Genomic DNA, 72089 nt, shown 5'->3' with positions numbered 1-72089 from the left:
TCTCAATTGTACTCCACACTGCCCTTTCCCACCTGGACAAAAGGAACACCCACAGTTGAAGTCGGAAGTTTACATACACTTAGGTTGGCAGTATTTTGACGTCCGGATGAAAAGTGTGCCCGTAGTAAACTGCCTGCTACCCAGACCCAGAATGTCGGATATGTATATTATTAGTAGATTTTGATAGAAAACACTCTGAAGTTTCTAAAACTGTTTGAATGATGTCTGTGAGTATAACAGAACTCATATGGCAGGCAAAATCCTGAGAAAAATCCAACCAGGAAGTTGAAAATCTGAGGCTTGTAGTTTTTTTTAATTAATTCCCTATTCAAACTACAGTGACTTAGGGGTCATTTTGCAGTTCCTAAGGCTTCCACTAGATGTCAACATCTAGACGTCTTCAGAACGTTGTTTTAGGCTTCTACTGTGACCTGGAAGGGAATGAGATACATTTGTATCAGGTGTCTGGCTGAGTGCCATTAGATCATTCATGCGCGTGGCCGTCAGCGCGAGGTGCTTTCTTTTTCCTTTCTGAAGACAAAGGATTTGTCCGGTTGGAATATTATCGAAGATGTATGATAAAAACATCGTAAAGATTGATGCTATATATCGTTTGACATGTTTCTACAAACTGTAGTATAACATTTTGGACTTTTCGTCTCAACAAAATGCGCGAGCATGGCGCATTTGGATAACTCATCTGAACTCGCGAACAAAACGGAGGTATTTGGATATTAATATGGACATTATCGAAACAAAACAAACATTTATGGTGGAACTGGGATTCCTAGGAGTGGATTCCGACGAAGATCATCAAAGGTAAGTGAATATTTATAACACTATTTCTGACTTTTTTTGACTCCAACATGGAGCCTTTCTATAATGGCAGTTGTTGTTCTCTGAGCGCTGTACTGAGATTATTGCAAATTGTGCTTTCTCCGTGAAGCTTTTTTGAAATCTGTCACAGCGGTTGCATTAATGAGAGGTGTATCTATAATTCTTTCAATAACTGTTCTATATTTTATCAACGTTTATGATGAGTATTTCTGCAAATTGATGTTCTCATTCACCGTAAGTTTTGGGAGGCAAAACATTTCTGAACATTACACGCTGTAAGGGCTGTCGTCGTAATGAGACCAAGGTGCAGCGGAGGATGTGTTTATCTTAAATGAATTTTAATACAAAAAGAGAACACTTGACAAAATAAACAAATGGACCGCCAACAGTTCTGTCAGGTACTAACAACGAAACAGAAAGCACTAAACAGAAGCAATCACCCACCAAAACCCAAAGGAAAAACAGGCTACTTATGTGTGACTCCCAATCAGCAACAACAAACTACAGCTGTGCCTGATTGGAAGCCACACGGCCAAAATCAACGAAACAAACCAACCTAGAAAAAAGAACATAGAACGCCCACCCAATGTAACACCCTGGCCTAACCAAAATAAAGAACAAAAACCCCTCTCTATGGCCAGGGCATTACACACGCCAATGCAAAATGTTTTTTTTTAATATAAATATGAACTTGATCGAGCAAAACATACATGTATTGTGTAACATGAAGTCCTATGAGTGCCATCTGATGAAGATCATCAAAGGTTAGTGATTCATTTTAGCTGTATTTCTGTTTTTTGTGACGCCTCTCCTTGCTTCTTCTTGCTGTCCTAACATAATCTAATATTATGCTTTCGCCGTAAAGTCTTTTTGAAATCGGACACTGTGGTTAGATTAAGGAGAATTGTATCTTTAAAATGGTGTATAATAGTTCTATGTTTGAGAAATTTGAATTATGAGATTTTCGTTGTTTTGAATTTGGCGCTCTGCTATTTCACTGGCTGTTGAATAGTGTGTCCCGCAGGTGGGACGCTAACGTCCCAGCTACCCCAAACTAATTTTTCAACCACGCCACAAATTTCTTGTTAACCTCTTACATCTAGACGTTCCGCTAGCGGAACACCTGCTCCAATATCCAATGATGGGCGTGGCGCGAAATACAAACTCCTCTAAAATCCGAAAACGTCCATTTTTCAAACATCTGACTATTTTACAGCATTTTAAAGACAAGACTCTCGTTAATCTAACCACACTGTCCGATTTCAAAAAGGCTTTACAGCGAAAGCAAAACATTACATTATGTCAGCAGAGTACCCAGCCAGAAATAATCAGACACCCATTTTTCAAGCTAGCATATAATGTCACAAAAAACAAAACCACAGCTAAATGCAGCATTAACCTTTGATGATCTTCATCAGATGACAACCCTAGGACATTATGTTATACAATGCATGCATGTTTTGTTCAATCAAGTTCATATTTATATCAAAAAACAGCTTTTTTACATTAGCATGTGACGTTCAGAACTAGCATACCCCCCGCAAACATCCGGTGAATTTACTAAATTACTCATGATAAACGTTCACAAAAAACATAACAATTATTTTAAGAATTATAGATACAGAACTCCTCTATGCACTCGATATGTCCGATTTTAAAATAGCTTTTTGGTGAAAGCACATTTTGCAATATTCTCAGTAGATAGCCCAGCCATCACGGCTAGCTATTTAGACACCGACCAAGTTTAGCCCTGACCAAACTCCGATTTACTATTACAAAAGTTTGATTACCTTTGTTGTCTTCGTCAGAATGCACTCCCAGGACTGCTACTTCAATAACAAATGTTGGTTTGGTCCAAAATAATCCATCGTTATATCCAAATAGCGGCGTTTTGTTTGTGCGTTCTAGACACTATCCGAAGTGTAAATAAGGGTTACGAGCATGGCGCAATTCGTGACAAAAGATTTCTAAATATTCCATTACCTTACTTCGAAGCATGTCAACCGCTGTTTAAAATCAATTTTTATGCCAATTTTCTCGTAAAAAAGCGATAATATTCCGACCGGGAATCTCCGTTTAGGTAAACAGAGGAAAGAAAACAAAGCATTCTGTCGACGCGGACATGCGCCTGAGTCTCACAGTACTGTAACCAGCCACTACCCAAACGTGCTACTTTGTTTCAACCAGAGCCTGCAAAGCCACGATTCAGCTTTTTGCCGCTATCTGAGAGACCATGTGAGCCGTAGGAAGTGACACGTAACAGCAGAGATCCTATGTAATGGATAGAGATGGCAAAGAAGGCCAAGAAATGGTCAGACAGGGTACTTCCTGTACAGAATCTTCTAAGGTTTTGGCCTGCCAAATAAGTTCTGTTATACTCACAGACACCATTCAAACAGTTTTAGAAACGTTGGAGTGTTTTCTATCCAAAGCTAATAATTATATGCATATTCTAGTTTCTGGGCAGGAGTAATAATCAGATTAAATCGGGTATGTTTTTTATCCGGCTGTGAAAATACTGCCCCCTATCCATAACAGGTTAACAAACTATAGTTTTGGCAAGTCGGTTAGGACATCTACTTTGTGCATGACACAAGTAATTTTTCCAACAATTGTTTACAGACTATTTCACATAATAATAATTCACTGTATATACACTAAGTTGACTGTGCCTTTAAACAGCTTTGAAAATTCTTGAAAATGATGTCATGGCTTCAGAAGCTTCTGATAGGCTAATTGACATCATTTGAGTCAATTGGAGATGTACCTGTGGATGTATTTAAAGGCCTACCTTAAAACTCAGTGCCTCTTTGCTTGACATCATGGGAGAATCAAAAGAAATCAGCCAAGACCTCAGAAAAAAAAATTGTAGACCTCCACAAGTCTGGTTCATCCTTGGGAACAATTTCCAAATGCCTGAAGGTACCACGTTCATCTGTACAAACAATAGTACGCAAGTATAAACACCAAGGGACCACGCAGCCGTCATACCGCTCAGGAAGGAGACACGTTCTGTCTCCTAGAGATGAATGTACTTTGGTGCGAAAAGAGCAAATCAATCCCAGAACAACAGCAAAGGACCTTGTGAAGATGCTGGAGGAAACAGGTACAAAAGTATCTATATCCACAGTAAAACGAGTCCTATATCGACATAACCTGAAAGACCGCTCAGCAAGGAAGAAGCCACTGCTCCAAAACTGCCATAAAAAAAGCCAGACTACAGTTTGCAACTGCACAAAAAGATTGTACGTTTGGAGAAATGTCCTCTGGTCTGATGAAACAAAAATAGAACTGTTTGACCATAATGACCATCGTTATGTTTGGAGGAAAAAGGGGGAGGCTTGCAAGCCGAACAATACCATCCCAACCGTGAAGCATGGAGGTGGCAGCCTCATGTTGTGGGGGTGCTTTGCTGCAGGAGGGACTGGGGCACTTCACAAAATAGATGGCATCATGAGGATGGAAAATTATGTGGATATATTGAAGCAACATCTCAAGACATCAGTCAGGAAGTTAAAGCTTGGTCGCAAATGGGTCTTCCAAATGGACAATGACACCAAGCATACTTCCAAAGTTGTGGCAAAATGACTTAAGGACAGTCAAGTCAAGGTATTTGAGTGGCCATCACAAAGCCCTGACCTCAATCCCATAGAAAATTTGTGGGCAGAACTGAATAGGCATGTGCGAGCAAGGAGGCCTACAAACCTGACTCAGTTACACCAGCTCTGTCAGGATGAATGGGCCAAAATTCACCCAACTTATTGTGGGAAGCTTGTGGAAGGCTACCTGAAACGTTTGACCCAAGTTAAACAATTTAAAGGCAATGCTACCGAATACTAATTGAGTGTATGTGAACTTCTGACCCACTGGGAATGTGATGAAAGAAATAAAAGCTGAAATAAATCATTCTCTCTACTATTCTGACATTTCACATTCTTAAAATAAAGTGGGGATCCTAACTGACCTAAGACAGGGAATTTATACTAGGATTAAATGTCAGAAATTGTGGAAAACTGAGTTTAAATGTATTTGGCTAAGGTGTATGTAAACTTCCGACTTCAATTGTAGGTGAGAATGCTATTCAATGACTACAGCTCAGCGTTCAACACCATGGTGCCCTCAAAGCTCATCACTAAGCTAAGGACCCTGGGACTAAACACCTCCCTCTGCAACTGGATCCTGGACTTCCTGACGGGCCGCCCCCAGGTGGTAAGGGTAGGTAACAACACATCCGCCACGCTGATCCTCAACATAGGGGCCCCTCAAGGGTGCGTGCTCAGTCCCCTCCTGTACTCCCTGTTCACTCATGACTGCACGGTCAGGCACGACTCCAACACCATCATTAAGTTTGCCTTTGACACAACAGGGGTAGGCCTGGTCACCGACAAGACAGCCTATTGGGGAGGAGGTCAGAGACCTGGCTCTGTGGTGCCAGGACAACAACCTCTCCCTCAACGTGATCAAGACAAAGGAGATGAATGTGGACTACAGGAAAAGGAGGACCGAGCATGCCCCCATTCTCATCGATGGGGCTGTAGTAGAGCAGGTTGAAAGCTTCAAGTTCCTTGGTGTCCACATCACCAACAAACTAAAATGGTACAAGCACAACAAAACAGTGATGAAGAGGGCACGAGAAAACCTATTCTCCCTCAGGAGACTGAAAAGATTTGTCATGGGTCCTCAGATCCTCAAAAGGTTCTACAGATCCACCATCAACTGCATCCTGATTGGTTGCATCACTGCCTGGTGGACCAGATTATTCTAAAGTGTTCCCACAGGGATGCTGGTCCATGTTGACTCCAATGCTTTCCACAGTTGTATGAAGTTAGCTGGATGTCCTTTGAATGGTGGACCATTCTTGATACACACAAAAAACTCTTAAGCATGAAGAACCCAGCAGCACCTACTACCATACCCCGTTCAACGTCACTTACATTTCTTGTCTTGTCCATTCACCCTCTGAATGGCACACATTCACAATCCATGTCTCAATTGACTCAAGGCTTAAAAAAACGTGTCTCCTCACCTTCATCTACACTGATTGAAGTGGATTGATCAAGTGACATCAATAAGGGATCATAGCTTTCACCTGGATTCAACTGGTCAGTCTGTCATGTAAAGAGCAGGTGATCTTAGTGATTTGTGTACGAAGTGTATGTTGAGCAACACTTTTTCAAGATATTATTTGCAACACCATGGTGATGAATCTGTAAGGATGTGAATTGGATGTTTATCATTGTGTCTATAAATTCCTGTCTATCACGTGAACTGATGGAGATGGCGGTTGCTTCTAGAGAATGAAGACACATTTTACATAGCTCCTGTGTGCTGCCTCTGTCTAGTCCTGACTTTATTTATAGTTAAAGTTCCACACTCTGAACCCTCTGAACGGGGCATTGCAATTGAATGAAAAACATTTTTCCTGATGGAGGATCTGTCCAGTGAGTTCATTATTGGCCACTGTGTTTTTATTGGGTCTTTGTCATGTTCCATGCATTGCCATTAGTGAACGGAGACATGTACTGTGATCATTAGTACACAATATCTGGCCACATTGATTAAGATGACAAAACTGCCTTTCAACGGTGCACATTCCATTTCTGTCACACATCACTGCATATCGATCATGATACGCCGTGTAAACAACCAGACACGTGGGGTGGGGCATGCAGAGGACTCCTGTGTTTCATAACCATTTGCTGGCCTTGAGTCCTGGGCAGTACCAGGTCTAAATCTGCCAGACCACAGGGATGGTAGATGTTCCATTGCGGGAAGCCTTGCTCAGTCCTAACAACAGCAGTATTTATTTGGGTGACCTTGGCCACTGGTGGAATCACAGAGACATTAGTCCTAGATACTGGCATCGAGTACATGAACCCATTTGCCCGGTCATCATGAGCCACACTAGTGATCTGACAGCCTCCTGTGTACAATATAGTCTGCTCCTAAGCAACAGTATATCCCTATATCAGATGGCAGCTACAGAGAAACTGGAAGTGCTGAAAAGATAATAGGTTGACTGGCTCCCACGGTATCTACAGCAACAACACTTGCATTAAGGCCCTTAAAAGGAAGCGCTAAAAATAGGTGTACATACTGTATCTCTGATGATATGTTGCTCTTGGTGACAGAGATAGCTAGATAACCTAATTGTATTGCCTCTATCAGATTCATCTCAGACATACAATGGGATACCACAGCACTATTCACTGGACTGGGATGTGTGTGAACATCTGAGGATGGGTGTTTTTTAGAAAGAATGGGAGAGAGAGCTATAGAAACAATATAGAATTACCATCATACCACACAATATTAAAGAAAGTAAATAAGGGGTTCATGCAGGGTACGCCCCAGCTAGAGTTAATCCAGAGGCAGTTTGAGCAACTCTCTTGTGGAATAGAATAATTACTATGTCAGGGAGGGAAGAAGGGAAGAAAATGCCAGCTTCAGTATCCACACTGACATTTATAATTTCAGAACTGGGAATTATCACACGCTGTGATCAAAGCAACCCACTGATTGCTCCATGGGGCTGTGAGAAAATCATAACGTATCCCCTAACTGGTGCATCCAGCCTCACTCGCTCTCCCACAGATGAAGAGACGGTTGATAAGAAGGAAAAGGCAATGAACACAGTAATTGGTACACTGAAGGTCAGTCTTTTCATGGCTCAGACGGTGTGTTGTCCGGTGAGTTGAAAAGGCAAATCTTCGTTGCCTACGCAGTGTTTGGGAATGTGAAAATGTGACATTCCATTGAACACACGTGAAGTTGTTTTGAATTCAACAGTTATCGTATGTAGGTCATGAAGAGGAGTTGCCAGACTAACATGAAGAGACTATTGTAATGTTGTTGTCGTCATCCCCCATTCTCCTCCCACCCTCTGAATGTGAAGTCTTTCTTATACAGTACTCTGAATGCAGTGATCACAAACCTTAAACAACTGGTGACCTTGTACTCTATAACTGTTCAAATAAATGAATCTCTGACTCTTCCCGTCTAATATAAACTGAATGTCTTCATTTCTTTTCTGAAGGAGTGTGTATAATTATTACTATAAATTATTAAAATCGGGGCACCAGTCCGTTATTGGACAAAATTTGTATTTTATGAAGACCTGAATTATGAGTTATTTTAACAATAAATCTTTAAGACAAACATTTTAATGATAGTGGTGATATTGATTGATCTGAAGCTTTGAATTCTTTTGAGATTCAATTGAAGCTCACTTTACCAGAATAAGACAACAGAATGTGAATCCGGGACACTCAAATGAGTATGATATGTTATGTATGGTTACATAAGACAGAAGTTGGTCGGGCGTATAACACGAAGCTCTAGTTCAAATCTCATCTTGGACAACTTTACCTAATTAGCAACTTTTCAACTACTTACTACTTACCATGTTAGCTAACCCTTCCCCTAATACTAACCTCAACCCTTTAACTTTACTCCTAAATTTAACCCTAAACCCTAGCCTAGCTTACATTACATTTGAAATGTTTTGGTCATTTAGCAGACACTCTTCTCCAGAGCGATTTAAAGGAGTAGTTAGGGTTACGTGGCTTGCTCTAGGGCACAACAACAGACTTTTCACCTACTAGGGGGGTTACCATTACTAGGGGGGTGTTCTAGTCATTCTATTTCTATGTTGGTGAGTTGTATGGTTCCCAATTAAAGGAAGCTGGTAATCGTTGCCTCTAATTGGGGATCATATTTAGGAAGCCCCTTCTCCCACCTGCTTTGTGGGATATTGTTTCAGTTAGTGCCTATGTGCGCGCTGTACTTCACGTTCGTTGGATGTTTTGTTGTTTCGCTGTGAATTAAAATTATGTGGAACTCAACTCACGCTGCGCCTTGGTCCGCTCTGTACGACGATCGTGACAACGGTGGTCTCCGTTTTCCTCTACGACCCCCAAAAGTGTCAGGGTACTAATCTGAAGTTGGTACCTTCTATGTGCCAACTTCTGTTTGGTAGCGTCCAAACCATTTGGTGTTCTCCATTTTGCACTACGACCCCAACAAGTGTCAAGGGATTCATCTGAAGGAAACCAGTACCGGTTTTAAAAAAACTGAAGGGAGTATCTAGGTAGTTTTGTGCCTACCCCAAAAAAAGGGGTTCAATATGTTTGAAAATATATACATTTCCCGAGTTGAGTTTTCTTATAGCTCCTAGATTTAGGACAGACACTTCAAAACCTTGTTTGTTAAGATGTAATTTGACTGTCCATTTTGCCATTTATGAATGTGTTGTTTAATGTCTTTCTATGGGCCAAAATCAATATTTTATCAAATAATTGTATATATTTTTTATATACATTGCCATCAGAAAGAATTGAGACCCCTTGACTTTGACATTTTGTTAGGTTACAGCCTTATTCTAAAATGTATTAAATCGTTTTTTTCCCTCATCAATCTACAAACAATACCCCATAATGACAAATTGTTACTTATTTATTGACAGTGTGCTTGGGGTCGTTGTCCTGTTGGAAGGTGAACCTTCGCTCCAGTCTGAGGTCCTGAGCGCTCTGGAGCAGGTTATCATCAAGGATCTCTCTGTACTTGCTCCATTGCTCTGTTCATCTGTGCCTCAATCCTGACTAGGCTCCCTGTCGCTGAAAAACATCCCCATAGCATGATGCTGCCACCACCATGCTTCACCGTAGGGATGGTGACAGGTTTCTTCCAGACGTGACGCTTGGCATTCAGGCCAAAGAGTTCCATCTTGGTTTCATCAGACCAGAGAATCTTGTTTCTCATGGTCTGAAAGTCTTTAGGTGCCTTCTGGCTAACTCTAAGCGGGCTGTCATGTGCCTTTTACTGAGGAGTGGCTTCCAGCTGACCACTCTAACATAAAAGCCTAATTGGTGGAGTGCTGCAGAGATGGTTGTCCTTCTGGAAGGTTCTCCCATCTCCACAGAGGAACTCTAGAGATCTGTCAGAGTGACCACCAGGTTCTAAGTCACCTCCCTGACCAAGGCCCTTCTCCCCTGATTTCTCACTTTGGCCGGGCGGCCAGCTCTAGGAAGAATCTTGGTGGTTCCAAACTTCTTCCTTTTAAGAACGATGAAGGCCACTGTGTTCTTGCGGACCTTCAATGCTACAGAACTGTTTTGGTAACCTTCCTCAAATCTGTCCATCGACACAATCCAGTCTTGGAGCTCTACGGACAATTCCTTCGACCTCATGGCTTGGTTTTTGCTCTGAAATGTACTGTCAACTGTGGGACTTTATATAGACAGGCGAGTGCTTTTCCAAATCATGTCCAATCAATTGAATTTACCACAGGTTGACTCCAATCAAGTTGTAAAAACATCAAAGATGATCAATGGAAACAGGATGCACCTGAGCTCAATCTCGAGTCTCATAGCAAAGAGTCTGAATACTGTTTTTTTTTAAAATAAATTTGCAAACATTTCTAAAAACCTGTTTTCACTTTGTCATTATGCGATATTGTGTGTAGATTGCTGAGGAAAAGGTTTTATTTAATCCATTTTAGAATAAGGCTGTGCCGTAACAAAATGTGGAAAAAATCAAGGGCTTTGAATTCAAAATCAGATATCTAAATGATCCATGGTATGACCATCTTAAAACAATTCCATATGTCAGCTTAGTCCTCCCCCCAACGTCTTAGACTCAACCAAAAAAATATATAAATGAAATTGTCAGAAAGACAAATCTTTCATCAAATCAGATGGCTTATTCATCACAAAACCATTTGGTAATTGTTTTAATGATTACTTAATTGGCAGAGTGAGTTAACTTAGGCAGGAAATGCCAACAACGAACGGTGAGCCATCGTATTCATGCATAAAAACAAAGCAAGTTTGAATTTAGTAAAGTTAGTGTGGGAGAGGTGGAAAAATTGTTGTCAATCAATAATGACAAACCTCCTGGCATTGACAACTTAGAACGCTACTGAGGATGGTAGCTGACTCTATAGCCACTCCTATCTGCCATATCTTTAATCTGAGCCTAGAAGAAAGTGTTTGTCCTCAGGCCTGGAAGGAAGCCAAAGTCCTTCTGCTACCAAGAATGGTAAAGTGCCCTTTACTGGTTCAAACAGCCAGCCTATCAGCTTACTGCCATTTCTGAGCAAATTGTTGGAAAAACATTGTGCTTGAGCAAATACAATAATATTTCTATGTAAACAAATTAACAGACTTTCAGCATGCTTATATAGAAGGGAACTCAACGTGTACTTTGATATTATTGACCATAACCTGTTGTTGAAAAAACATGTGTTACGGTTTTTCAACATCTATCACATTGTGGATTCAGAGCTATATCTATCTATCTGTCCTCTAACAGAGGATTTTATTTAACTGAAGATTCTCTAATGTTAAACATATAAAGTGTGGTGTAACTCAGCCCAGCTATCTTTCCCTCTATTCTTTTCCATTATTACCAATGACCTGCCACTGGCATTAAACAAAGCCTGGCAAGGAAAATGGGAAAACTGGTTACTGCCAGATGACATTACAGGTTGTGGCACTCCATTGAGTGTGACTCATTGCGGAAACAGGCACTAGTAAAGGGATTCAGACGTAGCTCAGATGTTCACTAGTCATTTTGCTTATCTTGTGTTTCCCTTTCCTGCATGTACCCCGTCTCCTGCATGCCCCCTCTCCCTTGGATCTTGTTTTCTCTTTCTTATCCAAGACATCCTGTATGCCTGCTTCCCTTCATTTCATTCATGACTAATGGCCTTGAAATTAATGTTATGGTTATGATAGAGATTGAAATGTCTTTATTTTCAGGTTTGAATGAATGTACTCCCCTAAGACTATTCTTTCAATAAAGTTATTGTTTTATTAATATTATATCACTTGTTTATGTCTTTCCTTATCATATTTAAGACTAAATGCTATTTGTAATATGTTTTGGTGCATATGTGTTTAATATACTATCAAGATAAGAAAGTGTCTGATCACAGAACATTCCATAGAATTTGAGAAAAACACTATCGGTCACTAAAATGTCTATAACCCATTCACAGTAAAAGGTATTTCTATTCTGATTTCAGATGATAAGTCCTTACAAAATAAGGAAGACTCAATATTCTCCATGTTTTCTAAGACACGCACACGTTTTCTTTCTTGACTGATTACAATTTGATTGTGGTGCTATTGTATGTCATATCATTTGAAAGAGCTGTTTCTCAGCTTTTAAAATATGTATCATGTTTTCACATAAGGTTTGTCGGCAGCAGATTATTCTCATTTATGCACACCGAGGTCATGGTCCAGTGAAACATTGAACGTTCCGCCTGCATGAAAGTGTTAAATCATTTGTAAAGGCCTACTTTATTTTTGTTGGAATTGTCATGTATTTGAACTTTATATGATTTTGGTTTGTACGAACTATACCTACGCTATCAACCACCTGTTGGACCAACCCCAATCACCACTAAACAGTGATTAGTCTAAGGTGAATAGAAATGCATTGATTATAGAATACAGAACTATTTTATTTGGAATGCGCATGCTTACCCCGGTCCCCTGTCTAAAGTGGCTATAGAACTTGAAGTCACTACATTAAGTGGAAACTATTTGCACGGAATAAGTGGGAAACTATTCATATGGAACATTTGGTTGCGACTTTCTCACACGGATGGACCTTCATTAATGAATTCAGTTCATAGACGGAAAGCAGCAACAAAGTGAAGCCAGCAGTACCATGAGTAAACAAAACCACATATGAAACAACATTCATTCTGCTGGGATATTACGATGATTGAAACTAAGGAAAATGGAAAACGGAGTCATTGAGGATGTGCATGGATTGTGGTCTGAATTGTTTCATATTTCCCCGTTGTGGTTTGGATGACTTGTTTACATAGAGTGCATGGATGTTGCATTTACGGAGATTGTGGATTGTGCCGTTTCATTGACTAAAGGGTCACATTGACCGATTGAAATGGAGCTTGTTACACTGCCAAGGATGTCATTAGAAAGTTGTGAAAATGTCACTAAATGGGAAGTTGGCGGATGAGCCGCTGGCAAAAATGTCCATCAAATGATTGGCTCTGGTAGAGGGAAATTGAGCGTGCTGACAAGGAGAATGAATTCATTAAATGAACTGGTTGATAATGATGAAATCTCCTTGGAGCAAGTGAAAGCTGCATTTTATATAGGATCATTTAAAGTAAACAGACAAACACAGATCCATGACCAAATGACAAGATAACTTTTTACATGTTCCCAAACATAGAGGAAACAAAACAAAGCAGCAATGGAATCATTTTATGTTTTAATGAATTAATTTGCTGAACTACATAAATCTATAGTTGTTTGATGACGAAAAGGAGAGTGATGAACTAGACTGGAATCAACCCAAAGTTGAATTATTTATGGATAGTATGCAAGCATGGATTGACCAATGTGGCAACCCTGAACACTGTGAAATCCGACCTTAGGACAGTGCCAGCAATTTAGGAAAATGTTCAAATGTCACAAGCAAAGTATCAAAAACTGCTTCTGCTCTGATGCTTCAAGCCAAAACTGAGCGAGCTGCTCTGATTGCACAAGCTGCAGCTTGGGACCCCTAATGTAAACTTGAGGAGGAAGAACATAATGTGGAATCTGCAGCACTTGAAGATAAATTACATTTGGACAAAAAAGATTGCAGAATTGAGGGCAAGAAAGGAAAGATTGGAAATTGAAACTGGAATCGCAATGCCCAATGCCAAAATAAAAGTCCTTGCAGAACATGAGGGTTTATCTTCATCCTGAGCTGATGACTCCCAAAGAACACATGAATGAATATTATTAAAGGAGACCTCCCGTGACCCTTGATCGATTCAACCCTGGTTCCTTTAACCTGGCACTTGATAACAACATTGCAGAATGTCAGACGGATGTGCGGATGAAACAAAGATCACTTAGCACATCTCATCAAAGAAAGGTTCCTGCAGGGCGTAGCATTCATCTGGGGGAAGCATTGGAATACAAAATGGATGAAAATGGAAACGCCAATTAGACTGCATTCATCAGTATTTTGAAAAGGCTAAATAAAATGACAGTTTTTGCTAGTGCACAAGAAGCTCTATCTTTACTTCCTGCCAGAGTTATCCCGTTTTTTGGAGAAAATCCATTGCAGTACCAGTCTTTCATCACTGCTTTCGAACATGGGATTGAGTCAAACACATCCAGCAGTAGGGACAGGCTATATTACTGGAGCAATTCACCACTGTCCAACCAAGAGACATGGTTTGTAGCTGGCAGCATATGGACCCCAGAGGGGGATACAATGAAGCAGAGAGGCTGCTGAAGTGACGTTTCAGTGATGAAATCAGGATCACAAGTGCCTATACGGATAAGGTCCTGGGCTGGGCTGTTATCGAACCTAAGGACAGGGCAGCATTTCAGGCCTACTCATTGTTTCTGCGAAGCTGATGCAATGCAAGCTCTCCAGTATATGCAAGAGTTAGACAACCCCTCAATTATGATATTGGTCATATCCAAGCTGCCATTTAAGCTCAGAGACAAATGGAAGTCCACTGCATGTGACCTTCTCGAGCAAAGAGGTCAAAGGATCTGGTTGACTTCCTTGAGCGGCAAGCCAGAGTGGCACTGGATCCTATTTCGGAGAATATTCAAGACATTATTCCCAATACGAAGGTTCTTAAGACTAGGGTGAGTGATCACAAGCGTCAGTTTATGTCCAGAGGCAAAACCAGCAGTTTTGCTACCACAGTTACATCTGTAGCTATGGACACAACAGATGAAAGAGGAAATTAGGAAAGCGAGCAGCAGAGAAGCATCAACACAAGTGTCGCTTTTCACAAACCGTACTTGTTTTGTGCTGGAGACCATGCTATGGAATCCTGCCGTATGATGGCGCTGAAACTCCATAAGAAGAAGATTGAATTCCTCAGGGGAAAATTAATTGTTTATGCATGTCTAACTTGACTAAAATGTGTAAAAAGCTTATTACCCGTCAATCTTGTCAGAGAAAGCATCCAACCCGCCTACACATTGAGAACCTGGGGAGCTCACCAGAAGGAAGGCAGTGCAGCAGCAGCTAAGAGTGAGGATACTTATATTACCAGTACCACAGTTCTTTCCAAGACTTGTGTATATACTGCGGTTGGCACCATGGACTGCAAATTATCAGCTTATCCTTTCAGATCAAGGTAGCCAAGAGCAGCGGAATAATCCAAACATATGCATTCGGAGGCGCTGCAACCTTTTGTACCAAGAAGTTAATGAAACCGCTGGATACGCTGGATTTCTACTTAAAACAATGGGTCAAGAGAAACAGCAAAACATTTACAAGCTGTATGGACTGGAGGTGAGCAGCCTTGGCAGTAACAAGTTCCTAGCTTTGCCAGAAGTGTTGACCCAGAGCTCAATACCAGTTGACAAGGAGAATATACCCAGCCAAGAGGACTTAAGGAAGTTGCCATATCTGACCACTATTGAAGCAGATGTCGGACTGTTGATCGGGTTCAACGTCCCCAAAGCAATGGAGCCATGGAAGATCTTTAACAGTGAAGGAAATGGACCCTATGCAGTCAAAACCCATCTTGAATGGGGGGTTAAATGGTCCACTGAGCAGCAGCTCGCCCATCAATGAACAGGGTTGACAATGTGTTACTTCTAACAGAATTTCACTTGCAAATCGGGAAGAGCTTCTCGTCAAACAGTATAACCAAGACTTCTCAGAGCAAGGCTATGACGAGAAACCTGAACTTTCAAAAGAAGATAAACAATCTCTGAATATTGCAGCTTACACAGTAACACAGAAAGATGACCACTTTCAACTTTAACTGTCATGTCGCAAAGAGGATGTGAATCTGCCAAACAACCAAAAGATGGAGGAGTAGCGAGCCACGACCCTCATCAAGAGATTCTGGAGGGACGAGGCATTCTTTGCTGATTACAAGGGCTTTATGAGTGATATCCTGGAGAAAGGACATGCCGAGAAGGTGCCGCATGATCAGCTGCACAGAAGAGTGCGGTACATACCCCACCACGGGGTTTACTACAAAAAGAAAGGGAAGATCTGGGTAGTATTTGACTGTTCTGCATCATTCCAAGGCACTTCACTCACTGCTGAGCTACTGCAAGGTCCCGATCTTATGAATACATTGCTGGGCGTCATACTTCGATTCCGCCAAGAACCAGTGGCCTTGATGGTGAGTATCGAAGGTATGTTCCACCAAGTCACATCAACCAACCACTGGCAGAGTTCAGGATGCTAGCCCATCTCTTTGGTGCAGTCTCCTCTCCCAGCTGTGTGAACTATACCCTCAAGAAAACTGCTGACGACAATGAGAGCAATTTATGTAAGGATGTCTAGGACACTGTGCGTAATAACTTATGTGGATGACTGTCTTAAGTCTGTACCCGATGAGACACCTTTTCCTTCAAGTCTGTAGCAAACTCCGTCTATGACCCTTTGGGATTTCTAGCCCTATTGGTTCTGCCGGCAAAGAAGATTTTTCAGGATCTTTGCAGATTCAACTGTGGATGGGACGTCAATATCCCAGAAGTCTTTGCTCAGTCATGGCAGGAATGGTTTAGTGACCTAGACAAGCGATCAAGCTTCCACATGACCAGATGTTTTAAACCCTGTGACTGCGGAGAGCTGTACACTGCACAGTTACAACACTTCTGTAATGCAAGCGAAGTAGGGTACAGTACGGCTAGCTACTTGAGGCTAACGAGCATCAAAGGTAATGTCCGTATTGCCTTTGTAATGGGCAAAGCAAGAGTAGCCCTGTTAAAACAAATGACAATACCCAGATTAGAATTCCATTGCAGCTGTTGTCGCTGTGTGCGTCATCACAATGCTGAAGGAAGAACTTGAAATTACACTCCAAGAACGAATCTTCTGGACAGACAGCACTGCTGTCCTGAAGTACATTGCCAATGACTTAAGGATATTCCAGATGAATGTGGCAAACAGAGTTTCTAACATTCTAGATCTGTCACAGAAATCACGGTGGCAGTACTTGAATATTGCACTCAATTCCGCAGATGGTACTTCACGTGGTATGACATTCCTAAAATCCGAGCGACGGCTAAAGGGCCCGGAATTCTTGGCAAAGACTGAGTCGAGCTGACTGAAACCCCCAGAGGAGCCACACTCCATCTCTGATAACAACCCCGAGGTTAGAAAGGACGTCACCACTTTCAGTACAACAGTGACTCATGAACAGAATCCTATCACCAAGCTGAGAGAGTACTTCTCATCCTGGGATAGCCTGACGAAAGCGACAGCATGGTCAATAAAATTCTAAGAAATACTCTGGCAGCTAAGTGGGAAGAGGAAAGAAGCACAAGCTACACTCTGCACAAAGGATCCTGACCACCAGAAGCAAAGCCATCAGGATGGACAAATGACAAAGGCCGGAATTCAGCTCAGTGATGGACCTTGTATGCCAGGTCCAGCAGCAGTACTTCCAGGACGAGATAGCCACACTAAGAGCAGGGAATGGCGCAGTGAAGAAAAGGTGCCCCATCTACAAACTAGATCCTGTTCTTGCCAATGGAGTCTTGAGAGTTGGAGGAAGGCTGAGTAATATCACAATGCCAGTGGAGTCAAAGCATTCAGCAATCCTGCCTGAAGACTGCCACCTATCGAAGCTACTTCTGAGCCACATCTACAAGGTAGTGGGTCATTGTGGAAGAAACCAAATGCTCTCTGAACTCAGAAGTTTATTTTTATTTATTTCACCTTTATTTAACCAGGTAGGCTAGTTGAGAACAAGTTCTCATTTGCAACTGCGACCTGGCCAAGATAAAGCATAGCAATTCGACACATACAACAACACAGAGTTACACATGGAATAAACAAAACATAGTCAATAATACAGTAGAACAAAAGAAAACAAAAAGTCTATATACAGAGTGCAAATTAGGTAAGATAAGGGAGTTAAGGCAATAAATAGGCCATGGTGGCGAATTAATTACAATATAGCAATTAAACACTGGAATGGTAGATGTGCAGAAGATGAATGTGCAAGTAGGGATACTGGGGTGCAAAGGAGCAAGATAAATAAATAAATACAGTATGGGGATGAGGTAGGTAGATGGGCTGTTTACAGATGGGCTATGTACAGGTGCAGTGATCTGTGAGCTGCTCTGACAGCTGGTGCTTAAAGCTAGGGAGGGAGATATGAGTCTCCAGCTTCAGAGATTTTTGCAGTTCGTTCCAGTCATTGGCAGCAGAGAACTGAAAGGAAAGATGACCAAAGGAGGAATTGGCTTTGGGGGTGACCAGTGAGATATACCTGCTGGAGCGTGTGCTACGAGTGGGTGCTGCTATGGTGACCAGTGAGCTGAGATAAGGCGGGGCTTTACCTAGCAGAGATTTGTAGATTTGTAGAACCTGTAGCCAGTGGGTTTGGCAACAAGTATGAAGCGAGGGCCAACCAACGAGAGCGTACAGGTCGCAATGGTGGGTAGTGTATGGGGCTTTGGTGACAAAACGGATGGCACTGTGATAGACTGCATCCAATTTGTTGAGTAGAGTGTTTGAGGCTATTTTATAGATGACATCACCGAAGTCGAGGATCGGTAGGATGGTATGTTTGGCAGCATGAGTGAAGGACGCTTTCTTGCGATACAGGAAGCAGATTCTAGATTTAATTTTGGATTGGAGCTGCTTAATGTGAGTCTGGAATGAGAGTTACTGGATCATTCGAGCCAACTCTGCTGCCAGAAAAATAGTAAATGACTGTCACGATTGTCGTAAGGAGAAGCGGACCAAAGTGCAGCGTGTGTGTCATTCCACATTTTATTAACACTGTGAAACAATGCAATACATAAACAATAAACTGAACTAACAAAAGCAACAAACCGTGACGCAGAGGTGAAACATACACTACTCAAAAACAATCTCCCACAAACCCAGGTGGAAAAAAAACCCTACTTAAATATGATCTCCAATTAGAGACAATGAGGACCAGCTGCCTCTAATTGGAGATCATCCCAAACAAAACCCCAACATAGAAATACAAAACTAGAACCTAAACATAGAAATAGAAAACATAGAAGAAGAAAAACCTGTCATGCCCTGACCTACTCTACCCTAGAAAATAACATATTTCTATGGTCAGGACGTGACAATGACTGTCTTATCTGTCAACGCTGGGGGATCAACACCAGGGAAGCGAAACCGGGGAAGCGACACAGTTTTCCACCACAATTGACCACTATTAGCGAATGCACGGCATAGCCGTTTAGTTTGATTTCCAATCATGGTTTTCATTTCAGGCTCTTTTGATTCTTGTTTCATTTAAATCATTTGTAAAGGCCTACTTTATTTTTGTTGGAATTGTCATGTACCGTAATTTCCGGACTATTAAGCGCACCTGATTATAAGCCGCACCCACTGAATTTAATAAAAAAATATTATTTTGAACATGTCTATAAGCTGCAGGTGCCTACCGGTACATTCAAATCAAATCAAATCAAATGTATTTATATAGCCCTTCGTACATCAGCTGATATCTCAAGTGCTGTACAGAAACCCAGCCTAAAACCCCAAACAGCAAGCAAAGCATGTGAAAGAAGCACGGTGGCTAGGAAAAACTCCCTAGGAAAAACTCCCTAGAAAGGCCAAAAACCTAGGAAGAAACCTAGAGAGGAACCAGGCTATGAGGGGTGGCCAGACCTCTTCTGGCTGTGCAGGGTGGATATTATAACAGAACATGGTCAAGATGTTAAAATGTTCATAAATGACCAGCATGGTCAAATAATATTAATCATAGTAGTTGTCGAGGGTGCAACAAGCACGTCCGGTGAACAGGTCAGGGTTCCATAGCCGCAGGCAGAACAGTTGAAGCTGGAGCAGCAGCACGGCCAGGTGGACTGGGGACATTGAAACAAATTAACTTTACACAGGCTTTAACGAAACACGGCTTGTAACAAAAATAAATAGGCTTTAACGAAACACGGCTTGTAACAAAAATAAATAGGCTTTAAAGAAACACGGCTTGTAACAAAAAAAATAAAAATAGCAGTAAGCTTTAGTTGTCTTTGCACTGAGTCAATTCCTCACGCTGCTGTTTCCAACGTCTTATAATCGACTCATTAAGACCAAGCTCCCGTGCAGCAGCTCTATTTCCTTTTCCAACAGCCAGATCAATCGCCTTCAACTTGAAAGCTGCATCATATGCATTTCTCTGTGTCTTTGCCATGATGAGGGTGACAAAACGACTACCGTAATCAGAATGATGGGAAGTTTGAGAGCGCTCGATTTAATCTAAACAGTAAACCAAAAAGTTGTTTGACCTTAACCCGTTCGGCAATTTCATTGGTCTAATGAAAGCTTCATGCCGGCAAAAAACTGAGCACGTCACAGAATGTGTTTTTTTGGAGAATTTTTTTTTGAAAGCGGGTAAAATCCATATATTAGCCGCGTCATTGTTTAAGCCGCGAGGTTCAAAGCCTGGGAAAAAAGTTGCGGCTTATAGTCCGGAATTTACGGTACTAGAACTTTATATGATTTTGGTTTGTACGAACTATACCTACGCTATCAACCACCTGTAGGACCAACCCCAATCACCACTAAACAGTGAGTAGTCTAAGGTGAATAGAAATGCATTGATTATAGAATGCGGAACTTTTCGTTGGAATGCACGTGGTTACCCTTGTCCCCAGTCTAAAGAGCTATAGAACTTCAAATCAAATCAAATTGTATTTGTCACATGTGCCAAATACAACAGGTGTAGACCTTACAGTGAAATGCTTACTTACAAGCCCTTCACCAACAATGCAGTTTTAAGAAAATACCTAAAAAAAGTAAGAGATAAGAAAAACAAATAAGTAAATAACAATAGTGGGGCTTTATACAGGGGGTACCGGTTCAGAGTCAATGTGTCAATGTGCGGGGGCACGGGGGGTCGAGGTAATTATGTACATGCTGGTAGGTTTATTAAAGTGTCTATGCATAGATAATAACACAAAAGCAGCAGCGTGAGGGGGAGCAAATAGTCTGGGTAGCCTTTTGATTAGATGTTCAGGAGTTCTATGACTTGGGGTAGAAGCTGTTTAGAAGCCTCTTGGACCTAGACTTGGTGCTCTGGTACCGCTTGCCATGCGGTAGCAGAAAGAACAGTCTATGACTAGGGTGGCTGGAGACTTTGACAATTTTTACACCGCCTGACATAGAGGCCTGGATGGCAGGGAGCTTGGTCCCGATGATGTACTGGGCCATAAGCAATACCCTCTGTAGTGCCTTGCGGTCGAAAGCCAAGCAGTTGCCATACCAGGCAGTGATGCAATCCGTCAGGATGCTCTCGATGGTGCAGTTGTAAAACCTTTTGAGGATCTGAGGATCCATGCCAAATCTTTCAGTCTCCTGAGGGGGAATAGGTTTTGTTGTGCCCTCTTCACGACTGTCTTGATGTTCTTGGACCATCTTAGTTTGTTGGTGATGTGGACACCAAGGAACTTGAAGCTCTCAACCTGCTCCACTACAGCCCCATCGATGAGAATGGGGGCATGCTCTGTACTCCTTTTCCTGTAGTGCACAATCATCTCTTTTGTCTTGATCACGTTGAAGGAGAGGTTGTTGTCCTTGCACCACATGGTCAGGTCTCTGACCTCCTCCCTATAGGCGGTCTCATCATTGATCGGTGATCAGGCCTATCATCAGCAAACTTAATGATGGTGTTGGATTTATGCCTGGCCGTACAGTCATGAGTGAACAGGGAGCACGCACCCTTGAGGGGCCCCCGTGTTGAGGATCAGCGTGGTGGATGTGTTGTTACCTACCCTTACCACCTGGGGGTGGCCTGTCAGGAAGTCCAGCATCCAGTTGCAGGGGGAGGTGTTTAGCCCCAGGGTCCTTAGCTTAATGATGAGCTTTGAGGGCACCATGTTGAACGCTGAGAAGGAGTCAATGAATAGCATTCTCACATAGGTGTTCATTTTGTCCAGGTGGGAAAGGGCAATGTGGAGTGCAATAGAGATTGCATCATCTGTGGATCTGTTAGGGCGGTATGCAAATTGGAGTGGGTCTAGGGTTTCTGGGATAATGGTGTTGATGTGAGCCATGACCAGCCTTTCAAAGCATTTCATGGCAACAGATGTGAGTGCCTCAGGGCGGTAGTCATTTAGGCAGGTTACCTTAGTGTTCTTGGGCACAGGGACTATGGTGGTCTGCTTGAAACATGTTGGTATTACAGACTCAGACAGGGAGAGGTTGAAAATGTCAGTGAAGACCCTTTGGTCAGCGCATGCCCGTACACGTCCTGGTAATTACCAGTACACGTCCTGGTAATCCGTCTGGCCCAGCGACCTTGTGAATGTTGACCTGTTAAAGGTCTTACTCACATCGGCTGCGGAGAGCGTGATCCCACAGTCATCCGGACCAGCTGATGCTCTCATGCATGTTTCAGTGTTACTTGCCTCGACGCAAGCATAAGTTATTTAGCTCGTCTGGTAGGCTCGTGTCACTGGGCAGCTCTCGGTTGTGCTTCCCTTTGTAGTCTGTGATAGTTTGCAAGCCCTGCCACATCCGACGAGCATCGGAGCCGGTGTAGTACGATTTGATCTTACTCCTATATTGACCCTTTGCCTGTTTGATGGTTTGTCGGAGGGCATAGCGGGATTTCTTATAAGCTTCCGGGTTAGAGTCCCGCTCCTTGAAAGCAGCAGCTGTACCCTTTAACTCGGTCTGAATGTTGTCTGTAATCCATGGCTTCTGGTTGGGTAAGTACGTACAGTTACTGTGGGGACGACGTCCTCGATGCACTTATCGATAAAGCCAGTGACTGATGTGGTCTACTCCTCAGTGCCATTGGAAGAATCCCGGAACATATTCCAGTCTGTGCTATCAAAACAGTCCACTAGTTTAGCATCTGCTTCATCTGACCAATTCTTTATAGACTGAGTCACTGGTGCTTCCTGCTTTAATTTTTGCTTGTAAGCAGGAATCAAGAGGATAGAGTTGTGGTTAGATTTGCCAAATGGAGGGCGAAGGAGAGCTTTGTACGCGTCTCTGTGTGTAGAGTAAAGGTGGTCTAGGATTTTTTCCCCTCTCGTGGCACATTTAACATGCTGATAGAAATTCGGTAAAACTGATTTAAGTTTCCCTGCATTAAAGTCACCGGCCACCAGGAGCGTCGCCTCTGGGTGAGCGTTTTCCTGTTTGCTTATGGCGGAATACAGCTCATTGAGTGCGGTTTTAGTGCTAACTTCGTTCTGTGGTGGTATGTAGACAGCTACGAATAATACAGATGCAAACTCTCTAGGTAGATAGTGTGGTCTACAGCTTATCATGAGATACTCTACCACAGGCGAGCAAAACCTTGAGACTTCCTTAGATATCGTGCACCAGCTGTTGTTTACATAAATGCATAGGACCCCGCCCCGTGTCTTACCAGAGGCTGCTGTTCTGTCTTGCCAATAGAGTGTATAACCCGCCAGATGTATGTTCTTAATGTTGTCGTTCAGCCACGACTCGGTGAAACATAAGATATTACAGTTTTTAATGTCCCGTTGGTAGGATGTTCTGATTTGGATACAAAGTCACTACAGTATTATATAGACCCATGATCGCATACTCATATGGCATAACTGAACAGCAAACCTTGTTTCAAAAAATAAATAAAGCAACAGCTCACGGCACACAACGCTTCTCCCGCATGTGTCCTACTTTTTGTGTGTATGTACTGACATGTATGTTTAACTGATAGATGTGCACACACACACACACACACACACAACATGTTAACATACATACTGTCAATTGTAAAGTATTTCGTCTGTAATGTATTTTTCGTTGTGTGTCGGACCCCAGTAAGACTAGCTGTCGCCAATGGTGTCGGCTAATGGGGATCCTAATAAAATCTAACTCTAATATTCCCTAAATGGTACTTTCCCTAACTTATCAGTTACCAGTTCTTGCCATTAAAGGCGAAGCCCCCTTGGTAGGCCTGCTAAAAGGTTATTTTCCCCTCCTTATCCCCACCAGGATAAGAGAGGTCCAGGAAATAAGAGAGCGAGACGAGCACTTTTGTATCTGATGTGAAGGGCCATTTTTACGATTCACTGTCTTGGAGGAAAGTATCTGGGGAGAAAAGTTAGTTGGCCAAAGTAAGTTCAACATAATGTTCAGCGTATTACATTAAAACGCTATATTTTTGCAGGGGAAAGTTACCAGTGACACTACCTGGAGTCATGCAGTACAATAGAATGACGTTGAGTTCAGCAGAGCATTCAGTGTTCAATGTAATTGTGATTTATAACAGACCTTGGGAGGCAATTGTAACAAGACAGAGAAAAGCTTGTCAGAGGCAACACTCCCGGTGATCTCATTGGCCCTTGACATGCTTTAGATTGGATAACAGTAGGCATCTGGGGAACATTTAAGCCTTTTTCTATAGGCACACCAAGGCTAAGGTGTAGAGAAAATTGACAGTTTAGGATAGAAGCAACACTACAATGACTCAACAGGTGCAGAGCGTGACCGAGGCTTGACCTGTGATTATTGATGTCTTGCTTCCCTACAGGAATAGAGATGCGTACAAAACATACAAACACTTAGACATAACAGGAATGAGGCACAAGTGTATTTATTACACACAACTGTACATTCAGCGTTGATGTCACGTCCTGACCAGTATAAGGGGTTATTTGTTATTGTAGTTTGGTCAGGATGTGGCAGGGGGTGTTTGTTTAGAGTGTTTCGAGGTTTGTTGGGCTATGTTCATATTTAAGAGGGGTGTTTGTTTAGAGTGTTTCGGGGTTTGTTGGGCTATGTTCTTTGTTAGTCTATTTCTATGTTAGTTCTAGTATATCTATTTCTATGTGTTGTTTGTTGGGTTGACCTTCAATTGGAAGCAGCTGCTCCTAGTTGCTTCTAATTGAAGGTCCTATTTAAGAGGGGTGTTTTTCTATGGGATTTTGTGGGTAGTTGTTCCTTGTTTAGTGTTTGTTGCACCTGACAGGACTGTTTTATTCTTTTTTGTATACGTATTTAGTTGTTTCTCCTTCTTCAAAATAAAAAGAAGATGAGTATACATATTACCACTGCGTTTTGGTCCAATCCATACGACAACCGTGACAGTTCATCAATCGATGAACACTAGCCATAAATGTTTGGTCTATCTGCAGTCCTATTCAGTACAAGCTAAGTGGCTTGGTTAAAGATCTGATAACATTCCGTGGGAAAAAAGTATGCAAAAATCGAGAAAATCTGAAAGAGGGGCAAATACTTTTTTGCACTGTACATATGAACCTGAAATACCCCATACCTCCGCATATTGATCTGGTACTGTTACTCCCTGTATATAGCTTCATTTGTGTATTTCTTTCTTCTTGTATTACTATTTTTAATCGCATTATTATTTTTAACTCTGCATCGTTGGGAAGGCTGGTAAGCAACCATTTCACAGTGAATTCTACATCCATTGTAATCGGCGCATGTGACAACAACAAAAAAGTGATTTGATTTGTCCACAGCTGGTATATTAGTAGGATTTACTCACTTTGGCAGATCTAAAGTGTTTACCTTCAGCAAGACTCTCTGAAAAGATAGACCAAGGCAATTGATCCTTGCATGACGCAAAATGGTGGATGTTATGTAACTTGGTTGTTGAACCGTGTTCAAAAACATCAGGCATTGAGTCTGTTTCCATGAGTCTCATTCCATATCAGAGATGTTCACATTTAGAGGAAAAAGACGAGTCAGTCTTTCTAACAAGCTGTGTGCGGAAACTACAGTATGTGCGGCTGACCTTCTGTCCACAGACGTTTCCTCTGCCTGTTGTTGTTGTTCTCTCTCAACACCCTGGGGCTCCCTCACTCTCATGGCTGATGTTATGTCGGCCATATTATCCTCAGCACAATGGACAAAAGTCTGTCGCACTCTTTTTGTTCTATTCTCAGTGCTTTTGAAATGTTGTTGTACCAAATAGCCATAGTGAATGTATGTATGTATTGATTGTATGATTTGGAATTCAGTAAAATGAATTAGAGTCAGCTGCCCTCATTTTAAACGATTGATTTGTTGCTTCCCACCGTTGGCCCTACAGCCACAAGTGTATCCCTCACCTCATCTGTTTGGTCTCCATGTGAACTGGGAGAGGAACAAAGAGAGCCTTTTTGGAGCAAACATCGCTGCAAATAATGTGCTCTCACCTCTTTTCCCTATCCTCTACCTGACCCATTTTCCCCACCTCCTCCTCCTCCTCCTTTCCTTTCCCTTGCTGCAGCTACAGTACAGGGCCTTCGGAAAGTATTCAGACCCCTTGACTTTTTCCGCATTTTGTTACATTACAGCCTTATTCTAAAATGTATTAAATAAAAATGTTCCTCATCAATCTACACACAATACCCCATAATGACAAAGCGAAAACAGGTTTTAGAAATGTTTACAATTCTACGGAATTGTCCATAGAGCTCAGAGACAGGATTGTGTCGAGGCACAGATATGGGGAAGGGTACCAAAACATGTCTGCAGCATTGAAGGTCCCCAAGAACACAGTGGCCTCCATCATTCTTAAATGGAAGAGGTTTTGAACCACCAAGACTCTTCCTAGAGCTGGCCGCCCAGCCAAAGTGAGCAATCGGGGGAGAAGGGCCTTGGTCAGGGAGTTGATCAAGAACCCAATGGTCACTCTGACAGAGCTCCAGAGTTCCTCTATGGAGATGGGAGAACCTTCCAGATGGACAACCATCTCTGCAGCACTCTACCAATCAGGCCTTTATGGTAGAGTGGCCAGACGGACGCCACTCCTCAGTAAAAGGCACATGACAGCCCATGTGGAGTTTGCCAAATCGCACCTAACGACTCTCAGACCATGAGAAACAAGATTCTCTGGTCTGATGAAACCATGATTGGCCTGAATGCCAAGCGTAACGTCTGGAGGACGCATCGATTATTTACGTTAGGCATGTCTAATGAAACATTATGATATGAAGAAAATGTAGCCTATTTCAAAAGTACACAATAGCACATTCTGAGTTGTCCTTATGTTAGGCCCTGATCTGGCTATGCCATATGGCTGTGGGCTACACTAGTTTAATTAGCAGGCAAGATTTGCTTATAATTCCTGTGGCATTATTTTATATTATTTAATAGTATGAACAATAGCCTACAATTGAACACAGATGAAAAAAAATGATATTTTCCCCAAACAATTTGAGGGAGTGCGCACATGCCTCTATTCTGTGTTGAGCAGTTAACAAAGAACCTTTTGTACAAACCAATAAAGGCTCAGATCATCCACTGTCCCCTTCATCCTTCATCTCTGGTAGAGGAATCAGTCGAGCAACAGGCCTGATGTGCGATGCTCTTAGCGCTTGCATTTAGCTGTAACCATGACGACAAATCTTGGAAGGTATATGTCTGCCCTGTATCATCTTTGATGATTCTTAGTGTGATGCAGTACTCCACAAAGCCATCACGATAAGCAGCTGGCAGCTTGCCAAGAAGTCTGTCTACAAGAGGCACATTTCACATTTTCACTGTCATTTTCACCTTCCACCGACTGCAGCCTTCATATCAGTGGGAACAGAGAGGGTGAACTCCTAGAAGGCATCGTTATCCCCTAGTCTGATAAGTGGGGCTTTCAGGATGCTGTTGATCTCACTTTCTACCAGCTGGGGAGGCTGGCCATACTTTGCTCTTAAAGCTATGAGAGCAACAGTATACGGGTTGGTAGCATGCATGTAGAACAGACAGACAGCATGGCAACATGAAAGCAGAAGCCAGCAGGACCTGAAACTTGAAGTGCTCTGATAGACAGCCTGATGGGCATCCACAGTCACCTAAGGGAGTGAACGTTATTTATAATAAAGGTTACATGGGGGAAAATCGGACCTCTCTGAAATGAAAGTGGATGGCCTTCCCTTCAGCAAAAATATATTTGACCTAAACCCTTCCTGAACGCTTAAGGAAAAAAAAGTGACCCTCCCCTATACCCAAAATAATAATAAAAGAATATGGATAGCAGAGAACATGTCTACCATTTACCCTCACTTCTTGGACAGACCAGGGCCTTAGATATGCATTTTTAGAAACTGTTCTTTGTTATTTAAGCATTACATGGCAATGCAGGAATTTTGATAGTGCACAGGGCTATGGGCCAGAAGGTTGTGGGTTCACAGACCACTGTGGACAAGAGAAGGGGTGGAAAGATTTCCTTTATAGTAAAAGCATAGATTAATTCAATCATCGTATTTGCAGGTTCGATAAAAATTGGACTTTTATAAACATTTCATGCAATTCTACATCATTTTACATTAGCAGAATCTTTTTTAATACCACACAAATTACAGAAATGCAACAAGACTGTACCTGTTCGCTAATTATTTAATCTGAGACATTAGGAATCTGAGCATGGTACTTTCAAAAGTTAGGCCTATCTTTCCACCCCAGACATAGTAGGCCTACTGACTGTCACGCCCTCCTGACCTTAGAGATCCTTTTTATTCTCTATTTTGGTTAGGTCAGGGTGTGACTAGGGTGGGTACTCTAATTTTTGTATTTCTATGTTGGCCTGATATGGTTCCCAATCAGAGGCAGCTGTCTACCATTGTCTCTGATTGGGGATCATATTTAGGCAGCCTTTTCCCACCTGTTGTTTGTGGGATCTTGTTTTGGTACTGTGCTGTGTAGCCCTTCTGAACGCTACATTTGTATTTGTTTTGTTTGGTGTTCATTTAGTAAAGTAAGATGTACGACTACTACGCTGCACCTTGGTTCAATCCTTCCAACAACGAATGCAACACTGATACAGAAAAATGGAAGCTTTAACCACTGGCTACTCTACTTCTGTGACTTTACCCAACAGGTCAAATGTTTCCTTAAAAGCTGTCTGAGTTTAACCATCTTCTATTGTATAGAAAGTAAATAGCTTAATCAATTGATAGCGACAGAATTAGATTACTTCCCAAGCAAAGTCTATTTTTTGTCTTCTTGGCTATAGATGGTTGTGGCTCAGCCTCTGAATGTCAACAAAACAATGATATCTGCATATGCATCGGAGTCACATCTTTCTCAGGTATTTTACAGTTGTTTCTAGCATAAAGTATCGCGGACCAAAGCACTGTTATACACTGAACTAAAATATAAACACAACATGTAAAGTGCCAGTCCCATGTTTCATGAGCTAAAATTAAAGATCCCAGAAATGTCTTTCAAATGTTGTGCACGTCCCTGTTCATGAGCATTTCTCCTTTGCCAAGATAATCCAGCCACCTGACAGGTGTGGCATACCAAGAAGCTGATTATACAGCATCATCGTTACACAGGTGCACCTTGTGCTAGGGACAATAAAAGGCCACTCAAATGTGCAGTTTTGTTACAGACCACATTGCCACAGATGTCTCAAGTTTTGAGGATGTGTGCAATTGGCATGCTGACTGCAGGAATGTCCAACAGAGCTGTTTCCAGAGAAATGAAAGTTAATTTCTCTACCATAAGCCCCCTTCAAACGTCATTTGAAAGAATTTGGCAATACGGCCAACCGGCCTCACAACCGCAGACCACCTGTAACCACCCCATGTAAGGCGTGGGTGTTGGTAGATGAGGAATCAAATGCAGGAGAACAGCGATTCGGCGTAGCGATGAGAGGTAGCGGTTAACTAAACCCCACCGTGATAGAATTTAGACCTCTGTAATCAATGCACGGACGAAGACCTCCCTCCTTCTTCTTCACAAAAAAGAAACTCGAGGAGGCGGGTGAAATGGAGGGCAGAATGTACCCCTGTCCCAGAGATTCCGTGACATATGTCTCCATAGCCAACGTCTTCTCCTGTGACAATGGGTACACGTGACTCTTGGGAAGCGCAGCGTTTACCTGGAGATCTATCGCACAATCCCCCTGTCGATGAGGTGGTAATTTGGTCGCCCTCTTTTTACAGAAAGCGATCGCCAAATCGGCGTATTCAGGGGGAATGCGCACAGTGGAAACCTGGTCTGGACTCTCCACCGACGTAGCACCTATGGAAACTCCTATACACCTCTCTGAACACTCCTCTGACCACCCCTGGAGAACCCCCTGTTTCCACGAAATCCGGGGATTGTGATCAGCCAGCCAGGGAACCCCCAGCACCACTGGAAATGCAGGCGAATCGAAAAGAAAGAAACTAATCCGTTCCCTATGATTCCCCTGCGTCACCATGTCCAGTGGAACCGTAGACTCCCTGACTAGCCCTGACCCTAATGGCCGGCTATCTAGGGAGTGCACGGGGAAGGGGGAATCTATCGGCACCAGCGGAATGCCTAGCTTGATGGTGAGTCCACGATCCATAAAATTCCCAGCTGCGCCTGAATCGACTAGCGCCTTATGTTGGGAAGAGGGAGAAAATTCAGGAAAAAAAATAATACAAACATGTGACCAACAGGGGGTTCTGGGTGAATTTGGTGCTGACTCACCTGGGGTGACCGAGAAGTGCTCTGCCTGCCCTCTCGGCTCCCAGGTTGACTCCTCCAGCACCGGTCGGCTGTGTGTCCTCTCCGACCACAGCTGGTGCAGGAGGAGCCACCTCCTCCGGTACCCCTTAGTACGGCCCCCCCTAACTCCATAGGGGTAGGGGCGGGAGTGCACTGAGGTGAAACGGACAGGACCCTTTCCGAACGCCCGCGGGCAGCTAGCAGATTGTCCAGTCAGATCGACATGTCCACCAACTCATCAAGAGAGAGGGCGGTGTCCCGACACGCTAGCTCCCTGCGAACGTCCGCCCGGAGACTACACCGGTAATGGTCTATCAGGGCCCTGTCGTTCCACCCCGATCCAGCAGCCAAGGTCCTGAACTCCAACGCGAAGTCCTGCGCGCTCCTCGTCTCCTGCCTGAGGTGAAACAGCCGCTCACCCGCCTCTCTTCCCTCCGGGAGATGGTCGAACACGGCCCGAAAGCGGCGGGTGAACTCCGGATAGTGGTCCCTCACCGAGTCCGGACCATTCCAGACTGCGTTGGCCCACTCCAGAGCTCGGCCCGTCAGGCAGGAAACGAGGACACTCACACTCTCCTCCCCCGAGGGAGCAGGTCTCACGGTTGCCAGGTACAGTTCGAGCTGGAGCAGAAATCCCTGGCACCCAGCTGCCGCTCCATCATACTCCCTCGGGGGCGCAAGACGAAGCGCGCCGGAGCCGGACGCAGTGGGATGAGAAGGTAGTGGAGTCGGAGGAGCCGGAGGGTGAGAGAGGAGACCACTCCTCTCCCATCTGTCCATCCTCTCCATCACTTGTGTCATGATTATCTTTAGGAGAAGTAGAGGAGTCAGGCGCAGGACACAGGGATCAATGTAAACAAACGTGTTTACTTGAAAAATCAATAAATCTCCTAGGAAAATACATATTGCGGAGAAACACCTCCGACCACACAAAACAGGAAACAATCACCGACAAGACAAACAGGAAATGCAGAGGTTTAAATAATTAACATAATTAGGGAAAATCAAAAACAGGTGTACACAATAAAGACAAAACCAAACGATTAGTGAAACATCGATCGGTGGCAACTAGTAAGCCGGTGACGTCGACCGCCGAACGCCGCCCGAACAAGGAGAGGGGCCGACTTCGGTGGGAGTCGTGACAACTTGGTCCATAGCGGAACCAATCCGATGGAGGACCGAGGTGGAGCACACGTTCCTCCATCGAAGGAAGGGGGTTATCAGCTGCTCCTGCTGACTCCATCGTGGTGCGGGATTCTGTAAGGCGTGGGTGTTGGTAGATGAGGAATCAAATGCAGGAGAACAGCGATTCAGTGTATGGGCTTTAATTGGCTTCCAAACAAAGCGACAGCCAACCCAAAAAACGCACAGAGCGCATAATAAAGCAAAGTGCCCCAAACACACGGGACAAAACACAGCTTGCGCAAACATACGCACCACTGAAGAATGAGCAACAAAACCGCGTGTAATCACGCACAGCATACAATGGGAAAAATAATCCCGCACAAAGAGCAGGCGGGCCTGCTGGCTAATAAAGCCCGCTAATAGCCCAACTAAAAACAGGTGCGCCTAATAACGAAAAGGGGGGAAAACAAAAAGGGAATCAGTGGCAGCTAGTAGGCCGGTGACGACGACCGCCGAGCGCCACCCGAGCAGGAGAGGGAGCCACCTTCGGTAGGAGTCGTGACATCAGTTTTATTTTCTTCAAAATCTTAAGCTAACAAGGGGTAGGCCTGTGCGCTTTGCAGTTTTCTTTAACAGCCCTTCACTGACACAAAGGTAGGCTATTTAAAGAGAGCAGGGTGGATAAATTGACTGACACTGTCACATTGTATAAATGATTGGAGACAGGCACAGGAATAAGTAATAGGGGGGTTTAATACTCCACCCAAAAAATACAACATGCCATGAAAAGGCACGGGACAAATCCCAAAACAAACACGCATACAAAAACACAGGGATGTAACCCATACAAAAGAGCGAGGTTAAACCTCTAATAAATACACAGGACGAGACCTGTAATAACAATTGCACAATACACGCAGCATGAAAGCCGCAACAACAACGCACAGGTACTCACAAGACCAATGGACATGGGAACAATAACCGGCCAAGACAATGGTGAACAGAGGGCGCACACATACAATTACTAATCAGCGGGGGAATGGGAACCAGGTGTGCGTAATGAGACAGTTCAGTGAAGCCTAGAGGCCTAGTAGACCTCTGGAACTGGTGCAAGGAATGAGCAGCAGTACCGGGGAGCCGTGACAAACACATCTATGGATATAGTAGCCTATAGCCTAACTTCGTCTGTCAAACAAGTAAGCCTACCTACTATTTCTTAAATAGGAAGAAATAGGCTTCAACACAAAGCCCTTTTGTTGTTAGTAAAGTCTAATTAAAGTGACCACACTTTGAGGGTGGTAAGGAAAGTTAATTCATTGTCCTAGGTATGGCCTTACTGTAGGGATGGATGGAAATGTACATAATGGTTACCTGAAGGAAAATGGGGGAAGGTCATATTTTTTTCAATTTCAGTCAAGGGGAGGGTTTAGTCTTTTTTTTAATCTAGTCCAGGGGAGGGTCATGTAATGTGTAATTGATGAAATATCAATATTTCTCAGTGTTTTAACCTATAATATTCGCATGAAAATCTGTCGCCAATTGGATGGAAATCTAGCTATTACGGAGAAATGTTTGCTATAGCCCGGAAATGTCTGGATACAGACTTCGATCGATTAAAAAAGGTTAGTAGCCTCCATGTGGAGCAGAGGCATTCATATATTTTCTTTCCTTCACTTAGTCTCCCTCTCCTATCACTGAGTTGAATATTTCATAACCAAAGTACCAGCCTGGTTCCTCTGTGTGTGCTGGCTTCTGCTTTCATGTTGCCATGCTGTCTTTGTCTGTTCCTCAGGTGGAATATAGTGGGAGTTTGTTTCATTTGATACCCACATGGTGTGAGTATCAGTGCATGATGTTGTATTTGCATGCAGTGGATGTTGTTATCATGGCAGAGACGGCCCCTTTGGGGTTTCTCAGGGCTACTGCAGGGCAGCCTGTTCAAGTGGATGATACACTGCAACGAGAGACAATGAGAAAGCAAAAGAGAGAGGCTTTCCATATAAACATACTGACCATTGACTCTGTCTGCCACCACTCTGAGACACCATGCTTTCTACTTTTGTTTGTGTGTGTGTGTGTGTGTGTGTGTGTGTGTGTGTGTGTGTGTGTGTGTGTGTGTGTGTGTGTGTGTGTGTGTGTGTGTGTGTGTGTGTGTGTGTGTGTGTGTGTGTGTGTGTGTGTGTGGACTCCTTATGTCATCAGTGTCCTTTCTGTGGGGAACATGCTGGCTGAGCAGGCCATAAGTATGCTGGTCTAAAGCAGGCAGGGTGGATATAGTAAGCTTAGTGAGCTGGTCCCTAGCGCTACAAGCTTAAACAAACATAAAGCTCCATCTGCCCACATACTATCCATTTATCCACCAGAGCAACGACCCTCAAACTCTGCATGCTGTGGTCTGTCTATGAGGTGATAAGCGATTGATGGTTTGTGACTGTGTGCGTGACGGTTGTGTGACGGGTTGTGTTTGTGTGTTTGTGTTTGGGTGTGTACGTGCGTGCATGTCTGTGTGTGTGTGTGTGTGTGTGTGTGTGTGTGTGTGTGTGTGTGTGTGTGTGTGTGTGTGTGTGTGTGTGTGTGTGTGTGTGTGTGTGTGTGTGTGTGTGTGTGTGTGTGTGTGCGTGTGCATACGTGCCTGAAAACAAGGAAATATAGCAGACACTCAATATGCCAGTGTAGCGAGGACCTCTCTTATTAATCTCATCAGGAGCTGAGAGATTTCTCCTGTGGGGTATGTGACCGTGTCAGGGTGGGATAAGAGGAACTAAGTCCTCGCAACGTGTGTATGCCTTTTCTCTGAAGAACTCTGCCCTCTCAAAGACGGCAATTAATCAACAATAATCCAAGAGCCGATCAGGTTGTGTAATGGTGATAGTGGATGAGCAACAAGTAAGGAGGTGGATCCGCAGACTCTGAGTCCTCTCTCTCTCTCTCCCTGAGACAGTAAAACAGGTTTAGGGAGTGGCTGCTGGCTGGTTGTCAGAAAGCACTGGACACTGACGTCAATTCAACGTCTAATCCACGTTGGTTCAATGTAATTTCATTGACATGGCGTGGAAACAACGTTGATTCAACCAGTGTGTGATGCAGCCCTTATGACTCATAAAGAGTAGATGATCAAATACGCCCTGGTGAAGATTCACTTAAGCATCCTACTGTATCTGCCATAGGCCTTTGTTACCTGGGCTTGGGGTTCAACACTGGGAAAATGTACTTGTTTTTAAACGGGTTCAGTGGAAAAAATGCTAGTCTAAAGTCATTATAGTGAAGGATTTCTATACCGTGACCTCACTCTCACACTCTTGAGGACATTATGTGTGGGTATGTGTCGAAATTAAAGCGACATTTTACTGCTTCTCTTTCACTGTATATGTCCATTAATATGTTATTAACATTAATATGTGTCATAAATCAAATTTCCTCACTACATGCAAATACAAGCGTTTCTGCAACACACCAGTAAAAACGGGCCATCTACATTTCCTGGTTGTAAGGAACCCAACAATATCCAGAATTCATTGCGATTTCAGGACATAGTACCGCCGCTGTCGAGGTGGATCCAGTTGAGAATGGGCGTCAACAGTTAGCTAACGTCCAGCCACTCATTCATAGAATATCAGCTTGCAAATAACTATTTATTTTTATTTTTGTATCAACAATAATTCTAACCAAGTTTAGTCATGGTGTGGTGCTCAGTACCTGGATGTGCAAACTACAAGCAAGCACAGGCTGCTGTGGTACAATTTCATTGGTTACCTGCCGAAGATATTCCTCGGAGCCGACAGTGGGTGGGGGCAATGATGTGAATACTCCCGTGCAAAGCACCCCCACATGTCCATGTTTGTAGCCAACACTTTCAGTCAGAGGATTTTGAAACGTACCTGAAGTCTCAACTGATGTGGTTGCCAGGTCGTTGAACGTTGAAAACTGCTATTCCATCTATTTTCCCCTTCACTTCAAACAGGAAGGTATCCGACCAGCCAACATTAACGCAGAAAAAAGAAGTCGAGCAGAGGTAACCTAGCTAACTTAGCTAACTAGCTACCGAACTACATTTGTTTGTCTAAACCAAAATCTAGCTAGCTAGCTTTCATAATACGCTGGCTATATATTCCAAAGCATATCAATGTAATTAGCCAGCTGCTATCTGGAGTTGTGATTTGTAACTTTGCAAGCTAATGTTAGCTATGTTAGGTTACGTTAGCTACAGCCTACTAGACTACTATAATTAACCATTAGTTAGCTAGCTAACTAACTATTGCAGAGGCTAACGTGACTGGCCTATGTGTTCTATATACATAATCTGATCCCACCAACATCAAGCACAGCACCACGAACTAGTGTAATTCACCTTTGCTAAATCTTTCCATGACTCCATGATGAGTCAATAAATATACTGGAGCTAGGCATTAACATGGTTCATGTTGTGTTGTCATAGTTGGTGTGTTTACAAGTAGACTACAACTTCTACTGTAGTTTTCTCAATATTATGGAGGCTTAGTTGATTGTTTATGCAAAGCTTTTTAGTCTAAATTGGAGAGAAGCAGAGGTATTTGTAAGGAGGAGATGGTATGGGTGACTGACTGGTGTCTGTTGGGAGTGGGTACTGAGTGAAGTTGAGCATGCATGATCTATTGACATGAGGGGAATGGGTAGATATACCCTGCAAACAAAAATGAGTCATTAGGATGTCCCCGGGAAGTCGTAAAATTGCCAGGTCAGGACATTGTGTCATGGTCCCCTGGAGGTTTTGTCTAGTTCCCGGTTTGTCCCGAGAACATCTCTGAGGACATTTTTAGGACATTCTTGGGATGTTGTGTCATGGTCCCCTGGAGGTTTTTGTCTAGTACCTGGTTTGTTCCGGGGACGTTTGTGATGGAAATGTTTGTGTTTTTCTAATAACCAATTTCTGTGTTCTATGTTTGTGCTTTTCTAATAACTAATTTCTGTGTCATTGCAAGTGACTGATTGAATAAATCCTCACTATCAGTATCTGCAATTTGGCAGGCAGTACACCCAGACCCTTGTTTTGAGAACAAAAGATATCTCCGTTTCAAGGTTTCAGCTAAGAGATAAGGGGTATTGGTCCATCACATACATGACCCAGTATTGGTCGGTCACATGAATGAAGCAAATGTTAATCATTAATTAATTATGAATGATGAATAAGATAAATCATGCAAATATAACTTGTCTGTATATAAGAGATCTAACGGGACTGCCACGTTGGAGCTCCTGATCAACATGTGTACTTTGTGCATTGAGTTGGTTGGAACCTCTCCAGTGTGCTTATAATAAAGAATCATTCATTTAAGATTGACTTTGAGTGTCCCTGTGTAGAATGTCCATGACAAGTCACCTGATGGTCACAAAGAAAAGTTATCCCTAAAAAACATGTGTTTTCTACCCACGGCACGCATACCCTAGTTTCATTATGCAACACCCCTTGTTACTGTTGCCAAGCCCATCTTGGCCCTGATTGGTGAACCACAGATCTATTCACAGCTCTTTGTCTTTTGGCAATGTTAGTGACACCCCCACACACAGTGCTTTCACCACACAATGTTTTCAACATGCATATTTTGACACGCTTTGACATACATGATTGCATTGTCCATGTTCATTTATACAATAATGATGTCCTAATTATGTCCCCAGCTGGAATTTTAACTCACAACCTTTTGGTTCACAGCATTCTGCTCTTCCTGTTGTGTCAATTAATGATTTTGCCAGTATTCCTACAATTTGCAGTGAAGCTCTGCTCTGTTAAAATACACTCAAGAAAAACTACTATATTTGTCATAGTGATTCAGGAGTAACATTAAAACGGAATAATATGTCCCACCAACATTAGGCAACTACTGAACAGGCAACTCCGGGATGTTGGCCTTCTAGACAGAGTTGCAAAGAAAAAGCTATCTCAGACTGGCCAATAAAAAGAAAAGATTAAGATGGGCAAAAGAACACAGACACTGGACAGAGGAACTCTGCCTAGAAGGCCAGCATCCCGGAGTTGCCTGTTCACTGTTGACGTTGAGACTAGTGTTTTGCGGGTACTATTTAATGAAGTTGCCAGTTGAGGACTTGTGAGGCATCTGTTTCTCAAACTAGACACTCTAATGTACTTGTCCTCTTGCTCAGTTGTGCACCGGGGCCTCCCACTCCTCTTTCTATTCTGGTTAGAGCCAGTTAGCGCTGTTCTGTGAAGGGAGTAGTACACAGCATTGTACGAGATCTTCAGTTTCTTGGCAATTTCTCGCATGGAACAGCCTTCATTTCTCAGAATAAGAATAGACTGATGAGTTTCAGAAGAAAGTACTTTGTTTCTGGTCTGTAATCGAACCCACAAACGCTGATGCTCCAGATACTCAACTAGTCTAAAGAAGGACAGTTTTATTGCTTCTTTAATCGGAACAACAGTTTTCAGCTGTGCTAACATAATTGCAAAAGTGTTTTATAATGATCAATTAGCCTTTTCAAATTATAAACTTGGATTAGCTAACACAACGTGCTATTGGAACACAGGAGTGATGGTTGCTGATAATGGGCCTCTGTACGCCTATGTAGATATTCCATAAAAAATCAGCTGTTTCCAGCTACAATAGTCATTTACAACATTAAACAATATCTACACTGTATTTCTGATCAATTTGATGTTATTTTAATGGACTAAAAATGTGCTTTTCTATAAAAAACAAGGACATTTCTAAGTGTCCCCAAACTTTTGAGCGGTAGTGTATATATATTTTTACTAAAATAGCAGTGCATATTGTACTCTTTTGCTAAGTGCAGAGTTGTATTATAGGTAATGAATGTGTGGGGCACTTCTGAAATTCTGGAGACTTTGTGGTGCAGCAGAAAGATCAGTTTCCCTGAAATCCAGAGGTTGTGAATTCAAATCCCAGGTGGGGTCATATTGAAAGTCAGTACTAAGTGATCAGATCAAATTTAGTCATATTGTGATTTATTAAAGATTTGTACACAATTTTAGCTGAACAGCGTACCACAGCTTAAAATCCCGATACCATTTCATTTCTTTACTTATAATGGTTTGGGACACCTGGGACCATCTCATGACAAAAACCTCCAGCAGACCATGACACAACGTCCCAAGAACGTCCTAAAAATGTCCTTGGGGACGTTCCTGGGACAAACCGGGAACTACACAAAACCTCCAGGGGACTATTTCACAACATCCCAAGAACATCCCAAAAACTTCCTCAGGGACGTCCCCGGGACAAACCAGGAACTAGACAAAACCTGCAGGTGACCATGACACAATGTCCTGACCAGCAACATAAGCCTAATGTTTTTATATTTTCAATCAGAAAATCCAAAAGACTTAATCTTCTCTGTTTTGTCTTTATAAACACACAGGCCATCTGGAGGCATTGCACAGTGCTCTCCTGAAGTACAACTCAAACTGGCAGCATTTTGGGCACCTGGGCATGAAGGGAGAGGACACATCTTGTTATCCCGGATTATAATGAGAATGTGGGACGCAAACAAGCCCGGACAGCCAAAGGTATTTATGAAAGCATAATCCCCACTTGAGAAAACAAAATCACCAATACACAAGCCAAGGGCTCCTCAAAATGTTCACACCCTTGCAGTCAGTTCTTTGGCATAGGGGAGATGGGCTGTTAGTACACTCTTCTAGCCTATTTACTCTATTGATGGCAGTGCTTGTCTACTCAACAGCACGACTGTAGGTGCTCATACACAACAATACAGTAGACTATCTGCAAGTCGAGCCCCCTCAAACTTTTCACACCCCTGCATTCAGTTCGTTGGTATGGGGACTATTGTTGGCAGTGCTTGTCTACTTAACAGCCCAACTGTAGGTACTTATAGACAACAATACACGTCTATACTGTCTACAAGTCAAGCCCCCTCAAGCTGTTCACGCCCTTGCAGTCAGTTCTTTGCTAACAGCCCATGTCAATGCCCCGTTATTGATTCTGAGTGTAACAAAGCACATACCAGTCTATTGTACCCATTTCTGTTTAAAGATAAACATGGTTTCTTATATGGTTACACAGCCTCATGATCAGTCTTCATGTCTTTCCAGGAGACTTGCCGTACAAATAAATCTTCTGCAAGAGGTCGAAGTAGTAGGTGGCGAAAAAAAATGTATGTTCTTAATGTTTTGTTCATTCAGTGTTTTATATTCTATAGAATGTTTTATATAATCTTTTTTACAAGTGTACTGACAAGTGACTAAATGATTCCAGCTGCATCAGAAACCAATAAAGTGTTGACTTCTGGATCAATTCATTGTGATATTCATGAAATGTATTTGAAATTAACTACCTACAATCTTCCCACTGGGCACAATCTGGTTGAGGAAACGTAAGATGTGTCCGGTCCCGGTGGCATGCAATGAAACGTGTGGCTTTCTCGTGGCTTTCTTTGGCAAAATAACTATGAATTACCAGATTTATTTTCAAATAATTGTCACCATATAACATATTAAGGTGTGGAAAGTTCACTGTATTACAAGGAACAACAAACAGGTCTATTTCGCTCCAGCAGCTAGCATAAACTGTCCGTACGCAATTCACCTGAGGGAACATGGCGGCTCTCAACACCTAACAAAATAAAGAGCTGGCTGTTACTAACCAAGAGATTGTTTGTGGAGAAAATTACCTCTGCCCTTGACTTGCAATTAAAACCAGTAAATTAATATCTTAATCCGCTAACTTCTGAAGTGGATACCTACTCAACTAAAGTGGAAAGTTTGAAGACAGAGGCCAATGTGACAGAGCGGCGGCGACTGTCCTGGAAACAGCGCAAACTAAACTATTACTGAACAAAAATATAAACGCAACAATTTCAATGATTTTACTGACTTATAGTTCATATAAGGAAATCAGTCAATTGAAATAAATTCATGAGGCCCAAATCTATGGATTTCACATGACTAGGCAGGGGTGCAGCCATGGATGGGCCTGGGAGGGCATAGGCTCACCCACTTGGGAGACAGGCCCACCCACTGGGGAGCCAGGCCCAGCCAATCAGAATGTCATTTTCCCCACAAAAGGGCTTATTACAGACAGAAATACTCCTCAGTTTCATCAGCTGTCCGGGTGGCAGGTCTCAGACGATCCCGCAGGTGAAGAAGCCGGATGTGGAAGTCTTGGGCTGGCGTGGTTACACGTGGTCTGCGGTTGTGAGGCCGGTTGGATGTACTGCCAAATTTTCTAAAGCAAAGTTGGAGGTGGCTTATGGTAGAGAAATTAACTTTAAATTCTCTGGCAACAGCTCTGGTGGACATTCCTGCAGTCAGCATGCCATTTGCACGCTCCCTAAAAACTTGAGACATCTGTGGCATTGTGTTGTGTGACAAAACTGCACATTTTAGAGTGGCCTTTTATTGTCCGACGCACAAGGTGCACCTATGTAATAATCATGCTGTTTAATCAGCTTCTTGATATGCCACACCTGTCAGGTGGATGGATTATCTTGGTAAAGGAGAAATGCTCACTAATGGAGAGGCAAACAAATTTGTGCACAAAATTTGAGAGAAGTAAGTTTTATAGAAAATTTCTGGGATCATTAATTTCAGCTCGTGAAACATGGGACCAACACTTTCCGTGCTATTTTTGTTCAGTATAGTACCACTCCCGTTTTGAGAAGACCGCCTGTGAGGGTGGGAACACAATTGGACAAGGAAGTAGGGCTCCCGTCAAGCTATAGTCTTTACAAAGCCAGAGGGAATTTGTCCAATCGCTCTATTGAACAAGGACAACCATATCTATAGGCTGCTAGAGTGATCGTGCAATCGGCGAAACACAAAGGCCACAATGATTGCTGCAAAACTTGACTCCATTCATTTTTAGATCAGACAGCAGGCTCAATCAACCGATGACGTCATTGGTTGAACTCTCCCGGTGCGAAAAATTCAAAAATACCGCCTTGGTGCATAATTATGTCTCATCACTCATAATTAGGTAAGGAGACTTGAAAAAGTTTCCCTTTAAGGGATGTTTTTATTATGGTCTTTGTCCATGTAGGTGTCCCAGATAAAAGCAAGCAGCTTGTTACTTTTCCTGAAACTATATAGAGACCCACAGATATTCATGCATCCATAATAGTCTCTGAATTAGGTAACTACAGAATCCATTATACCCCGTAATGAATTACCGGTAGGTACCATAAAAAGAGCCATGCAAAACATTATTTGAAAATGTTCCTATTTATAGTTTCTTTGGGGAAATGCATCCCTCTGTACCAGATATGTTATATCACAGCTGTTGTGGTCATGTGCATTTTGTCCTGTTTTTACCTTTATTTAACTAGGCAAGTCAGTTAAGAACAAATTCTTATTTTTAATGACAGCCTAGGAACAGTGGGTTATCTGCCTTGTTCAGGGGCAGAACAACAGATTTTTACCTTGTCGGCTCGGGGATTTGATCTTGCAACATTCCGGTTACTAGTCCAACGCTCTAACCACTAGGCTACCTGCCGCTGTAACTTATCCCATCTCGTGAGCCTGGGGAGACATCTATTAGTGTAACACCCTTAAATCTCTCTGTGTGTGTTTAATGAAAAGGTGTCAGTTCTGACACTCCTATGAAATAGATACTATATTCACTCAGCCGCGGGAATCACCCCCTGAAAAATCTGAACACAGAATCAGAAGATTATTCTTTTTTTTTTAAATATTTTTTTGCAAAAGTAGTGCACTGGGCCTTTAATAGTCTTGCATTAGTGGACCGATATAGCCTTCTGCAGGACCAGCAAAATGTTTTCTCCAGCCTGAAAGCAATCAGATGTTAGCTATAAGAGTAGCATGTACTGTAAAGAACATTAGTCTTTCAAGACATTTGATTCTGCATATTACAGTAAATGGTACGATTCTGACGGGAAAGAGAAAATGACAAATTCCTTGATTTTAAATTAACTCCAAGTGGCCATTTAGTCTCATCTGTGTGTAAGTGGTTTATGAGAACAGTGACAGGCCTCATCTGGCTCTTATGATATAATCTAGCTCTTAGTCCCAGAGAGAGGATGGGGGGGAACCTTTAGCCATGCTGTGCTAGGGGGTGATGGGCTCTGCTGAGAAGGGACCATGCTAGTCTGTAATCCCTGTGAAGTAGTTCAGCCTCCACGGCTGCTGCTTGCCTGCCACCCACTCCTCCTCCCCCACTGGTAACACAAACAAGCTCACTGTGAATGGAACTCAGGAACTCAAAGCAATGTTCTGAGGCACGGTTGTGCCAATAACACTTAAAATGACATTTTCTCTGGAAAGTCATGTAGAATTTCCCATCTCAGACTGAGTACTTGACTGAATTGGGGTTAGAAGTGCTGTTCTGGAGGAATGGGACAGCGAGCTTGTAAACTCCAGAGAATTCCAAACTGGGAATTGCTGGAAGATAGTCAGAGCACCTAGCAGCTGAGTACGTGTGTGTGTGTGTGTGTGTGTGTGTGTGTGTGTGTGTGTGTGTGTGTGTGTGTGTGTGTGTGTGTGTGTGTGTGTGTGTGTGTGTGTGTGTGTGTGTGTGTGTGTGTGTGTGTGTGTGTGTGTGTGTGTGTCGAGGACATCTGTGTGAGTTCTTGGGAATGTAGCTTAAACTAAGCATCTGCTGTGACTGTGTTGCTGGTGTATTGTACAGCTTGGGAAGTAAACAGCTCTGTGAGAAAGCTGGCACTCTAATGCAGTTAGCAATAGGCTACTAAACTGTATGTAGCTGAAAACCATACAGATCCTGTAATGAATTATAGAATCATTAATGCCAAAAACCCTGTTTATAGAGCTTTGTGACAGGATGTGGTACAGACAACCAACTCCTACATATTATATTCTGGTAAGAGCAGACTCTGTTTAGGTGCAGTGCAGTTCACCTGTTCAACTTCACATACAGTGCATTCTGAAAGTATTCAGACCCCTTGACTTTTCCACATTTTATATTACAACATTATTCTAAAATGGATTACATTGTTTTCCCCCCGCATCAATCTACACACAAAACTCCATAATGACAAAGCAAAAACAGGTTTTTAGAAATGTTGGCAAATGTAATAAAAATAAAAAAACTTAAATGACATTTACATAAGTATTCAGACCCTTTACTCAATACTTTGTTGAAGCACTTTTGGCAGCAATTACAGCCTTGAGTCTTCTTGGGTATGACGCTACAAGCTTGGCACAACTGTATTTGGGGAGTTTCTCCCATTCTTCTCTGCAGATCCTCTCAAGCTCTGTCTGGTTGGATAGGGAGCCTCGCTGCACAGCTATTTTCAGGTCTCTCCAGAGATGTTAGATCAGGTTCAAGTCCAGGCTCTGGCTGGGTCACTCAAGGACATTCAGAGACTTGTCCCGAAGCCACTGCTGTGTTGTCTTGGCAGTGTGCTTAGTGTCGTTGTCCTATTGGAAGGTGAACCTATGTCCCAATCTGAAGTCCTGAGTGCTTTGGAGGTTTTCATCAAAGATCTCTCTGTACTTTCCTCTGTTCATCTTTCCCTTGATCCTAACTAGTCTCCTCGCTGAAAAACATCCCTACAGCATGATGCTGCCACCACCATGCTTCACCGTAGGGATGGTGCCAGATTTGCACCAGACGTGATGCTTGGCGTTCAGGCCAAAGAGTTCAATCGTGTTTTCATCAATCTTTTTTCTCATGGTCTGAGAGTCCTTTCGGTGCCTTTCGGCAAACTCTTTTGGCATTTTACTGAGGAGTGGCTTCTGTCTGGCTACACTACCATAAAGGCCTGATTGGTGGATTGCTGCAGAGATGGTTGTCCTTCTGGAATGTTCTCCCATCTCCACAGAGGAACTCTGGAGCTCTGTCAGAGTGACCATCGGGTTCTTGGTCACCTCCCTGACCAAGGCCCTTCTCCCCCGATTGCTCAGGAAGAGTCTTGGTGGTTCCAAACTTTTTCAATTTAAGAATGATGGAGGCCACTGTGTACCCCCTATAGGACCTTCAATGCTGCAGACATTTTTTGGTACCCTTCCCCAGATCTGTGCCTCGGCACAATCCTGTCTATGAGCTCTAAGGACAATTCCTTCAACCTCATGGCTTGGTTTTTGCTCTGACATGCACTGTCAACTGTGGGACCTTATATAGACAGGTGTGTGCCTTTCCAAATCATGTCCAATCAATTGAATTTACCACAGGTGGACTCCAATCAAGTTGTAGAAACATCTCAAGGATGATCAATGAAAACTGGATGCATCTGAGCTAAATTTCAAGTCTCATAGCAAGGTCATTGCAGGGTCTGAATACTTATGTAAATAAGGTATTTATGTTCTTTATTCTTTATAAATTTACTCAAAACCTGTTTTGCCTTTGTCATTTTGGGGTATTATTTGTAGATTAATGAGGAAAACATTTTATTTCATCCATTTTAGAATAAGGCTGTGGAAAAAGTCAAGGGGTCTGAATACTTTCTGAATGCACTGTACATAATTTTACAAGCTGCAGATGAGGTATCTGCTTGCTCCAGTTTAGTGCATGCATTCACGAATGTCCCAAGCAAAGCCACAACACATATCAGGACTCAGGACTGTGTTATACATAACCAATGTCCAATATTCCCTCAAAAAAAATGTAATGCACTGGGCAAATTTCAGGTCTGCTGAGCACAAACTTCAATGTTGTGAAAATTGTGTGCACTGAGGCTGTACCCACTTTAGGTTACAGTTGAACAGTGTGGCTATTTGATCATAATGTAGGCCTACCAGAGTGGCCTACCATCAAAACTATGGAAAAAATGCATCCCATACCATTGTATCATGTAAAAGTTTATGCCATCTCGATTTAGAACAAAAGTTAGCAAAAATGTCCAGTCATCAAGCTAGGTAAAATATCATTTTAAATATGTTAAAGTGATTAATAAGACTGAACTAGATCAAAGGTAATTCAATAATAAATATTGTGTAGCACCTTTAACCAATAGCCTAACAAATGAACAACTTGAAAAAATACAAAGACTTTTGATTGTCTTTATTAAGACATCCTCTACATCAAATTTCAGCCAGACCGACCAGCCAGCCCGGGCCGCTTGCACGCCCGACCCCCACCAGTCTAGTCGATAACTCAACTGTCTCCCAACACAATTTCCTAATTCAATTTCCTTCCCAGTTCATTCCCAAGGGAAAGGTTTGAAAAAAAAAACGAAAAAACAACACATATACCTCAAATATACATTAACACACAGAAACCACAAATCCTACATATAATTAATCTCATAGGACTAATAGTACTGTAGAGCTCTTTTTACTTGCATACAATATAGCTGGGTCGCCTCATCCTGTCAATGTGCGGGGGTACAGGTTAGTCGAGGTAATTTGTACATGGAGGTAGGGGTGAAGTGTCTATACATAAATAATAAACAGCGAGTAGCAGCAGTGTACAAAACAAATGGGGGGGGGGGGGTCAATGTAAATAGTCTGTGGCCATTTGATTAATTGTTCAGCAGTCTTATAGCTTAGACTTGGCGCTCCGGTACCGCTTGCCGTGTGGGAGCAGAGAAAACAGTCTATGACTTGGGTGACTGGAGTCTCTGACAATTGTTTGGGCTTTCCTCTGACACCGCCTAGTATATAGGTCCTGGATGGAAGGAAGCTTGGCCCCGGTGATGTACTGGGCCATATGCACTACCCTCTGTAGCGCGTTACGGTCAGATGCCGAGCAGTTGCCATACCAGGCGGTGATGCAACCAGTCAGGATGCTCTCGATGGTGCAGCTGTAGGAACTTTTTGAGGATCTGGGGAACCATGCCAAATCTTTTCAGTCTCCTGAGGGGGAAAAGGTGTTGTCGTGCCCTCTAAATAACTGTCTTGGTGTGTTACGACCATGATAGTTCGTTGGTGATGTGGACACCAAGGAACTTGAAACTCTCAACCCGCTCCACTACAGCCAAGTCGATGTTAATGGGGCCTGTTCGGACCGCCTTTTCCTGTCATCCACGATCAGTTCCTTTGTCCGCTAGGGATTGCCTAAATAGGTATCCCCCTGACATGGGCATGCTTTCATTGGGCATGCATTTCTTAACCACTATAAATGCTTGATTACACAGTTTCTTCAGATAAGTCTCCAGTAGCAACATTTCCAAGCAAACAAAAACAGGGAGAAGGGAGAATCTGTAGACATGCTAAAAATAAAAAAGAACATACTCTTTGCCAGAATTCAGCCAGCCTTCACAAGACCATAACATATGCAAATATGTCCCCTTTGTGTTTTAAACCTCCAGCAGAGGAATGACATTTCTGAGTGCATGTAATTCAGTTTCACTAGCATTTAGTACGTTATATGAATAGCCTTAAATTACAGTAATGTATGTCTGACATGATATGAACATGACTGGGCATTCAAACATATCTGTATGTATTTATCATCAGCAATAGCTTCTACCAGGTCTTCCTCACATCTTTGTTTTACATGTTTTGTGTCTAGAAAAGCCTCTATCAACCCTTGATACAGTTTGGAAGTCAACTTTGAAGGTTTGTCAGACTATAGCATCTGGCTTGTCCAGTGTTTGCTGCACAGAGAGAATAAAAATTCACCTCACCCCGTCACAGACTGGTCTTGCCTGGCAGCATGACCCTGCTGAGACCCCTGTCACCATCTGATCCTCTTAAAATGAGGCATCACAAAGAATTACCTTGGTGTACATTTCTACATTATCCAAGAATAGAATCAATGGTTCAATAATTTAAATGGGGGGGGTTATGCGGTCCGACAGAGGTCTTTGGGATGAAAATATTTTTGTTGTCCCACAAATCATTTGGAAACGATCCTCTTTTAGCTTTGTATGCAATTAGCCTACTTATTGTATTAAAAGCATATATTGTTCGCATTATTCACACAGAATTTGCTGCTTCAACTTCAGTAGCCTACCTCTCCTAGTTGGGCGTGAGAGTTAATGCCCCTGGCACGTGTGGGCTCATTGAAAGAGATGGAGGCCTACATGGGAGGAGAATCACGTGACAGTTAACTTGCATATGAATTTAATTTAAATATTTTTACGCTGTAGTTGATGACAGTGTCTGAAAATAAATATTGATAATGGAAAGAAGTGGAGGGCGCTCAACCAACGTGAGTTGAAGTGCAATCAAAAAATATAAATCATCATTGAAAAGGCACAACGCGCACATAGGTTAGGCTACTATGGTGAGCGAGCATTGCACACTCAATTTTCAAAAAGTAGTGATTACCCATTTATCTCTGCCTGCAAATCGTCCTCCTAAAAGCTATGCTATATCCTATAGGCCTTTACAATGGTGATTTTAGCATGTAAATATTGGTGGGGCAGGCCAGTAAAGCCACTAGACAACACAGCACAACACTAAACAATACATTAATTGCACTATAATGGTGACAAACGGTGCCCACAAACTGTTAGGGCCTACGAAGCTGTCCCAACAGCAGAGCTTTCTTTTCAGCTGTTACGCAGAGCGGAGCAGGTGATCCCAAGAGCAGACTCAGACGAGGAGACTGGGATAAGGTAACCAAGGTATTTATTGAAAAAGATGGGATGCAGGCCAGGGAAGCTTGGGCAGGTTGCAGGGAGCCAGGTTCTGAAGCTGAGGCTGGAACTAGGGGAGTTGGGGCTGGGTAAGCAGGTCCGGAGAGAAATCCAAGGAAGCAGTAGAGTGGGGGATCCAGGACAGAGTAGCAGGACTGACGAGATGTGGGACTGGACACAGGGACCAGAGTCAGAGCGGACAGAACTGTAGTGGAGAGGAAAACGGCGTCAGGCAAGGGAAAACAGGCGCAACACAAAAACAGGATCTATGCAGGAACAAACAGTTAAAAACGCAGACTGACTGAGTAGAGGTTACGATCTGGCAGCGTGGAAGTGGCAGGCCTGAGTATTTGTAGAGGTCTTGATTATGGAACAGGTTGCAGCTGGTGGAGATTTGCTCTGCCTCCAGCACACCTGTCTCTGCCCACACAATCTCTCTCTCACACACACACACACACACACACACACACACACACACACACACACACACACACACACACACACACACACACACACACACACACACACACACACACACACACACAGAAAGAGGGAGAGAGCACTGGGGGAGTGGCGGCAGGGTAGGGAGACACAGGATGAGCAGTAGAGGGTGTGGCATGGAGTGAATCCTTAACACTGCTACACCTGGCTATCAGCGGAGCATTGTCTGGCAGCAAAACAGTTCATTCAGCCTAATTTACTGCCTTTAAAAAAACATAGCTGATATGGCTGACTTGCATAAATAAATGTGGTTTCCACTGACAATTGAAATGTACAAACTATGGCATAAGGGGATGACGAGCTGATAAGAGGCAATCCACAATTTTTATTAAGCAATTAATGTGCGAGCTAGGACGGACGTAGTCAATATAAGTATTTGTTCAGCACTTTTGAAATGTACAGTGACAGAATTCAGAATATGGGCTGTTCTTACAGTATTCTCCCTGTACACCAAGTCAGAACCGTAGGATAAATAAAGGTGGCATATAAGCAGACCATGAAAGCTCTTACAATACACGATGATGACATTTCTCTAAAACAGGCTATGGGCTACTTGTGCACCACCAAGTCAGAACAGTAGGCAAAATGATGTTTATTTATTTAACCTTTATTTAACTAGGCAAGTCAGTTAAGAACAAAATACAATGACTGCCTACCCCGGCCAAACCCGAAAGAGGCAGGACAAATTGTGCGCCGCCCTATGGGACTCTCAATCATGGCCGGATGTGATGCAGCCTGGATTCGAACCAGGTACTGCAGAGCCTCTTGTACTGAGATGCAGTGCAGTAGACCACCGCGCCACTCGGGGTGAAAGGGACCAAATAGTTAGGGTGAGGCACATGGGCTACAAACAGCTCACTACACAACAGACACTTAGTATTACTTCGTTAACTACAGTATACATCGCCCCGGCATATTACAGTGGCTTGCGAAAGTATTCACCCCCCTTCACATTTTTCCTATTTTGTTGCCTTACAACCTGAAATTAAAGCTAATACTTTGTAGAGCCACCTTTTGCAGCAATTACAGCTGCAAGTATCTTGGGGTATGTCTCTATAAGCTTGGAACATCTAGCCATTGGGAGTTTTGCCCATTCTTCAAGGCAAAACTGCTACAGCTCCTTCAAGTTGGATGGGTTCCACTGGTGTACAGCAATCTTTAAGTCATACCACAGATTCTCAATTGGATTGAGGTCTGGGCTTTGACTAGGCCATTCCAAGACATTTAAATGTTTCCCCTTAAACTACTCAAGTGTTGCTTCAGCAGTAGGGTCATGCTTAGGGTCATTGTCCTGCTGGAAGGTGAACCTCTGTCCCAGTCTCAAATCTCTGGAAGACAAACAGGTTTCCCCTCAAGAATGTCCCTGTATTTAGCGCCATCCATCATTCCTTCAATTCTGACCAGTTTCAAAGTCCCTGCCGATGAAAAATATCCCCACAGCATGATGCTGCCACCACCACGCTTCACTGTGGGGATGGTGTTCTCGGGGTGATAGGTGTTGGGTTTGCGCCAGACATAGCATTTTCCTCAATTTTTATCTCATCTGACCAGAGTACCTTCTTCCATATGTTTGGGGAGTCTCCCACATGCCTTTTGGCCAACACCAAACGTATTTGCTTATTTGTTTCTTTAAGCAATGGCTTTTTTATGGCCAGTCTTCCGTAAAGCCCAGCTCTGTAGAGTGTACAGCTTAGTGGTCCTATGGACAGATACTCCAATCTCCGTTGTGGAGCTTTGCAGCTCCTTCAGGGTTATCTTTGGTCTCTTTGTTGCCTCTTTGATTAATGCCCTCCTTGCCTGGTCTGTGAGTTTTGGTGGGCGGCCCTCTCTTGGCAGGATTGTTGTGGTGCCATATTCTTTCCATTTTTTAATAATGGATTTAATGGTGCTCCGTGGGATGTTCAAAGTTTCAGATATTTTTTTATAACCCAACCCTGATCTGTACTTCTCCACAACTTTGTCCATGACCTTTTTGGAGAGCTCCTTGGTATTCATGGTGCCGCTTGCTTGGTGGTGCCCCTTGCTTAGTGGTGTTGCAGACGTTGGGGCCTTTCAGAACAGGTGTATATATACTGAGATCATGTGACACTTAGATTGCACACGTGGACGTTATTTAACAAATTAAATTACTTCTGAAGGTAATTGGTTGCACCAGATCTTATTTAGGGGCTTCATAGCAAAGGGGGTGAATACATATGCACACACCACTTCTCAGTTTTTTATTTTTAAGACATTTTTGAAACAAGTTATTTTTATCATTTCACTACACCAATTTGGACTATTTTGTGTATATCCATTACATGAAATCCGAATAAAAATCAATTTACATTATAGGTTGTAATGCAACAAAATAGGAAAATGCCAAGGGGGATGAATACTTTTTGCAAGGCACTGTACATAATTTATGCATTAGCATACAATACATTTTTAGACTCACCTTGTTGTGCTGTGCTCACTTGAACAGGAAGGTGGTGCGGCAGTCCTTCGTGGGTGTCACGTCCTGACCAGTAAAGGGGTTATTTGTTATTGTAATTTGGTCAGGACGTGGCAGAGGGTGTTTGTTTTATGTGGTTCGGGGTTTGTTGGGCTATGTGCTTATGTAAAAGGGGTGTTTGTTTTATGTGTTCCGGGGGTTTTTGGTCTATGTTCTATGTAAGTGTATTTCTATGTTAGTTCTAGTCTTTCTATTTCTATGTTTAGTTAATGGGGTTGACCTTCAATTGGAAGCAGCTGCTCCTCGTTGCTTCTGATTGAAGGTCCTATGTATAGGGGTGTTTTTGTAATGGGATTTGTGGGTAGTTGTCTCCTGTTTTGTGTCTGTGGACCTGACAGGACTGTTTAGTGGCGGTCATTGTTTTGTATACGTGATTTGTTTGTTTTTCCTTCTTTTAAATTAATAAAGAAGATGAGTATACACGCATCCTCTGAATTTATGGTCTTTTCAAGACAACTGGGAACTCGGGGAAAAAAACAAGGTCGAATCATGACGTCAGTGATCTTCAGGTCGGAGCTCTAGAAAGAGGCCATAGTTCCCGACTTTGAATTCCGGGTTGGATGACCATTCAAAACATATGTTCCCAGTCTGAGCTCTTTTTCCCAGTTCAGAGAACCAGTCAAAAGTTTGGACACACCTACTCATTCAAGGGTTTTTTATTTTTACTATACTGCTCAAAAAAATAAAGGGAACACTTAAACAACACATCCTAGATCTGAATGAAAGAAATAATCTTATTAAATACTTTTTTCTTTACATAGTTGAATGTGCTGACAACAAAATCACACAAAAATAATCAATGGAAATCCAATTTATCAACCCATGGAGGTCTGGATTTGGAGTCACACTCAAAATTAAAGTGGAAAACCACACTACAGGCTGATCCAACTGTGATGTAATGTCCTTAAAACAAGTCAAAATGAGGCTCAGTAGTGTGTGTTGCATCCACGTGCCTGTATGACCTCCCTACAACGCCTGGGCATGCTCCTGATGAGGTAGCGGATGGTCTCCTGAGGGATCTCCTCCCAGACCTGGACTAAAGCATCCGCCAACTCCTGGACAGTCTGTGGTGCAACGTGGCGTTGGTGGATGGAGCGAGACATGATGTCCCAGATGTGCTCAATTGGATTCAGGTCTGGGGAACGGGCGGGCCAGTCCATAGCATCAATGCCTTCCTCTTGCAGGAACTGCTGACACACTCCAGCCACATGAGGTCTAGCATTGTCTTGCATTAGGAGGAACCCAGGGCCAACCGCACCAGCATATGGTCTCACAAGGGGTCTGAGGATCTCATCTCGGTACCTAATGGCAGTCAGCCTACCTCTGGCGAGCACATGAAGGTGTGCGGCCCCCCAAAGAAATGCCACCCCACACCATGACCGACCCACCGCCAAACCGGTCATGCTGGAGGATGTTGCAGGCAGCAGAACGTTCTCCACGGCGTCTCCAGACTCTGTCACGTCTGTCACGTGCTCAGTGTGAACCTGCTTTCATCTGTGAAGAGCACAGGGCACCAGTGGCGATTTTGCCAATCTTGGTGTTCTCTGGCAAATGCCAAACGTCCTGCACGGTGTTGGGCTGTAAGCACAACCCCCACCTGTGGACGTCGGGCCCTCATACCACCCTCATGGAGTCTGTTTCTGACCGTTTGAGCAGACACATGCACATTTGTGGCCTGCTGGAGGTCATTTTGCAGGGCTCTGGCAGTGCTTCTCCTGCTCCTCCTTGCACAAAGGCTGAGGTAGCGGTCCTGCTGCTGGGTTGTTGCCCTCCTACGGCCTCCTCCACGTCTCCTGATGTACTGGCCTGTCTCCTGGTAGCGCCTCCATGCTCTGGACACTACGCTGACAGACACAGCAAACCTTCTTTCCACAGCTCGCATTGATGTGCCATCCTGGATGAGCTGCACTACCTGAGCCACTTGTGTGGGTTGTAGACTCCGTCTCATGCTACCACTAGAGTGAAAGCACCGCCAGCATTCAAAAGTGACCAAAACATCAGCCAGGAAGCATAGGAACTGAGAAGTGGTCTGTGGTCCCCACCTGCAGAACCACTCCTTTATTGGGGGTGTCTTGCTAATTGCCAATAATTTCCACCTGTTGTCTATTCCATTTGCACAACAGCATGTGCAATTTATTGTCAATTAGTGCTGCTTCCTAAGTGGACAGTTTGATTTCACAGAAGTGTGATTGATTTGGAGTTACATTGTGTTGTTTAAGTGTTCCCTTTATTTTTTTGAGCAGTGTATTTTCTACATAGAATAATAGTAAAGACATCAAAACTATGACATAATACATATGTAGTAATTAAAAAACGTGTTAAACAAATCAAAATATATTTGATATTCTTCAGTAACCACCCTTTGCCTTTATGACAGCTTTGCACACTCTTGGCATTTGACATAAACACTTAAGAGGACCATTGGAAGACAACCTACCACCACCCCCAGGTCCTATATCTGGCTCCTGTCCCTCTCCTTAGCCCAGTCTGCTCCCTGAAATAGCCTTCACCGCCTCCTGGCTTAGGCACTGCTAGATTTGTCTCCCGTAACACTTCCTCGCCTCAGCTCATCGCAGTAATCAGCCAAGAGATAGAGGAGGAGGAAGTCGCAGGACAGGAGCCAGGAGTCAATAGCTTGGTCAGGACATGACAGGGTGGGCAGAGGAGAGGCAGACGACTGGAGGCGTAGGAGGGTTCGAGGGGAGGGGGTTTGGCTGTCTGACAACACAGGCTTGGCTTCTCTCCACTGGCCTGTCCAGACTCTTTCTATGTACGTTTTAAATTGGCTGGGGTTCTCTTAAAGTAACAATGTTAACTCCATGTTTCTCAAAAAATGACAGATTATTTACGTACGTCATTAGAGACGTAGAAACGTATGCCTTGGATGTCATAATTGTTTAGACACCATTTGTTTAATTGTGTGTAAGAGGCATAGCAATCCAATATACTCAAAACAAAGCACTACTGTCTCATACTATTACCAGATATGATATTGTTACTGTGTCTTAGCTTGGCTTAATTGTCTCTTCCTCAGAGTTTGCCCGGCAGGCATAGTAGCACTGTACAGTAACTCTCCATGGGCAGAACAAGTCATATCTGTGTCCGGAGCATTTTTCCCACTAATTTGTCTTTTAATCAATCACATCAGATCTTTTCACATTATTTTAGGGCTGATCTGATCGTTCAAAAAAACAATTTGTGAAAAAAATATCCGAATTTGTCTGCCTGTCTAAACGCAGCATAGGAGGGTTGAAAGGTCAATACTGTGCTAAGGGTATTGCTGGTATTGATCAATTAGCCTGTGCGCTTTCTTATTCTCAGAATTTCTTGAGATGATGCAGGAAAGTGGGATGATGTTTCCCTATGGGAGTGTGCCGTCTCATGTGTAGCGTCGAGTGGGAATAGGTTGACAGAATGGGAATGTTACGGCAACGTTTCCTTATAATTGGTATAGTATAGATTATTTGAAAAATGTTTTGTGCAATACTCAGAAAATATTCCCGGAATAGTACGAATTTAGTTATGTCTTCTTGAAAATGTTTTTGGACATCTTTAGGCCTTCCTCTCCACACCATAGGTAAAAATAAAGAGGGACACCCAAAATGTCTGTCCCCATTCTGTTTCTCCAGGGGAGTGTTGTTCTCTCACGTGCTGTGGTAAGTAGAACTGCGGTGGATCAGAAAGGAGGGCCCTGAGACTGTTGACCAGCTTCTGGTTTACAGTGTGGGACAGATATTTATCTTAGCTGACATTGTCAGTGTGCTCACTACTCCTCCTTCTCATTAATTGTGTCTGAGAGAGATGGGGAGAAATTGAGAGAGAGAGAAAGAGAAGCTGACTGGTAGAACTGCATTATTGTGTCATTGGCTTGTGAGTAGCTGACACACTCAGACTGAATCATCATCAAACTACTGTGAAAGTAACAGCAGATTTTTCTTTTAGCGGACAGTTTCACAATACCGCAAAGCAAAGTTCAAACCGGTGTCATTCTGTAAAGAGGTTATGTGAACACTCAAGTACAATAATATATACACAATGTTCTCAGGTGCTGCCACATTGTCATGTCACATTTTCAGGCATTGGAATGTATCAACTGAATACATTGCTGTAGTATAACTCATAAAGAACTTTATCATTAGATGGCATACTGGATTGAACCAGTTCCAGTTTGGTGTATCAATAAGCAATATCGTGCTGGAAAAGTACCAACAGAATGTTAAGTACGTCACCCAGAAAGTGGTCACCATTGTTCTTTTGCCTCACTCTGAAACAAAGCTGATGATAGTGATGCCTTCCTTTTTTTATTATGGCTAAAATAAGAGGATAACCTTTACCGCTCCTGAATGATGTTGTTCCTTACATTTCCCTTGGCTTTTCTCCAACACTCTGTACTTTATCTTTGTGCTCTGTTCAAAGAATAGCTGAAACACTCCTTGTAAATTGGTTAATTATTTCCCAGGTCCATTGTTCAATCTCACTGGAAAGTATTGTTCTACATGGTGCCACAAATGAAACAGTGAATGTTATTTTGGATTCTTATGTCACTTCCTCCCAGTGTCTTCTTGGCCTACAGGAAGTTCTAGTGCACACACGTGTGCAAATAGTCGCATACACTGCTGGTTATTTTTGGTCCACTCGAGTACAAAAGTAGACCTCATGGATTTAACAATAGGGAGAATCTGAGATCAAGAAAAAGAGACAGAGAGAGAATCTTGGCTCAAAGCAAATATGGACTTTTTGTTCAACTACAGCATATTACCAGAGGCTCAGTTTAAACCAGGCTCACTGTTTCAATGATGAGCTAGAGATTGAATCGATCTGTGACTACTTTGAGTTTCGGGCAATTGAAGAAACTGGTTAAAAGCATATGCAGGCAAACTATTATCAAAAGTACATATCGATGTAGTCATGTTTCATGTAGTGCAATGGCTGACAAAAAAATAAACACTGCTTCCCTCTTAACGGCCCTTGTTCAGGGGAGAAGGAGGAATGGAAAGCATGGCCCATAAATCAGTAGCGCACACTCACAGGGGTCTGTCCTGTCTGTCCTGGCCCTGCTTCCATCCGCCATGACGCCTGTTTATCTTACACACTTCCTGCAGCTGGACACTGCTGGACCTGTCTCAGAAACAGACGTGCGCGAGCGCACACACACACACACACACACACACACACACACACACACACACACACACACATACACATACACACACACACACACACACACACACACACACACACACACACACACACACACACACACACACACACACACACACGCACGTGCAGACCCACACACGTGCAGACCCACACACGTGCGCACCCTCACACACACAGAAACATTCCAGATGATAAATCATAGCATTGTGGACCTGTCAGAAGAGACCCAGGAGGCTATAGCATTAGCATGGTCAAACTGGAGGAACAACAAGACCAGCTGGGTTGCCTGTGGGTCTATGGCAGCAGCACACGCACACACACACAAACGATGGCTGCTCTCTCGATCACAGCAGCCCCATTATGCCTCCCTCCACAAGCCAGCGGCTCTGGGACAGGTCAAACACAACACAGCAAGCCTATATTTAGCAACCCTCTCCTGTTTTTCCTGAATATGCTTAATGTTTTCTTAGCGTGCTCAGGCATGTGTGATCCAGAGGATATACTCCCTGACTCTAAATTGAGCAAAGTACAGTAGAGTACATTGAGGGCAGTGGTGTATTGGAGGCTATACTCACTTATTTTTCAGTGGGCATTGCATATACTCACTTAATCCCCACTGATAAGTATCAAGGTAGTGTAGCGGAGGTATACGCTTAAAGTGTTGATAAACTATTATTTCTTCACATTTAAGGCGCAGCAATGTACACATGGCAGTAGGCCCACACGTGAATGTTCCATAAATGCAATTTGCGGGATAACACACTTCTAAAATGTGCACCACACATTCAAGCGGTTTCATGGACAGACAGAGGTGGAAATATCAGTTAAAAAGAGGGGGGATTTAAAGATGCAACAACTATCATGGCTTGCTAATATGATTAGGATATTGCCTTTGGTTGCAAGGCAATGAAAGAAAGTGGAAAGAGAACCAATCGAACAGGATACGCATATGAGTCTTTATAATAATAACTGTCTCCACGTTTTTATGGTGGGATTTTGGCTACAGGCGACTTTGAAGCAAGGTAAGACATGCCTCATAATATGAAGTAAAATGTCCAGGTTTCAAACAATTAAGGAACAGGAAAAATATAGCAATGATAATGATAGACCTAATTGTCTTCTGGTAGATGGAAAGGCTTTCCCAAAAACCTTCTCTATTAACGGTTCACTAGCTACAAAACAGTCCATGAGTACCTGTCAGAATGATATCATGATTGTTTGCATCAATCCAGTGGCCATTTCATTTGCAAACTCTATCTCATGTGTTACAGAAACACCGCTAGTCTAACAGTAGTGCTAAGTGCCTGCACACTTGAATAAAAAACAATCAACATTTAATACATTTTTCCCAGACCTCAAAAGTGTTATTGTGTGGTTTAAGCATTGTTATGGCCTTAGAGCATCCAATTTTGTTGTTTTTCTGAAGAACAAAAACAAGTGTGACTTTGAGAACTAAAACCTGAAAAAATTGGGGGAAATCTTAAACCTGTGAATTTCTGATTCTGTTTATCTGTTTTAATAGTAGGCCTACTATCAGCCTGGGTTGGCCTGACTGAAAGACCAGTATGTGATTTATCATTTTAGGCCATTCAGAGTGCATGTCACTGTTTCTCAACACATTTTTCACACAGGGCACCTTTCCTTCGCCGGGCAGACTTAGAGTATACCCACTTCTCCAAGCACCACTACACCACTTATTGAGGGACACAGTCACTGCTGAAGACAGTCTCTAGGAACCTTTTCAATGACAGGACATCTTTATTTGGCATTCTTGCCTCAAAAGACAGTGTAATGGCCTCCCCCTTGCTCGGGACCTCCACCCTGACCTTGTGATAGCGTTGTTAATACTTGGTGAGACAACAACAGTCTCGGTGGACCTTAGTGCGCTCCTTGCTGATCGGAATCTAATTCCAGATTATTGTTGTTTTTCATCAGGTTAATGCATAAATACTTATCCCAGCTCAGCTTCTCTGACCTGTTTTTTTAACCCTTCCCCCCCCTCTCTCTTTCTCTCTCTTTCTCCTTCTCTCCCGCAGGCACTCCACATGAAGGCCCCCTAGGGAAGAGAAAACTACAGGAAAGGGAGAGATGGAAAAGGAGGAGTTAAGTATACAGGCCCTGGGAGTGTACTTCTGAGGTATTTCAAAATACTGGTTTTGAAATGCTGAGAAATTGCATGGATTAAGGTCAGTGGCTGGAAGCCCTAGCCAGAGCCAGCTTGAGTTTGTCTACATGTTCTATATCTGGAATGATGAAGTAGGGCCCACCCAAATAGCTGGTGATAGTAGTGTGTTCACAGATACATTGTTGTGCTGCACTGTGCACACCTGTACTGCCAAAGTCCCTTTGATAGCAGTCATAAAGATATACGGTGTTTTGTTTATAGCACCAGAACTACTCAGATAGAATACAATGGCATTTTTATTACATAGCTTCACTTATTCTGAATACCTCACTACCAGTTTTAAAGAGAAGATTGTCCTGATTTGAGCCATAATGAGATTAACTCTATAGTGTACAGTACATACTAGTACATATACAGTACATACTAGTATTCGAACTAAGAGCTTACCATTCAGACCACTTGCTGTCAATAGTTATGAGAAAATGCCTCTCATCTATTCTCCTCTCTCTCTCTCCTGTATCTACCCACATGAAGAAGAAAAATAATACTATAGTATACTATGGTATTAATACTATAAATCATATCAAATCTAGTCCAATTTTATGGGTCACACACATATTTAGTAGATGTTATTGCGGGTGTAGTGAAATGCTTGTATTCCTAGCTCCAACAGTGCAGTAGTATCTAACAATTCACAAAAATACAAACAAATCTAAAAGTAAAAAAATGTAATTAAGAAATACATAAATGTTAGATTGAGCAATGTCGGAGTGGCATTGACTAAAATACATGAGAATTCAGTATATACATATGAGATGAGCAAAGCAGCATGTAAACAGTATTTAAACATTATTAAAGTGGCCAGTGATTCCAAGTCTATGTATTTGGCATTGCCAGTGATGAGCTATGCTGATAGCAGAGTGTGGGAGAGCTGAGCCGCCCAGAGCGAGAGATGTTTACCTGACCAGAGGGCAAGACAGGGTGTGGTCAGCAACAGTATACCACTTCCCTTTTTCTCTCTCTCTCTTTCTCTCTCTCGACCCATTTATTCAGAAGTGTGAGTAAAGCTAGACTGAGTACATTGTTTGACACTGTTCAAATGGGTCTGATTCAACTTCACAATTTGCTGCTACCCATCTCTACATTTCTCAGTGGTGAAGTGTAATACTGTGTAATTGAGCTGGTTTCCCACGTCTATAAGGCGCCACTCTGTGTGATAGTATCTGTGCGTTAGTGAGATGATTCTGTTGAGATATGTTGACTCCTGTCTTGATAACATCTACCTGTAATTCAGCATTGCAATAATATCATATACTGATTTCAATGGGCACGCCTCACTAATCTCAGTAGGTCACCTGTGTGCGCGCGCACACACACACACACACACGCATGCAGACACACAAACACACACACACACACAAACAAGCAAACACACGCACTGTGTACGAGGGACAAAACCAGTTGCTTGGGAGGCATCCAAGAGCCAGCATCTCTATTGTTGAGGAACAGTGTGTGTCTCCACCTGATGGATAGGGATGCATGCTCAGATTACAGATGCAGGTCATGAAACAACTACAGGCTGGGCATGTTCACTATAGAGACACGTGAACACAGCAGACCGAACATGTTGGTTACAGTGAGCCAAACCTGTCAATACAATGTAAATTACAATGTCTTAGTGTTAATTCTATGCGATGTGAAATGCATTCCATTACCCAGTATGCATGTGTGTGTTCATGTGTGTTTTCATGCATGCGTGTGTGTGTGCATGTATGCGTGCGTGCGTGCATGTGTGCGTGCGTGCGTGCGTGCATGTATGCGTGCGTGCATGTATGCATGCGTGTCACGACTTCTGCTGAAGTGGGTGCTTCTCCTTGTTCGGGCGGCGTTCGGCAGTCGTCGTTGCCGGCTTTCTAGCTGCCACCGATTCTCGTTTGTCGGGAGCTGGCCTGCAGGGACACCACCCTTACCCTCGACCAGCTGGTGGATTTATCCATCCGGCTGGATAACCTATTGGCCACCCGCAGACGTTCAGATCAGGGTCCGTCCATTCCATCCCCCAGCACCTCCGATCCAACACCTATGGAGCTCGGAGGTGCTGCTTTAAGGGTAACCGGAGGGGGGGCTGTTTCCTGCACTACCTGTGGCCGCAGAGGATACACTGCTGGTCGGTGCTGGAGAGGTTCCCCAGGAAGTCGAGGCAGCAGGCAGGGCACTGGTGGATCATCCCAGGTGAGTATGCACCCAACTCACCCAGAGCTTCCTGTTGCGCACATGTATATATCTATAGAATTTCCTGAGTTTTCCCCGCATTCCCAGCATAAGGCGCTAGTAGATTCAGGCGCAGCTGGGAACTTTATTGACCGTTCATTTGCTCGTAGATTAGGGATCCCTATTGTTCCTGTTGATGTGCCTTTCCCTGTACATTCCTTAGATAGTCGTCCTTTAGGGTCAGGTCTGATTAGGGAGGTCACAGCTCCCCTTTGTATGATAACGCAGGAGGGTCATGAGGAGAGAATTAGTCTCTTCCTGATAGATTCTCCTGCGTTTCCTGTGGTGTTGGGGTTTCCCTGGTTGGCCCATCATAACCCCACTATTTCGTTGCAACAGAGGGCTCTCAAGGGATGGTCACGTCAGTGTTCAGGGAGGTGTATAGGTGTTTCCATAGGTGCAACTACGGTGCAACTACGGTGGAGAGTCCAAACCAGGTCTCCACCATGCACATCCCCCCTGAATATGCCGATTTGGCTCTCGCCTTCTGTAAAAAGAAGGCGACTCAACTACCACCCCATCAACAGGGGGATTGTGCGATAAATCTCCTGGTTGACGCAGCACTTCCCAAGAGTCAAGTGTATCCTCTGTCACAGGAGGAGACGGCGGCTATGGAAACATATGTCAGCGAATCTCTGGGACAGGGATACATTCGGCCTTCCACTTCACCTGCCTCCTCAAGTAAATTTTTTTGTGAAGAAGGATGGAGGTTTACGCCTGTGCATTGACTATAGAGGTTTAAATCAGATCACGGTGAAGTATAGTTACCCTCTGCCTCTCATAGCCAGTGTGACCGAGTCATTGCATGGGGCGTGCTTCTTCACCAAATTGGATCTCAGGAGTGCTTACAACCTGGTGCGTATCCGGGAGGGGGATGAGTGGAAGACGGCATTTAGTACCACCTCTGGGCACTATGAGTACCTCGTCATGCCGTACGGGTTAACCTGTTGGGGGTAGGGGGCAGTATTGACACGGCCGGATAAAAAACGTACCCGATTTAATCTGGTTACTACTCCTGCCCAGTAACTAGAATATGCATATAATTATTGGCTTTGGATAGAAAACACCATAAAGTTTCTAAAACTGTTTGAATGGTGTCTGTGAGTATAACAGAACTCATATGGCAGGCAAAAACCTGAGAAGATTCCTTACAGAAAGTGCCCTCTCTGACAAGATCTTGTTCTTCTTGTCTCTGTTTATTGAAGACTGAGGATCTTTGCTGTAACGTGACACTTCCTACGGCTCCCATAGGCTCTCAGAGCCCGGGAAAAAGCTGAATGATATCGAGGCAGCCCCAGGCTGAAACACATTTGCGCGTTTGGCAAGTGGCCGATCAGAGGACAATGGGCTTAGGCGCGTGCACGAGTCGACTCCATGCTTTATTTTCTTTCGTCTTTTTACCTAAATGCAGATTCCCGGTCGGAATATTATCGCTTTTTTACGAGAAAAATGGCATAAAAATTGATTTTAAACAGCGGTTGACATGCTTCGAAGTACGGTAATGGAATATTTAGACATTTTTTGTCACGAAATGCGCCGTGCCCGTCACCCTTCTTTACCATTCGGATAGTGTCTTGAACGCACGAACAAAACGCCGCTATTTGGATATAACAATGGATTATTTGGGACCAAACCAACATTTGTTATTGAAGTAGCATTCTGACGAAGAACAGCAAAGGTAATAACATTTTTCTTATAGTAAATCTGACTTTGGTGAGTGCTAAACTTGCTGGGTGTCTAAATAGCTAGCCCTGTGATGCCGGGCTATCTACTTAGAATATTGCAAAATGTGCTTTCACCGAAAAGCTATTTTAAAATCGGACATATCGAGTGCATAGAGGAGTTCTGTATCTTTAATTCTTAAAATAATTGTTATGTTTTTTGTGAACGTTTATCGTGAGTAATTTAGTAAATTCACCGGAAGTTTGCTAGTTCTGAACGTCACATGCTAATGTAAAAAGCTGTTTTTTGATATAAATATGAACTTGATTGAACAAAACATGCATGTATTGTATAACATAATGTCCTAGGTGTGTCATCTGATGAAGATCATCAAAGGTTAGTGCTGCATTTAGCTGTCTTCTGGGTTTTTGTGACATTATATGCTAGCTTGAAAAATGGGTGTCTGATTATTTCTGGCTGGGTACTCTGCTGACATAATCTAATGTTTTGCTTTCGTTGTAAAGCCTTTTTGAAATCGGACAGTGTGGTTAGATTAACGAGAGTCTTGTCTTTAAAATGGTGTAAAATAGTCATATGTTTGAGAAATTGAAGTAATAGCATTTCTAAGGTATTTGAATAACGCGCCACAGGATTCCACTGGCTGTTATGTAGCTTGGACGATTTCGTCCCGCCGGCCCTAGAGAAGTTAATGAATGCTCCATCCGTCTTCCAATCCTTTGTAGACAAGATTTTCAGGGACCTGCACGGGCAGGGTGTAGTGGTGTATATAGATGACATTCTAATATACTCCGCTACACGCACCGAGCATGTGTCTCTAGTGCGCAAGGTGATTGGTCGACTGTTGGAGCATAACCTGTACGTTAAGGCTGAGAAATGTCTGTTCTTCCAACAGTCCGTCTCCTTCCTAGAGTATCGCCTGTCCGAGTCAGGGGTGGAGATGGAGAATGACCGCATTTCAGCTGTGCGTAATTGGCCGACTCCAACCACGGTAAAGGAGGTGCAGCGGTTCGCCAACTACTACTGGAGGTTTATCCGGGGCTTTGGTCAGGTAGCGGCTCCCATTACCTCACTGCTGAAGGGGGTACCGGTGCGACTGCAGTGGTCAGCTGGGGCGGACAGGGCTTTTGGTCACCTGAAGGCTCTGTTTCCCTTGGCTTCTGTGTTGGCTCATCCTGATCCCTCCTTAGTGTTCATAGTAGAGGTGGACGCGTCCGAGACTGGGATAGGAGCTGTGCTGTCTCAGCGCTTGGGTACGCCACCTAAACTCCGCCCCTGTGCGTTCTTTTCGAAGAAGCTCAGCCCGGCGAAGCGAAACTATGATGTGGGGGACCGGGAGCTGTTGGCTGTTGTCGGGGCTCTGAAAGCATGGAGGCATTGGCTTGAGGGGGCTAAACACCCTTTTTTTCATTTGGAATGACCACCCCAATCTGGAGTACATCCGGGCGGCGAGGAGAATGAATCCTCGCCAGGCAAGGTGGTCCATGTTTTTCACCCATTTTGTGTCCAGGTTCCCAGAACGCTAAGGCAGACGCACTGTCTCGGATGTATGACACAGAGGAGCGGTCCACGGACCCCACTCCCATAATTCTGGCTTCTTGCCTGGTGGCACCGGTGGTATGGGAGGTTGACGCAGACATCGAACGGGCGTTGCGTGCGGAGCCCATTCCCACCCAGTGTCCAGTTGGACGTAAGTACGTTCCATCTGATGTTCGTGATCGATTGATCTGTTGGGCTCATACGTCACCTTCCTCTGGTCATCCTGGCATCGGTCGGACAGTGCGCTGTCTTAGTGGGAAGTACTGGTGGCCCACTTTAGCTAAGGACGTGAGGGTGTATGTTTCCTCCTGCTCAGTGTGCGCCCAGTGCAAGGCACCTAGACACCTGCCCAGAGGGAAATTACAACCCCTACACGTTCCACAACGGCCGTGGTCATACCTATCGGTGGATTTCGTGATGGATCTCCCTCCGTCACAAGGAAACACCACAATTCTGGTTGTTGTGGATCGGTTTTCTAAGTCCTGCCGTCTCATTCCTTTGCCCGGTCTCCCTACGGCCCTACAGACTGCGGAGGCCCTGTTTACACACGTCTTCCGGCACTACGGGGTGCCTGAGGATATAGTGTCTGATCGGGGTCCCCAGTTCACATCAAGGGTCTGGAGGGCGTTCATGGAACGTCTGGGGGTCTCGGTCAGCCTGACCTCAGGGTTTCACCCCGAAAGTAATGGGCAGGTGGAGAGAGTTAACCAAGATGTGGGTAGGTTTCTGCGGTCTTATTGCCAGGACCGGCTGGGGGAGTGGTCGGCTTTCATCCCCTGGGCAGAGATGGCCCAAAACTCCCTCCGTCACTCCTCCACTAACCTGTCCCCATTTCAGTGTGTACTAAGTTATCAGCCGGCTCTGGCACCGTGGCATCAGAGCCAGATCGAGGCACCTGCGGTAGATGAATGGTTTCGGCGGAAACCTGGGACGCTGCCCATGTACGCCTGCAATAGGCCATCAGGCAACAGAAGGCGAGCGCCGACCGCCACCGTAGTGAGGCCCCGGTATATGCACCGGGAGACCGGGTCTGGCTCTCGACCCGAAACCTGCCCCTTCGCCTGCCCTGCCGGAAGCTGGGGCCATTTAAAGTCCTGAGGAGACTGAATGAGGTATGTTATAGGTTACAGCTTCCCCCTGATTATCGTATTAACCCCTCGTTCCATGTGTCTCTCCTCAGGCCGGTGGTGGCTGGTCCGCTCCTGCAGTCTGAGGTGCGGGAGGTTCCTCCGCCCCCTCTGGACATCGAGGGGGCCCCGGCGTATACTGTGCGAGCCATCATGGACTCAAGGCATCGGGCGAGGGGCCTTCAGTAGCTCGTGGAGTGGGACGGGTACGGTCCGGAGGAGAGATGCTGGGTGCCGGTGGAGGACATACTGGACCCTTCCTTACTGCAGGAATTTCACCGTCTCCACCCAGATCGCCCTGCACCTCGTCTTCCGGGTCGTCCCCGAGGCCGGTGTCGGCGCGCTGCTGTCACGACTTCCGCCGAAGTGGGTGCCTCTCCTTGTTCGGACGGCGTTCGGTGGTCGTCGTCGCCGGCTTTCTAGCTGCCACCGATCCATGTTTCTTTTTCCATTTGTTATGTCTTGATTGCTCACACCTGGTTCCCATTACGTTATTATTATTTCCCTATTTAACCCTCTGGTTCTCATTATGTTTTGTGCGTTGTTGTTTCCTGGTTTTTGTGTTAGTCTTTTGTGTTAGGAGGGTTTGTTATCCCTGCGTGGATATATTGGTTGATTATTTTTCAGAGTAAAGTACGTTATTTTACTCAGTTCTGTGTCCTGCGCCTGACTCCGTCCTCACCTCTGCACAACTGACACTTGACAATGCGTGCATGTTGATAGTGTGCATGCGTTTGTGTGTGCGTGCCTGCATGCATCTGTGTGTGTTTGCTTGCGCAGATCAGATCAGATGTGTGTATTGTAATGGATTGGGGTCAAGGCTCACCAGTGAATTGAAACAAACGAAACAGGAAGGAAGTGATGTGGGTTGCTCTCTACAACTGCCACTCTCCCTTTGTCATCACCATTTCTGGAAACTTATACACACCGTCTCTTTCTTTCTCCCTTCCTACCTCCCTCTCTTGTTTTTCGGTTTTGGTCACTGCAATAAGAGCTGTCCAATAGATTGGACACAGCCGAGTAGTCACACAACCAAACAGTGACCTCAGCCTCATGCTGAGTACCTTAGGGACCAGTGTGGGAGAAAGGGAGAGCAGAGAGGAACCCAAATATGATGATAGCTGCTGGGGCAGGAAATCACAGAGAAGACGCCACCACCATTGGCTAAAACAAAAACAAAAGCGGAATTCCACACAGAGGTTAAAAGTCAAAACAGTTCTGTTGACCTGTATGTTGGGGGTCAACTCTCCCATGACTTGCATTCATCTATTCATTTATGCATTCCACAGAAGAGAGGAGAAAACAAACTATTCTTATCATAATTGGTAGATCTGAGCCTATCATGTTTCCTCTCTGTTTTTGTTTCTCTTTGTTTCTGTTTTTGTTTCTCTTCAAACCAATTCAATCGCTTATTCCTCATACCTCTGCAAATGCAAAACAAGGAACCAAGTTTGCTCTCAGGCACATATCTGCCATAGTTTCTGCCATAACTCTCCTTGAGAAGAAAAAAGTTTTTGTTGTGTGTCTGTATGGCTATGGGTATGTACAGTGCCTTCAGAAAGTATTCTCACCCCTTGACTTTTTACACATTTTGTTGTGTTACCGCCTGAATTAAAAATGGATTAAATTGAGATTTTGTGTGACTGGCCTACACACAATACCCCATAATGTCAAAGTGGAATTATGTTTTTAGATTTAAAAAAATACAAATTAATAAAAAAATTAAAGCTGAAATGTCTTGAGTTAATAACTATTCAACCCTTTTGTTATGGCAAGTCTAAATAAGTTCAGGAGTAAAACAATTCTTAACAAGCGTCACAACACCGACGGATGGTGGCGCCGCTCCTCGGCCGGGCGGAGCTCGGCGGTCGTCGTCGCCGGCCTACTAGCTGCCATCGATCCTTTTTTGTTTCACTTTCTGTTGGTTAGGTCTAGGTAGGCACGCACCTGTTTTGGGTTAGTCATTAGTAGGGGGGGTTATTTAGTTTAGCGTAGGATGTCTGTGTTTGTGCGTGATTGTGTTTCTTGTCCGGTTTATGTGCTTGAGGAACGTGTGCTGGTTTTCCTCTGCCTGTGGTTGGTTTCGTTGTGTTCACCACCGCAGAAGTATTTAAGGGCTGCGTCCCTATATTTTTGGCGACCACATCCATTTTTCTTGAATAAAGAAGTGTGGTCAAGAATTCTCTGTCTCCTGCGCCTGACTCTACCTCTCCTGCTTTTTTGAGCCAGCCCGTGACAGAAATCACGCACCAAACTTGATGGAGTCAGCAGGAGCTTCAGCGCCAACCCTGTCCATGGAGGAAAGAGTTGACCAACACTCCACCCTGCTCCACCGTCTGGGGAACGCCATGGATCAGGTGTTGGCGCGCATGGAGAGCTGGGACCGAAGCGCTCTCGGCCCCCTGAGCGCGGCAGGTCAACAGCCTGCGCCCCCACCAGCACCCACAGCACCCAGTACCAGTGGGGTGAAACTCGCTCCCCCCAGGGAGTACGATGGGACGGCCGCTGGGTGTAAGGGCTTCTTACTCCAGTAGGAGTTATACCTGGCGACCGTTCGTCCCTCTCCCTCGGGGGGGAAGAGCGTCAGCGTCCTCGTCTCCTGTCTCACGGGTAAGGCCCTGGAATGGGCAAACGCCGTGTGGGACAGTCCGGACTCAGCCAGGGACAACTACCCAGAGTTCACCCGCCGCTTTCGGGCAGTATTCGATCATCCCCCGGAGGGGAGAGCGGCGGGTGAGCGGCTGTTTCACCTGAGGCAGGAGACGAGGAGCGCGCAGGATTTTGCTCTCGAGTTCCGGACCCTGGCCGCGGGAGCAGGGGTGGAATGAGAGGGCCCTTATAGATCACTACCGTTGTAGTTTGAGGGAGGACGTCCGCCGGGAATTAGCCTGTCGGGACACGACCATCACCCTGGACCAACTGGTGGATCTGTCCATCCGACTGGACAATCTGCTGGCCGCCCGCGGACGTCCGACCCGGGCCCTGCTCATTCCACCCTCCAGCCCTCCTGCTCCCACGCCTATGGAGATAGGGGGGGCAGCAGCCAGGAAGACTGGAGGGGGAGTTCGCTCCTGCACCTCATGTGGTCGCAAAGGGCACACTGTGGACCGGTGCTGGAGAGACTCACCTGGGAGTCCAGAAGGCAGGCAGAGCGCTCCTTTGACACCTCAGGTGAGTCAGCACCAGCCTCACCCAGAGCCCCCTGTCCGTCACATGTACGTGTCAGTGTCTTTTCCTTGTTTCTCCCCTCACTCCCGGTTTAAGGCGCTAGTCAATTCAGGCGCGGCGGGGAGTTTTATGGACCGTGGGGTCGCGGCTAAGTTAGGGATTCCCCTGGTCCAGTTGGACCAACCCTTCCCCGTGCACGCCCTAGACAGTCGACCACTAGGGTCAGGGCTGGTCAGGGAGGTCACTGTGCCACTGGTCATGGTAATGCGGGGGGGTCATGAGGAGCGGATTAGTCTTTTCCTCATTGATTCCCCAGCGTTTCCAGTGGTTCTAGGGATTCCCTGGCTAGCCACTCACAACCCTAAGATTTCGTGGGGACAGAGGGCTCTTAACCTCTCTGGGCTAGGTGGCACCAAATCGTCCCACCTACGTAACAGCCAGTTGAATCCTGTGGCGCGATTTTAAAATACCTTAGAAATGCTATTACTTCAATTTCTCAAACATATGACTATTTTACAGCTATTTAAGGGGTGGTCAAATGAGTGCTCGGGCAGGTGCATAGGAGTTTCCATCGGTGCGACTACGGTGGAGAGTCCAGACCAAGTCTCCACCGTGCACATTCCCTCAGAGTATGCCGATTTGGCTATTGCCTTCAGTAAAACGAAGGCGACCCAATTACCACCTCATCGACGAGGAGACTGTGCGATAAACCTCCAGGTGGGCGCTGCACTTCCTCGTAGTCACGTTTATCCCCTGTCTCAGGAGGAAACAGCGGCTATGGAAACATACGTCACTGAGTCTTTGAGGCAGGGATACATTCGGCCATCTAACTCACCGTCTCCTCGAGCTTCTTTTTTGTGAAGAAGAAGGAGGGAGGTCTGCGCCCGTGCATTGACTATAGAGGTCTAAATGCCATCACAGTGGGTTTCAGTTACCCACTACCTCTCATCGCCTCGGCGATAGAGTCATTTCACGGGGCGCGCTTCTTCACGGAATTGGATCTCAGGAGTGCATATAATCTGGTGCGTATCCGAGGAGGGGACGAGTGGAAAACTGCATTTAGTACCACATCTGGCCATTATGAGTACCTCGTCATGCCGTATGGGTTAAAGAATGCTCCCGCAGTCTTCCAATCCTTTGTGGACGAGATTCTCCGGGACCTGCTCGGTCAGGGTGTAGTGGTGTACATCGATGACATTCTGGTCTACTCCGCTACACGCGCCGAGCATGTGTCTCTGGTGCGTAAAGTGCTTGGGCGACTGGTGGAGCATGACCTATACGTCAAGGCTGAGAAATGTGAGTTTTCCAAACCAGCCGTCTCTTTCTTGGGGTATCGCATTTCCACATCAGGGGTAGTGATGGAATGTGACTGCATCTCAGCCGTGCGTAATTGGCCGACTCCCACCACGGTGAAGGAGGTGCAGCGGTTTTTGGGATTTGCCAATTACTACCGGAGGTTTATCCGGGGCTTTGGGCAGGTGGCGGCTCCCATTACCTCACTGATGAAGGGGGGCCCGGTGCGGTTGCAGTGGTCCGCGGAGGCGGACAGGGCCTTTAGTCGTCTGAAGGTTTTGTTCACCGACGCTCCGGTGCTGGCGCACCCGGACCCCTCTTTGCCCTTCATAGTGGAGGTGGACGCGTCCGAGGCTGGGGTAGGAGCCGTGCTGTCCCAGCGCTCGGGCGCCCCCCCCCCAAGCTCCGCCCCAGCGCCTTCTTCTCTAGGAAGTTGAGTCCGGCGGAGCGTAACTATGATGTGGGGGACAGGGAGTTGTTGGCTGTGGTCAGAGCACTGAAGGTGTGGAGACATTGGCTTGAGGGGGCGCATCACCCTTTTCTCATCTGGACTGACCACCGTAATCTGGTGTACATCCGGGCGGCGAGGAGACTGAACCCGCGTCAAGCCAGGTGGGCGATGTTCTTTACTAGATTTCAGTTTAACATCTCGTATATCCCAGGTTCCCGGAACACTAAGGCCGACGCACTGTCTCGTCTCCATGACGCCGAGGAACGGTCCACCGATCCCACTCCCATACTTCCAGCCTCCTGCCTGGTGGCACCGGTGGTCTGGGAGGTGGACGCGGACATCGAGCGGGCATTACGGACGGAGCCTACTCCTCCGCAGTGTCCAGTGTGTCGTAAGTACGTTCCGCTCGGTGTTCGCGATCGTCTGATTCGGTGGGCTCACATGCTTCCCTCCTCGGGTCACCCAGGGGTTGAGCGGACAGTGTGTGGTCTTAGTGGGAGATACTGGTGGCCCACCTTGGTGAGGGACGTGAGGCACTATGTCTCCTCCTGTTCGGTGTGCGCTCAGAGTAAGGCTCCCAGGCACCTGCCTAGAGGGAAATTACAGCCCCTCCCGGTTCCACAACGACCATGGTCCCACCTGGCGGTGGATTTCCTGACCGATCTCCCGCCGTCTCAGGGCAACACTACGATCCTGGTCGTTGTGGACCGGTTCTCTAAGTCCTGCCGTCTGCTTCCGTTACCCGGTCTTCCTACGGCCCTGCAGACCGCGGAAGCCTTATTCACCCACGTCTTCCGGCACTACGGGGTCCCCGAGGATATCGTCTCAGATCGAGGCCCCCAGTTCACGTCCCGAGTGTGGCGGGCGTTTATGGAGCGACTGGGGGTTTCGGTCAGTTTGACCTCGGGGTTTCACCCCGAAAGTAATGGGCAGGTAGAAAGGGTAAACCAGGAGGTGGGCAGGTTTCTGCGGTCCTACTGCCAGGACCGGCCAGGGGAGTGGGCAAGGTTCGTGCCATGGGCCGAAATGGCTCAGAATACTTTGCGCCACTCCTCCACCAACATGTCACAATTCCAATGTGTGTTGGGTTATCAGCCGGTCCTGGGGCCATGGCATCAGAGCCAGACGGAGGCCCCTGCGGTGGAGGAATGGGTTCAGCGCTCAAGGGAGACCTGGGACGCTGTGCAGGAATCCCTGGAACGAGCCAGGGAGCGACAAAAGCCGAGCGCTGACCGGCACCGCAGCGAGGCCCCTGTGTTCACTCCAGGGGAGAGAGTCTGGCTCTCGACCCGGAACCTGCCCCTCCGCCTGTCCTGCCGGAAGCTGGGTCCGCGGTTTGTGGGGCCATTTAAAGTCCTGAGGAGAATAAACGAGGTGTGTTACAGATTACAACTTCCTTCTTATTATCGTATTAACCCCTCGTTTCATGTGTCTCTCCTCAGGCTGGTGGTCCCTCCACCCCCCCTGGACATCGGGGGGCCCCCGGCGTACACAGTCCGGTCCATCTTGGACTCCAGACGCCGGGCGAGGGGCCTGCAGTACCTCGCGGACTGGGAGGGGTACGGCCCGGAGGAGAGGTGCTGGGTACCGGTGGTGGACATATTGGACCCAGCGCTCATCCGGGAGTTCCACAGCCTCCATCCGGATCGCCCTGCGCCTCGCCCTCCGGGGCGTCCTCGAGGCCGGCGTCGGCGCGCTGCGGGAGCCGCGCGTCAGGTGGGGAGTACTGTCACGACACCGACGGATGGTGGCGCCCCTCCTCGGCCGGGCGGAGCTCGGCGGTCGTCGTCGCCGGCCTACTAGCTGCCATCGATCCTTTTTTGTTTCACTTTCTGTTGGTTAGGTCTAGGTAGGCATGCACCTGTTTTGGGTTAGTCATTAGTAGGGGGGGTTATTTAGTTTAGCGTAGGATGTCTGTGTTTGTGCGTGATTGTGTTTCTTGTCCAGTTTATGTGCTTGAGGAACGTGTGCTGGTTTTCCTCTGCCTGTGGTTGGTTTCGTTGTGTTCACCACCGCAGAAGTATTTAAGGGCTGCGTCCCTATATTTTTGGTGACCACATCCATTTTTCTTGAATAAAGAAGTGTGGTCAAGAATTCTCTGTCTCCTGCGCCTGACTCTACCTCTCCTGCTTTTTTGAGCCAGCCGTGACAACAAGACACAAAATAAGTTGCATGGACTGGAATAAAAGTGTTTAACATGATTTTTGAATGACTACCTCATCTCTGTACCCCACACAGTAGCGACGCGTCATTCAGGGCAGCTGGGTGTCACGACTTCTACCGAAGGTGGCTCTCCCTGCTCGTCGTCGCCGGCCTACTAGCTGCCACCGATCCCCTTTTCCCTTTTTGTTTGGTTTTGTCTGTCTTGTGTTGCACCTGTTTTGTGTTGAGTTCATTAGTGGGTTATTTAGTCTTGCTGTTCTAGGTTGGGTTTTGTGCAGGATTGTTTCGTGTTGGGTTTGGGGGTTACGTATTTCT

At 44.6% G+C, this 72089-nt stretch overlaps 1 long non-coding RNA gene across 1 annotated transcript; it reads left to right on the top strand.

The window, feature by feature from the left end:
* Positions 1-34875: 34875 nt before the first annotated feature.
* Positions 34876-60787, top strand: LOC106613662 (uncharacterized). Its single transcript, XR_001330535.2, has 3 exons — positions 34876-35338; positions 38701-38848; positions 57994-60787. It is a non-coding gene; the product is annotated as an uncharacterized lncRNA (long non-coding RNA).
* The last annotated feature ends 11302 nt before the right edge of the window (positions 60788-72089 follow it).

This window comes from Salmo salar, chromosome ssa10 (genome assembly GCF_905237065.1).
Source record: "Salmo salar chromosome ssa10, Ssal_v3.1, whole genome shotgun sequence".
Classification (NCBI taxonomy): domain Eukaryota; kingdom Metazoa; phylum Chordata; class Actinopteri; order Salmoniformes; family Salmonidae; genus Salmo; species Salmo salar.
Note: the sequence above shows the minus strand (reverse complement) of the source record. Positions and strands in the feature narration are given on the sequence as shown.